Source organism: Lynx rufus, unplaced genomic scaffold, assembly GCF_022079265.1.
Source record: "Lynx rufus isolate CCGP_SWC_20201006 ecotype Redwood Valley unplaced genomic scaffold, mLynRuf1.p SCAF_3, whole genome shotgun sequence".
NCBI classification, from domain to species: Eukaryota; Metazoa; Chordata; class Mammalia; order Carnivora; family Felidae; genus Lynx; species Lynx rufus.
The window spans coordinates 130,803,115-130,857,342 of NW_025814845.1; the positions used below are offsets into that span (position 1 = coordinate 130,803,115).

Genomic DNA, 54,228 nt, shown 5'->3' on the forward strand with positions numbered 1-54,228 from the left:
GCTCTCTCTCCCTCTCTCTCTCTCTCTCTCTCTCTCTCAGAAATAGATAAATAAACATTTAAAAAAAGAACTAAAACTCTTGGAATTTCCTGAGTGATGAGAGGACAAAGGTGTCTTTTTTACTTCAATGAGGTGACTTTTATTTATTTATTTTATTTATTTATTTAAAAAAATTTTTTTAACGTTTATTCATTTTTGAGAGACAGAGAGAGAAAGCATGAGTGGGGAAGGGGCAGAGGGAGGGAGACACAGAATCCGAAGCAGGCTTCAGGCTCTGAGCTGTCAGCACAGGGCTCCGACGTGGGGCTTGAACTCACGAATTGTGAGATCATGCCCTGAGCCGAAGTCAGATGCTCAACTGACTGAGACACCCAGGCGCCCCTATGAGGTGACTTTTAAATCACACCTAAGGAGGGAGGCTGGTGCCAGTGGAGCCAACCATTGATTGGAGGGTTGGAACTTTCAGTCCCACATCTGAGCTCCAAACTCCAGGGAGGGTAAAAGGACAGGAAGCTGAAAAGAATTGCCAAATGGCCAATGATTTAATCAATCATGCCTATGTAATGAAACCTCCATAAAAGCTCAAAAGGACAGGGTTGGTGAACATGAGGACATAAAGGGTGAGTGATGCCATGGGAGAGGACTTGGGGGCTCCATCCTTCACCTTCACCCACCTTGCTCTATTCCATTTGACTGTTCCTGAGTTATATCTTTTATAATAAACTGGTAATTTAGTAAGGAAAATATTTCTCTGAGTTTGCATGCTGTTCTAGGAAATCAATAAAACCCAAATAGGAGATTGTAGGAAACTTGGATCTATAGCCAGTTGGTCATAAACACAGGTGACAATCTAGACTTGCAATTATCCTCTAAAGTGGGGGACAGTCTTGTAGGACTGAGCCCTTAACCTGTGGAATTTGATGCTGTCTCCTAGTAGATAGTGGCGGAGATGAGTTGAATTTTAAGACACCCAGCTGGTTTCATGAGAACTGCTTGGCGGTGTGCAAAAAAAAAAAAAAAAAAAAAAAATACAAACAAAAACCCACATTGTAAATGGGCGCAGAATTCTTAAAGGGGAAAAGTCACTTACCTGCTTACCCCTAAGTAAGTTTCTCTTTTTGCTGTCCTCACTAATGACTCTTAAAAGCTCTAGAGGGCAGCAGAGAATGCTATTTAGAATCTAAGTCTGATAAAGAATTGGGAGGGACACTGTACGGTACCTCTTGGAAGTACAGTTCACCACCTTGGCTCCCGACTGTCACTTCTTATGTGCAACCTTGAATGCCTCCCTTCCACTCATCCATCCTCCCCTAGGTTCAAAGGAATGTCATCAAAATAACTATTTCTATCTCATTATAACCGTTTGTGTAGCATGAAACGTATTCACACACATCTTGTTTCAAAATTTCACCCATGTATTTCCTACCAATTCTGTAGGAAGCTGTTTAAATTTATTAAAACAGGCAATTGTGACAGAAGCTATAATTTTGTACAGAAGAATTATAGACAAACTAAGCTGTATTTGTCTCATGTTAAAACCTATTAAATACAAATAAGCAAGTACTATTTATTTACCAGGAGAAAATTAGAAAACCTCTTCTATTGTATTAAAAGTGTATTTAAATGATACCTCCTTGCTACTTCTACTATATTGGAGAGAGGAAATAGTGTAGGGTAGATTTTAAAAACCAAACGAAAGCAAAAAACACTGGACAGAAAGTGAAGAATCTGAATCCAGTTCTCATGAGTTTAGCCCTGTGGTTTTAACACATCATTTAACTTCTTAGGATTTAGTTTCCTAATCTTTAAAAAAGGAGTTGAAAAAGATACCTAAAGTTAATGCTTACTCTAAAATTCCATCATTTCTTCAGTAAAAATTCCAGTGGAGTGATGCTATGACTTTGGTGTGGCCCTTTTGGAAATACTTAGATAATCTGTACTAAATGTACTCTCTTAACAGTTAATGAACATTGAGTAGATCAACTGAGCCATTTTAAAGTAACTTCTAAGAAATGAACAAATCCAAGGCAAAGAGTTGATGAGGACTTTTGGCTGCAAGCTAAAATCAGAATGCCTAGATCCTGATTAGTGTATGAAAGTATTAATGTATGTGTTTCTATTAAAAATTGACCTTATATTATTTACCTAATTATGATACCTAAGTTTAAATTCTTTAATAAAGTTTTTTTTTAATTTTGATTCTCTAAAATAAGGGGAGAAAATGTACCTCTATTTTAAGCAGTAATCATTTTGAATAGAAAATTGCATCTTAAAATTAAAGACAGCAAGTGTCAATATTACCTGTAAGGTTTTTAAAATTAGTACTAGGGGCACCTGGGTGGCTCAATTTGTTAAGCGTTTGGCTCTTGATTTCAGCTCATGTCATGATCCCAGGGTCGTGGGGTCGAGCCCCACATAAGTCTCTGCACTGAGCATGGAGCCTGCTTGGGATTCTCTGTCTCCCTCTGTCCCTCTCCCCTGCTTACACTCTCTCTCTATATATAAAATAAGATAAGATAAGGTAAGATAAGATAAAATAAAATAAAAATGTTTAAAATTGTTACTAGTTAAATTTATTGCCCATTTTGTATTAACTTATGAAACATTTCCCTTAAAAAAAAAAGAACTTCATTACTGAAACTTGGAAACAATCTGTGTCCATCAATGGATGAATGGATAAAGAAAATTGATACATACATACAAATGGAATGTTATTCAGCCCTCAAAGAAGAGTAATCCTGGGGCACCTGGGTGGCTCAGTCCTTAAAACGTCCAACTTTGAATCAGGTCATGATCTCACAGTTCATGAGTTCACGCCCTGCCTTGGGCCCTGAGCTAACAGCGCAGAGCATGCTTGGGATTCTCTCTTTCTCTGCCTCTTCCCCACTTGTGCTCTCTCTTTCAGAATAAATAAATAAACTTAAAAAGACAGAGAGACAGAGAGAAATCTATTTGTGACAACGTGGGTAGATTTTGAGGACATTAAGGGCATTATGATAAGTGAAATAAGCCAGACACAGAAAGACAAATAATGCATGATCCAACTTATGTATAGAATCTACTAAAGTTGAAGTCATAGAAACAGGGAGTAAAATGGTGATTACAAGAGATAGGGTTTGGAGGAAATGGAGGGATGTTGGTCAAAGGTACAAACTTAAGAGGAATGAGTTCTGGAGACCTAATATACAGCATGACTACTGTTAAGAATAATAATGTGTTGTATACTTAAAATTTGCCAAGATCTTAAGGGCTGTCACACACATATGCACACACATACACACAAAAGGTAAATATTAGAAGTGATAGATATGTTAATTAGCTTGTGGCAATCTTTTCATAATGTATACATATATACATACATCAAAACATCATCCTGTACGCCTCAAATACATGCAATTTTAATTTAACATTTGTACCTCAGTAAAGCTAGAGAAAATGGTTTTGTCAACTTAAAAAAATAAATTTAAAAAGTTTATAAATACTTTCCCTTTTGTGGTTTTGTGCACCATATGAATAAGTTTCAACATAATTTATATATATTCACGAATATAAAACAATCATAAAGTTCTAGGCAACCACAACACGAAAATCTGGCAGTTTAGTTTAAATGTATTAGGACAAATAACAGAATCAAAGGGATTTGGCTCATCTCTGTGTAAAAATCATTACAGTGTAAGGCACAGGCTGAGCCAGCTTCTGGGCACTTGGCACTCAGTGGGAAGGGTCACAGTGTTTCCCAGGGAGTAAGGAGTTTGCATCCTGGAATCTGGGACAAGGTGATGTCAGGGCTGAAGAAAATATCAGTCTCAGGAAGTAGGTAGAAACCAAATTTAGATTCTGTCAGGAAAGCCTCGTATCTTAGAGATAGGGGCCGGGAACCTAGAGATTGCGAGGCAGGAAAGATCTGGGAGTTAAACGTGTCTCGGGGTCCAAAGCATTTTAAAAGCAGGGTGCCAATGTGTATGTGCAATGATGGTTTTGAAACATGTGTGTTTAATGATTTTACATTCTCAATTTTAAATATAGAGCAGGATATAAAATAATAAGGTGGTTATAATTCCTTGATGCATTAGTAGAACTATTTCTGCATCCAAAGCACCATATCTTTTAAGCTTGTTTAGAAAATTGCAAGGGTGGTCTTTGTCCACATGGCCAAAAAGAAATATAACATCAGATGTAAATTTGAGTCACATTAAAATAGGGAAATTTTAAATGAAAAAATGTCTGGTAGCCACACTTCAAAAAGAAGAAAGAAACAGGGTGCAACAATTTTAATAATATGTTTTATGTAACCAAATATATACAAAATATTATCATCTCAATATGTAATCCATATACAATATTATTAATGAAGCATTTTATATTCTTTATATCTTCCTGAGATTTTGAAATCCAGTGTGTATTTTATACTCGCAGTACATCTCAATTCAGACTAGTGTTAAAATTTTATATGTTAAATATCTTAAGAGTCTATTTGAGCAGCACCTGGGTGGCTCAGGCTGTTGGGCATCTGACTCTTGATTTCAGTTCAGGTCATGATCTCACAGTTTGTGAGTTCAAGATGGTGCAGAGCCTGCTTGGGATTCTCTCCCTCTCCTCTCTCTACTCCTCCCTGTCTCTCAAAATAAATAAACTTAAAAAAAATTTTTTTAAAGAGTTTATTTGAACAAAAATCCATTCCAAGTGGGCAGTACTATACTGGGAGTGGTTAGGAGCACTCCACTGACTGGGATATCAGGGAGAGACTTTTCTAGAAAAAAAGGTGGAAACAAAGTAAGGAAAATTTTGAATGGCTAATAGTTTAAAGTATAGATGGCTGTTTGTGATTGGTTGTCCTTGGGTTTCAATTTCATAACCCTGAGGCATTTTCAGGCTTAGATTTTAGGTTGCTTATGTAGACTTACATGGCCTTAGAGCCACATCAGTCTAATGACCTCCTCATTTGGTTAATTTAACACCAGCCCTGCGTGCCTTGGTGGCTCAGTCGGTTGAGCATCTGACTTTGGTCAGGTCATGATCTTACAGTTTGTGAGTTTGAGTCCCACTTCGGGCTCTGTGCTGACCGCTCAGAGCCTGGACCCTGCTCCCGATGTTTGTCTCCTTCTCTTTCTGCTACCCCCTCCCCCCCACCAAATAAACATTAAAAAAAATTTTAAAACAAACAAATAAAAAACACCAGCCACTTTTCAAATGCTCGATGGTCACTCAAAGCTGATGGCAATTATCAGACAGTTCAGGTCTAGCTACACAGGATACTGACTGCATCTTCTATAAAAAGTGAATAGTCATATGAAATATTTGATTGTTTTGTTTCTTCCTTGCCAGCACGTTGAATCGTACCTTGTTATTTATAAAAACAAAACAGGGGGCTCCTGGATGGCTCAGTCATTTAAGCATCTGACTCTTGATTTTGGCTAAGAATACGATTTCATGGTTGGTGAGTCTGAGCCCCACGTAGGGGGGAAACTAAAAGTGGGGAACCTACTTGGGATTCTCTCTCTCCTTCTCTCTCTGCCCTGTCCCTGATCTCCCTCTCTCAAACTAAATAAATAATATAAAAAATGTAAAAATATAAGAACAAAACAAGAAAAGTAGCCGAGTAGTTGAAAGTGAAAGTAGTCATGTGATAAAGAAAAAAGTATATGTATGCTTATACTTCCTATTTTAATTTATAATATGCAGTTTTGAATAGAGCCTTTTCTTTTAAACTTAAACACTCTGTGTACTACAACATAATAGAAATGGTGATAAGAAGAGTAATGAAGCAAAATGAGTTCTATCTGAGAGATTCTTAGAAAAATATTTAAGGAAAGAGAAATTGGACCTTTTCATAAGTTGCTAACATTAGCAACTTAATGTTAAAATATTATAAAGATTATAAGGAACCTTGCATTTCCACTTGACAATTCTTTTGCAAGTTTTGCGAAAGAAGCAATTATAAAGTACTAAGCAGCACCTATTATCTTTTGACAAAGACTATAAAAATCTAGTTTATCATTCAGTTACCACCCACATTCCATTTCTCCTCTTCATTTGTATTCTTGTTAAATGCTGCTCTTTCCCTGTCAACGGAGCCTATTTTTAACACCTGACAGGAGTATTATTAAAGTACTAACTGAAAATGAATAATGCAAAAGATAACTACTAGCAGTTTTGCACACCTGTGGACACATGAGCAATTTTTACTTCACTTGTGCTCAATAAAATCCCCTGAAAGGTAGGAGTTCTTCAGATTTCAGTGGGAGAAAAATGTGCCTATCATACGGAGCTCATGCTCTCCTCTTTCGTGCTAAAAAGGTGTTCCTGATTTATAAACTTTTGAGGATTTAAAACTGTTTATATATAGCTCATTGCATTTGTTAACATGTAAATCCCTTTTAAAAGTTCTTTTAAAAATAGCGTTAAAACTGTAATAAAAGTTACAAAATTCTTTCAGCATACGTTTCTTTAAATGTTATACTGCACTGTAACAGTTATTTGAACTTGGCATGAAAAAGTTGAACAAAGAGGTGATCAGAATCCCTGCAAGCCCCTCAAACTCACAAAAAAATCTACACTACCAATGGCATTTGGGGAGCAATACTACAGTCACTGGGTACCTCATGTGCCCAACACCGTTTTGAACATTTTCATGTGTTTAATCCTTAGAGCAACCCATTGGTAAATACTCTTATTATTATTTTATTTTATTTTATTTTATTTTATTTTATTTTTATTTTAACTTTAATTTAATTTAATTTAATTTTATTTTATTTTATTTTATTTTATACGTTCAAACTGTATCCAGCTTTATTAAAGATACTTTTCATAAACAATCATGGTATTTCAGGCAGGACATAGGGAGACAACCGCTAACAGTATACAACAACTTTTGGGTTGTCTATGTGGCTGAGTCGGTTAAGCATCTGATTCTTGATTTCGGCTCAGGTTATGATCTCACAGTTTCTTGAGTTCGAGCCCCACATGGGCTCTATGCTGACAGCATGGAGCCTGCTTGAGATTCTTTCTCTGCAACTCTCTCACTTACATTCTCTCTGTCTGTCTCAAAATAAATAAGCTTACACACACACACACACACACACACACACACACAACAGTACACAACAACTTTCAAATTCCCTTCTTCAATGGACTACCAAAATCAGAAAGCCTCTATGAAACCCACTGAAGTCTTCATTTGATGTTCTGAACATCAAAGTGAAGGTTGACATTTCACATGTAACATGTTGTTTACATGGGTAGAACCCATGTTCACAAGTGGGTCCTGACTTTCAGGAAGTGAAATGAAAATGGCAGAATTACCAAGATCCACAAGCTAAAAAAGAAATGGTTTTAAGAGATGCCATCTCCGTGGTGACACTGAAAAGTCCAGATTGCCTGGTGTGCTGGGGACCACTTCCTGGGCTCAGGTCCCAACAGGTCTTTGGGTTTAAGGGAGTCAAGTCTATGGTGAAGGCAGAAAGGGAAAAGAAGTCATAAAAAATTGAGGAGGAAAGCTGGTAAATGCAAGTAAAAAGGACCAGCCAGATGTCTGAGGCTGGACACTCCCCTTGCATGCTTTTGGCTTCTGCCATCTTGCTTGCCTCTTACATCAGCCAGCAGCCAGGAACCGGAAGCTTGACTATACTAGTCCTGCCCAACCCGGAAGCAAATATAATAACAGATCAGTAAAACCCGAGCCAGAGGCTAGGCCTTTGAAGGTAACTCTGCCGGCCAGCAGCGGTACGAAATAAACAGTCTTTTCTGATTTCCTGAGTGAGTGCTTCTTGTCCCTTCCTGGGCACCAAGTATTTGCTGTAACAAAATGAATTTCAGTTTTTCCACACCACAAGTGTTTGTGCCAAGGTGGCTAATGTGTGTCAACATCAAGGAATCCCCCACTCCTGGGAACCAAGAGGAAGTTTCTCAAAACTATAAGGCAAAGGCGTTTCACCCCTGTATCAATCCAGCTTCGGAAATATTCTATTAGTGACATGGGCCCTTTCCCCCAACAAAATGAAGCTTTCTGTAGACTACCAATATAGTTCAAAAAAAAAAAAAAAAAGAGAGAGAGAGAAAGAAAGGAAGGAAGGAAGGAAGGAAGGAAGGAAGGAAGGAAGGAAGAAGGAAAAAGAAAATCCTGCATTTTTATAAAACTTGGTGAAAAATAGTATTTCACCAGGAGTAAACAGTTGTCAAAAATGCACACACGTCACTTGGCGTCTCCAGGACCCTCACCTCCCTGTGCCTGGTCTGTTTGGGCATCTCTGTTTTCCGCAGGGTTGTTCCTATCCTCACCAGTATTTGCTTTTCCCTTTTCCTCTTTGGGTACCTTCTCTCCTTTCTTCACAGGGGTCTTTTGAGGGTTGGGCTCTGGCTTTGGAGGCACAGAGAGCCTGCAGACCTTTTCTGTGGCTCATCCTTCACCTTGGCTTTCCTTCTGCTAGCATCCCCTTCAACGACTCTCTTAGGTATGGTGGTCGCGACAGGGGGATGTAGGTGCTGGTTGCGGGGACGCAGTGGCCCTCGGTTTTACCGATCCGGGGTCGTTCTTGCCTCTTCTTCACACAGCTCCACCTCCATTTTACTTAAAAGGAAATGGAGCACATAAAGTTTGGGTAATCTGCCAAAAGTCAAACAGAGAGTGAGTGGGAGAGCTAATAATTATACATGGCAACTAGGTGCCAGAATCTTCGCTTCTAAGCAGAATGTTCTGATGCCTAACATATTATAGGCAAGCAAAGCAGTTGGCAAGGGGTGAGCTTCTGATGAGAGTTTTAACATTAGATTATTATCTGTCAGGTGATAAAGTTCTAGTTGGACAAGTGTGCAAGGAGTGTGGGGGAGATATGACAGGTGGTTTTAGCCCTATACCTTATGACTAATACTGAAAGGCAGGATTTGGAGGGCTGGGGCACAGGCAGGTGACAAAAGCAGGTCCAGAGAAAGAACATGTGATAAAACTCAGTGTAGGTCACAAAGCAACAATCATAAGGATAGAACAAGAGGATCATATGTGTAGTAGGAGAGATGTCGTGATAGCAATCAGGCCTTCTAAGTATGAAAGGCTTATGCTCTGCCTGAAAACCAGATTTGCCTCAAGTTTTCAGGTTGTGGGACTGTTTAATTCCAATAGTATGCTTTGATGGGCCATAAGAGTAAGGATAGAAAGTCATTTACTGTACCTTTCCATTAAGGCATTTTCTAAGAGTGCGGACTCCTTGGATGTGGAGGGAATCCTCCGAACATGGCCAACCTCACTCTCATGCTCCTCACCTTTATCGACTAGCAACTTCATTTTATTTGTAGCAGTTGTTGACTAAAAGAACTTTTACTGACTTTCTTTCTCAAGTCTTCTAACAAGGTCTGCCAGAAATACAGGAGACCCTGGTTTCCCATCCTAGTTTAGGTCTGTGCTTCCATTGTACCTGGGCATAATCCACTGCCATTCTTCTGTCTGATAAAATTTTGATGGCTTGTTCTCTTATCAAATAGACTATGAAACAATGCATGTCCAAGACTGCATCTCCATCCACTCAAATCCCCGGCAGCCAGGCTAGAGCTTTGCCAGACGGCAAGAGTTCAGGATTGTCGATGTCCTTCTTCCAGGGGCGCCTGGGTGGCTCAGTCGGTTAAACATCTGACTCTTGGTTTGGGTTCAGGTCATGATCTCTCATTCATGGGATCGAGCCCCACGTTGGACTCTGCTTGGGATTCTCTCTCTCCCCTCTCTCTCTGCCCCTCCTCCCACCTCCCTCTCTCAAAATGAATAAATAAACTTTAAAAATAAATGACGTCCTTCCAAATACTAGAGAATCTACTGGGGAGGAAGAATGATATTTGCGCAGTTTCTAAAGCATCTGTGTTTTCCACTTAGCAGTTTGTTCTTTGTGCTGACTGTGGAGTTATTTATTGAAACAGCCTTCTCTTCACATACACATGCACATGGATGGTTAGTACCAAGCTGCAGTTTGAACAAAGCTTCACTGAAGATATGAGGGAAGAGATCAGATGGGAATAGCTGCAAAAAAAAAAAAAAACAAACAAACAAAAAAAAAACAGAAAAAAATGTAACATTAAAGTTTATTATTCTCAGGTGTCTGAATTTCACTGATTATACTCAATCACAGCAATCCAGCATTAGTCAAAAGACCACTCAGAATCTCTGCCATCTTGTCTCTTTGCCAACTTCTGGTGTCACCAATTCTCTGTTGACCACCTGGAGGAATTGTCTATTTCCTTTTAATCTCAGCGGAGGGCAGGGGGAGGGGCTGGGGGAGTAGGGAGGATGACAATTTATTATTATTTTAAGGGAAAAATTTTAAATTGTTAGCAATTATCCTTGCTATCAGATAAAATATTGTTGATATATATGAACAGATCTCATCATTCATTCAAGGGTATATGCATATTTTCTTCTAAATGGTGCCATCAAAAGAAGACTTGATTAGCAAAAGATTTATATGATGGATTTATTTTCATATAGCTCCAATATATATACTCAATTTGACTACTGCAGTAAAATGCTATTATTAGAGCATAAGTATTTTATAATCCATTTTATTCATTTAAATTAACCTAGATTTCCCCATATATACCTTCCACTCTCCCCACTGGCACAAGTGTGTGTGACTGTGTGTATATTTGAGTACATGTATCTTAGAGAATTTAGAAGATGATATTAGCCAGATTTAAAACAGTAATTATATGTACCTAAAGAAAACTGACTCACACTTAGATATAAAAATTTGGTTTTTAAAATCTTGAAACTTTAACTGGATATTCCTTGACTTTTTATTTTTCCTTAAACAGAACCAAAACTAGTAACAGCCTTATTTGTTTACTTGTTTCTGTAACTCCCTAATAATATACACATTTTGCTTTTTCATACGGTTGTAAGAGAAAAAAGTGGAAAAAGATGCCAACATGTCTCGATCTGTGGGCTTGAAATAAGAGAAATGCCAAGCAGGTCCTGTGCTCACTGCTGTCAAGGTGCTGGCTTTCAGTGTTAAAATTCATCCTTGAAGCTCAATGAAGATCTCACAACGCTCACTGCTTAGCTCTTGCAATGGTGCTGATTCAAAGGTTTACTCAACTTTTGTTGCTATATTTTCCCTGTCGTTTTAAAGGAATTTTAAATTAGATAAAATTTGTATTGCATCGTAAATCTATATTTAACAAAAAGGCAAAGTCTTAACAAGTTTCTAAAACTTTCAAAAATATGAGATCCCAACAATTTTGCTAAATAATTAGCACTTCAATCAGTATTTTGTATATATAAAATATTTTGTTGTCTTCAACCTTTTCTTTGTGTCAAAAGAAGAAAAATTATTCTGACCTTCATTCTAGAACTAAAGCATCTATTAAGTTATTTCGGAAATTTAATCACCCAATATTTTTCTCAAAATTTTTAAATGTCATGACCTGGGTTTGCCCATTTACTTTTCTTTTTTCCCCTGGTAATTTTTTTTAGATGTTTGCCATAAGCAGCAACTACTTTAAGTGAAAAGAAAACAAATCTTTCTCCTGGTTCTCACTCAGTAATTTGGGAATTACACATTATTTATATGGGATTGTATATCTTTGTCTACATTTTAATGACTGAATTCAAATAGATTTTTCAATTACTATCTACTGTATTATTTTAATCACTCAAAAATCATCAAATTGTTAAAAATCATTTCTAAAATGTTGCTCTTTATTAAAGCACAAGTTAAGCTAAATAACAACAAAAGTATCAACACTTTAACATCACTAACATCAAATAATATTTCCATAATGGAAAAGTACCATTCTCCAGGCATAAATTATTTATGTGGCCAAACTTGACTGAAAACAAATATCGTCATGACACTGAAATATGAAATCTTTATTTGTTCTTCCACTGTGAGGCATGATCTATTGGGGGTCACCAACATAAGTGTCCACAAAATAACATTTCTTTACTAATAGACTACCAAAATATCCCCAACTCCCAACGTTGTAATGTATGTATATTTCTCTTCATGTTTTTATGTGTGAATTCTTCCCTTGGGAGATTATACACATGAACAGACACACACTTGTATGTATGTATGTATATATATATAGAGAGAGAGATAGATATACACACACACTTTTGGAAGAAATACTTATATATTTACTTTTTGAGATTTTTATATATGATATATGTGATACGATATGTACATAATATGAATACATAACATACTGCATAATATTAAATATTATATGTAATATGTATTTATGTTTTCAATAGTAAAATTTCTGGGTCCTAATTAATGTGTAAATTTAATCTGCCTACTACTTGCATAGAATCTGTCAACATTACTATTGGCATTGCATGGACATTCCCATATTCTGTTGGTATCATACAGCCTATTTTTCCTTTTGATCTGCAACCACAATCTAACCACTCCGTTCAAGAAACGATAGTATCTCTTCCTCAATTTGCTGCAGGGCAAAGATCAATTACCTTAGAGAAGAATTTAAGGATTCCTATAATCTAATCACTTCTTTTATTCAAAAGGATTTCTAGTTCAACCTGATGTCCTTTCCACTCTCTCTAAACTAATCTCCTTGATATTTTGCAAACACACTGTACAAATCTGCAGCTGTAAGGTTTTGTTTCAAGCTTCTATGCTGAAGACCTTGCCTTCTCTCTGTTTATCCAAGTTCTACCAATCTGATCTGCAGGATTCAACTCTGTTTAGATATCTCCAAAACTGTGAATAGTTATTTCTCTTCACCTTTTCTGAACTTTTTTTTTCAATAAGCTTTCTGAAACTTAACCGTGTATTAGTATAGATGTATATATACCATATTATTTATATATATGTACATATAATCATGTATTAGTTTTCTTTTCTCTCTGTCTCTTAAAACAAGAATGATTTAGTGGATTTTGTTGTAGGAAAGCTCCTTTTAGGCTCAGGAAGTTAAAGGGGCTAGCTTGAGGGAGATTTTAATTTACTTTTAACAGAGACAGAAATTTTGCCAGTGCCTTAGAGAAATGTGCTAATTTATTGAGGACCTCCAAATGGTCACTGACAGAGTTCATATTTAATTGAGTGGTACACTGTGTTTTGGTAACATGAAAATTTTAAATTCATTTAATACTCAATCTCCATGAGTATGACATCAGGGGGGAATTTTGGCTTAACTTCTGAAAATACAGCCTCATCCTGGGATCATTGTCTACTCAAGTTTCATTTACCTTTCAATCCATAATTAAAACTCTAAATCTTTTATTGTAACATACAACTGCAGTGGAGAGATGAAAAATCATCTTTCCGTACCATATCTCAGTTAATATTATGTTATTTATCGAACCGTCCCCAAAAGATTTCTTTCTATATAAAAATGCATCCCCTGCTACAAAAACAGTTACCAGAGGCCACTGCTCACTAAACTTCAGGTTCCATCTGGGATAAGAGGAGCAAAATTCTAGAAGCAAATTTCCAACAACATAGGTTTTCAGGTATCACTTTGAAGCTCTGACCATTTTCCTCTCCAACAATCTGACATCTACCTCCTGAGCAATTGGATGTACCATGGGGAAGGTTCTTTGTTGATTCATGGCATTTTGGAGAGGAAATAGCACTGATATATATATGTGCTCTTACCAGAAACATGTCATATTTTAAACTGTACAGGGTTTCCACAAATGTATTCCTCTAGCCTGAGTCTTCTCTGTATGAATATGATAAACATGGCTTGAAAAGCAAAACCCAAAAGATGATTCCTACTGGCTCATTTTGCAGGCAGTTTACCAAGGGCTGCCAATTAATATCTTTTCTTCAAATACCTCAAATAGCTTTATTGGGTCAACTTTATAGTTTGGCTTCAGGTCATTTTTCTGTCTCAGAGGAAAAGCACATCAGCATGAATCATGACCCATGACCATACCTGAAAGAATTAAGAGTACTAGGTCTCTTGTTCTGAGCCCCTCTCTATGGAACAGAATGACAGTATTCTTTCCCAAGGTTATTTGTCATTTATGTGCTCCTTTTCCATATTCCACAGCTTCTGCCTATCTGTTTTTCACCTGGAGACTTGACCTCTCTAGGCTATAGTTTCATATGCAGCCATGCCATCAACCCCTCACAGGCAAGTAGCAGAAATCTTAGTGTTCCTTTTGTCCATTCCCAATAAAGTGTGCTGTTAGAAAGGGAAAGATTAGAGGACTATCACTACACAGGCAGTGGGCCAGGACTTCCAATTACTCCCAGGTGAGCCACATAGTGTGGAATCTTCATTCAGTCTATTTTTCCCCTTAGAAATATTTATACTTTCAGAGAAATTGATATTATGGCATTGATTGTTTGCATGGTGGCTCTTCCCTCTTCCAGAACATACAAGTGCAGTCCTCGACCTGGTACAGCTAGACACAGTAGAATAAGAAAGATATTTTTGAGGTGAGAAAGTCAGATAGTATGTGCTTGCATCATCCTCCAACATTCATTCTCATCCCCATATTGTTTACAAAGAATGCTTTGCAAAGGTGCTCCTCCGCTATCCCTTATATTCAGATAAAATCTGAATTTACCCATGAGTCGGATCAGCCTTTCATACCTCTATCACACTCTTTCCATGTTTAATAAAGGTTTTTGATTCCAGTTTGAGGATGGTAGGAGATATATTAAGTCCATATGATGTTAAGCTTCTTAGCTCATTTTGCTACATTAGCAGCAATGACATGTCTCCTTGATCTGTGAAATGCAGTTGGTAGAATCAAATAGAAACACAATCTGTTGTTCCAAATCTTTGAGGGGATTGACTTCAGTCAAAGGGTAATAAAGCCCAAAGTAGTAATCATGCCTATTCCAGTCAGAACCTATTTGAAGTCACATGGGGTCACTGGTAAGAGTTCCCCTAACCTATCTGCTAGCTATTGTCCTTGAGAATCTTACCCAAAGCCTTGTAATCTTTTCCTCTTGGCATTCTGGGAAGTGTTTTATACAGGAGAAAAGAATGTCACTTTTATACCCATCATTGAATAGTTTAAACATCTCTGCATTCTTATATTTCATATACCAAGTAGCCAGCTTCAGGGGCCAGAACAAGCCTCAGACTTTGCATTCCAAATTCCTTTTGAATCAGCCACTAGGCTTTTCCCAGATGGACATCTACATGACCCATTTAGATTTTTCTTCAGAATTCTTACAGAGATTTGTAAAATTTCATTCTCCATAGAGAGATACTCCTAATTGTCCTAACTGAAGGCTCATTTGATTGGACACACAGCAAGGCTATTGACAAATTCCAATTGTCTATGAACATCCAAATGTTATTCTGGTGGTGGGAGTCCCATGCTTCAGTATCCCCAAGTATAATGTCTTCTACTATGTCCATTGTGTGGACTTACCGTGCCTTCTTCAACCAAAGATTTATCATTCACAGGGTGAATGAGGGCTCATTTATAAACTGACTTACATCTTTCAGTGAAGAATTTTCCATCAGTACACCAAGAAGCTTGTTTTGTTTAAACAGAGAGGAAATGATGATGTTTGGGCCATTCAGTAATAGGAGCTCCCCATTTTGGGGATTTTGTCATGGCCCTAAATGCACAACTACAACCTGTTCTTGGATGCAATATATTCCCACCCTTCCCTTCCTTCAGAGCTGCCATTGAACATGCTTCTGTAAAGACCATTTCCATTTTATCATACAGTCCTTCTGAATTGTTCTGTCTTTACTGGATGGCGTCTCTGACGTTGCAGCTAAATTGGGGCTTAGAATTATTTGATGTGGTTCTATCTCCACTAAAGCCTGGTAACAGATCAATGATTGACTCCTATGAGGATCATCTGTAGTTGCTGCATTCAGTGACTTGCAACCCTAAACTTCCACTATTTTATGCTGAGATGCAATATTAGGCTTCTGTCAGGGAGACGATAATCTTCACACATCTATTTGACAATATTTTCAAAATTATCTGTGCTTTTTTTAAAGTTAAAATATTGACTGTGGATGAAAATCGGGTAATTCTAAAGGTTCTCACTTATGACAAAATGGAGCAAAAGGTTAAATTGACTTACTTAAGCTACAAGCCATTAATGGCAAAGCCCTCTATTTTATGGTAAGTGCATTCCATTCCTATCAGGTATAGGCAATGCCACAACAAAATGTTTTTGTTTTTCTTTTTTGCTCTCCAATGTGCAATTTCTTATTAATGCTTATGTCATCCACTGCAGCACCAATGCAACCTCCAAGTTGTTCTTTCAACTTCTGGATATTGCCTTACATAGCTTCAAGTTCCTATGTGACCTTGTCCCCTTTCAATAGGAGGGCTATGTAAAGGGCCCAAACATTTATTGATATCCACTATTATTGGCCTCAGGGTTGTATCACTGGAGGGTTTGCTGGTTATCATGTCACAAGCCTAGAGTTCTTTGCACCCACAATATTTCAAATGCTTCAGAACTATTCCATTTTTCTGTAGGTGCACAGACTCTGTATTTCCATCTTCATCAATTCCCAAAGAGGTAACATTTAAAATTCTGCAATTGTATGTTTAATTATATTTACATTTAAAACATTTGGGATTGTGTATTTAAAATTCTCTGATTTTTGTTTGGATGCTGAACATGGCAACCAACCAAAATTAATATTCATCCTGAATAGTCTCCTCCATTCCACGATGTTTACCATTCCATTATTTGTCTCTTGATCATTTAAGCAAAGAAATGAAGAAAGCAAGGATTCATTTGCAATTGATGGTACTTTTCAGCCAAGTGGTCCAACTGTCCTCTGGCCTGTTACTGTATAATACTGAGATGGTACATTTGTAATAAAGTCCTAAATAAGTAGCCTCATGGGGCACCTGGGTGGCTCAGTCACTTAAGCGTCCCACTTTGGCTCAGGTCACGGTCTCACGTTTTGGGATTTCAAGTCCCACATTGACTCTGCTGTCAGTGCGGAGTCCGTCAGATCCTCTGTCCCCCTCTGTCTGCCCCTCCCTTCACTTGCTCTCTCTTTCTCTCTCAAAACTAAATGAACATTAAAACAAAATAGCCTCCATAGTACACTATGTTTCCAAGTTCCCAAAAGAACTTTGAGCAGAAATGAGGCCCATTTTGTTTGCATGTTTGTTTCATATATCAGTCTCGATTTTACCTTGTTTGTGTTTCATTTTCCTTTCTCTTTCCTCATCAGTAATTTAACTTTTACAAAAGTGATTAACAGACACAGCAGCCTCCTCTTTTCTATCATTTCCCCTTTCATTCATCTTCTTTATTTCAATCAATTTTGCCATTTTTCCAGAGGTCAAAGCTATATCAGGCAAAGTCTATGGATGAGATTGGTCTCTGCTTAATCTGTTTTAGAGCTTTTGCTACTTTTAACCAAGGGTAAGATGACAACCCTTAGGCATCAAAATCTCATGAAATCCATAATACCTATTGTTTTCCCAAAGTAATTCTGACCTATTGATTTAGGGGTCCAAAAGCTACCCCTTATACTGCTTGTGTTGCTCAATTCTCTTTACTGACTCTATGGTCTAGGGTCTCGGAGCTTAAGTCTCAATTACAGGAAGTGAGGCTTACATTCTGAGAAGTTCTGTTCTTAATCAGTTGCTTCTTTTATTACAACAATCCTTATGTAATTTCTTTTAAACAGTATATATTTGTAATGTTTAAAGCATAGGAATATCGGAAGATAAGTTAGTGAAGGTCATGTGAAATACTTAAAATTTGTTGTAATTCAGGATTCCTCAAGTCCAAAACATAGGAGTTATCTCAATTATATTTTGTGACTTTCTCATTTTATGTTAGGCAGAGGATAATGTTTGTGGAGTTTTTCCTGATGGATTCAAATCAGTTAAATATTTTTTCAATGTGTTGAAAAAAGAGTAAGAATAGTATCTCCTTGGTTTCACTTAACAAATTTGAATAAGTAGAGGAGAAAAGAATTGCAATACAAGAAGTAAGAAGCTGTCCTGCAGTAAGCCTGAGATTCAGCCACACTAATATTAGCACAACAAATGATTTTTCACAACGGTCACAAAACAAAACCAAACCAAAAATAAACAAAAAAAACTCATGGCTTTGCAGCCAAATATTTTATGCTAGATTTTGGTCCACAGGGCAGAGAAATGAGTTACTTTTCACTCTGCAGTATCATCAGTCCTATATTTTCTGTTTATTGGTTTATTTACCTTATTTATTTCTTATTTCTTATTTTATTTCTTGTTTCTTTATTACCTTATATATTTCTCCACTTCTCATTCCCCTTTCCACTACAGGCAATCTTTCTGATGTGTTTTTATGTAAATATTTAATGTGATATTTTTGTTTACTTTTTAAATATGTGTTCTCTTAAAGACATAACATACTTGCTCTGTGTGCATGCATATTCAATTTACATAAACTATTGCATTATAGAATTTTGGAGTCTTATATATATATGTTATATATATGTTATATAAATTATAATATATATGTTATATGTATATATATATATATATATATATGTTAAGTTTATTTATTTTGAGAGAAAGAGAGAGACACTGGGGGAAGGCAGAGAGGGAGGGAGAGAGAGAATCCCAGAATCGCCATGCTGTCAGTGTGCAGCCCGACGTAGGGTTGGATCTCACAAACCTTGAGATCACAACCAGAGCCAAAATCAAGTCAGATGTATAACCAACTGAGCCACCCAGGTACCCCAGGAGTGTCTTATATTTTAAACTTTTCTTTACTTAACACTTTATTTTTTAAGATTTATCAATATATCAGCATTTGGGGGGAATCACATTTAATCCATAGGGTCCCTCTGCTGCTTAGTCTTGCATGGCATGTACCCACACCATTGCCGTAGGTCTCCCCAATGATAGCTATAAGGATGAAGCAGCTTCTAGCCTGTCACATCTCTGGGAGAGAATTTCTCTGAAGTATTTGTCATGATAGGGATGGCCAGGTCATGAGATAAACATATTCCTCATTCGACTGAGTCCTAATTGCACTGGCCTTATCTCCACAACACTAAGCACTTGCTTATAAATAAACTTGAAAACAACACCTTAAAACTTTTCAGATGTTATTCTCATGTGGCTGGAAAGGAAATGAGACCTGGCAACACTAGAATGAGTTTGGCGTTAGAATTCTATGACTTGTTGATTATTTCTTAAATGTTTTTGGCAAGACTTCTGAATAATTCACCATTGATTGAATATTCTGAGAGGCTGAAAGCAGGTTGATTGATTAAATAAGCACATGGAGATATGTGGAGAAACTGACAAAACACTATGTACTCCCAATATACCAATATACCAATAAAGTTAAATAAATTTAACTTTATTTTTAAATAGATTTAAATATCCACCTGTATAGGAAATACATAGAGATTCCTGCTCCTACAAAAGTTATACAGTTATACAGTATAACTTTCCAGACAAAGTAAAATAAAATTACGTTGAATTTCAGTGAAAATAAATATTTTCAGAAATTTTGTAAAGCACAGATTGCACATATTATTTCCAGAATAAAAAAGTATCTTTTCTCCTCACATACAGTTTATTTACCAGGTCCAGTTTGCATTTTTAGATAGGACATAAGAACATAAAGGACATAGAATGTCCTTTTACATTATACATTCATTCATTAAAAAAAAATTATGAAATGCCTACTACACCATCTCTACTGTTGTAGGTGCTGGGAATTCAATGTTGAAAAAAAAATAGTACCTGCCTGCTCTCTCTCTCTTTTTTCTCTCTCTCTCTCCCTGTATGTGTATGCATGTGTGTGTATGTGTATGTGTGTGTGTGTGTGTGTGTGTATGTATATATATATATATATATATACATACACACACATAAGTATAGACAAAGATAAAGATGTATAAAGAGATAGATACCTATAGTGGCTTTTATTGAATTCCCAAAATATAAGATAAAATTACATAACAGTGAATTAGTCATGAAGAAATTTGAAGGTATTATGAAGAGAAAAGCAAAAGCTTTTGTCCTATGTGAACATTAGCGTTCTTCTATGTGATTTCTCTTCTTCAGATGATGCTGAGGTGGAGGAGACCCCTGGGTCATTTGAGGTATCTTCAGCAAGAACAAAATGCACATCCAGTAGAAATTGGTGAATATATATTCAATAATTTCTATAATTGTAATCATGCTGGCCCCACAAAATAGGTCCAGTTGGCCACCAACATCTGATGTAATAAAGCCAATAATGAAATCAAATAAATAATGTGTCTTTTATAAAAGGCACATCAAACATTACTAGAATTTAAATTATTTGAAGCTAATAGATTAACCATAGTTGATACTATATGAAAATGAATTAGTTGTATTATGTTAAGATTGGTATAAATAAAGTAATAGAAATTAATGACATCTTAAAATAATATTTATGTAAATCATCTCAAAAAGGTGAGAGTTACAGAGAAAGAATTAACCAACTGATGACTTGAGAGAGAGAGAGAGAGAGAGAGAGAGAGAGAAAGCAATTATAAAATCTGTTTCCAAAAATATAACTCAAAGATTTTGGAAGATAATAAATTGAGGCAAATCAATAAAACATCCTAGACAATTACAAATTCATTTCCATGTGCTAAATGAACAGAAATGTAACATTCAGGTGACTAATTGAATGATGATGTTTTCCAGAAACAATTTGTGAAGCAATTTGTGAATTCTAGCGTCCAAACTATTTCTTTTTAAGCACTTGTAATATTTCATCTAACTAAAATATGTTAACACAGTATTGCCTTCTCTTTAAGAAATTTTTAAAATCTATATTTGTCTTTATTGATTGTGCTTAGTTGTAGTAAAATGTGACACAAAATTTGCCATATTAATAGATTTTAAGCATGTAGTTCTGTGGCACTACATACATTCCCACTGTAGTGCAGCCATCACCAACGTCCGTCTCCAGAACTTTTTTATCCCCCCAACTGAAACCCTTTACCCATTTAAAAATCTCTCCAGTCTCCCATTCCCCCCAGCCCCTGGCAACCACCATCCAACTTTTTGTCTCTGAATTTGACTACTGTAGCATTGACTTCTTTTTTTTTAATTATTTTTTAAAATGTTTATTAAAATTGTTTATGTTTATGTTTATTATTTTAATAATAATAATGAGTGAGGGAGGAGTAGAGGGAGAAGAAGACACAGAATCTGAAGCAGGTTCCAGGCTCTGAGCTGTCAGCACAGAGTCTTATGCGGGGCTCATAACCATGAACTGCGAGATCATGACCTGAGCTGAAGTCAGTCTCTTAACTGACTGAGCCACTCAGGTGCCCCTGTAGCACTGACTTCTTAAATAGATTACATTATTAATCTTTTTCTCATTGCCTTGGACCATTCTTAGAATCATGCTATTTTTTGTACAGTTTGGTAGTGAAATATAAGTTGCCTCTAGACCTTTGAGAAATTTGTATATTTCCTCCCCATTTAGGGTCTTAGCTGCCCATGTGTGATTGCCGTTATTTTGCCTGATTGATACTCTCTACTGTCTCCTACATCACTTCCTGTAAATATGCAATAAGATCTACAAAATCAGCAATTAAATTTGTTAAGGACATGAACAGACAATGCTTGTAACTTAAAGATTGAATTTTACTTGAGTGCTGATTCATGGCGGCACATGTACCCCAATGTTTATAGCAGCACTATCAACAATAGCCAAATTATGGAAGGAGCTCAAATGTCCATCACCTCATGAATGGATAAAGAAGAAGTGGTACATATATACAATGGAATACTACTTGGCAATGAAAAAGAATGAAATCTTGCTATTTGCAACAAGGTGGACGGAACTGGAGGGTATTACACTAAGTGAAATAAGTCAGTCAGCAAAAGACAGATATACGTTTTCACTCATAGGTGAAAGTTGAGAAATGTCACAGAAGATCATGGGGGAAGGGAAAGAAAAAAATATACACTTACAAACAGGGAAGCCAGCCATAAGAGACTTTAAATACAGAGAACAAACTAAGGATGGAAGAGAGTGGCGTGGCAGGGGGATGGGCAGGACAATCGGTGGTGGGCACTGAGGAAGGCACTTGTTGGGATGAGCACTGGTGTTTTGAGTGAGTGGTGAATCACAGGAATCTACTTCCGAAGCCAAGAGTGCACCATGTACACTGTATGTTAGCTAACTTGACAATAAATTATATAATAGATAAATAAATAAATAATAAATTGGAAGTACAAAAAGATTAAATTCTACTCACTCAGTCTCTTCTTTTTGCTCCAGTCTGAGTGGAGTTCTGTGTGGATGTCTGAGATGCTTATCTACTCAGAAGCAGGATTGCTGAAACACTCTATAATAGTCAGTTGCTTGGCAGGGAGGAGTGCCCGGTGTCTGAAATTAAAGCAAGATGCTGAGTTAGAATATGAATGTCAGCCTTTTTTGGTGAAACCCGGTGTGAGGTTTACTGGATGTGTGTCTAGGGAGAGAGAAAGTGTCAGATTTAAATGACAGACAAAGACTAGCACTATCACTTCTCTGCTGAGAAGCTAAAACCTTAAGTACAAAAGGAAAAAAAAAAAGCAACCTGAGAGAAAATGTCTTAAAAATTGAAGAACAAGTAAATTAACACTTACCAAGTAACTCAGACACACTCACTGCCTTTTGCTGCTGAGTTATCTTATAGTATAAGTCACTGTAGTTTATTTCAATGTTCACAAGATTCTCCCTGGGGATAAAAACAGAGTTAATCTGGCTCAAGATTGTCAGCATTACTTTTAATGCTTATTTGATGAAATTAATATTCATTTTTAATTCAGTTGTCACTTAATGTTGAATTAAACACAGCACTGTAATCACAATAGCTTGTTACATTTGGAGGGTACTCTTGCCATGTTGGTATTTAAGGAGAAGAATTTTTCCCCAGATCCAATAATTTTTCTATGGCTTATTCCTGAGAAAATTGGAAAAAGACATTAAATGTCAACATCTATTGAGTAGATTGGAATATTTACAAACAGTTAAGTATGTGTCTGATCTGAATTCAAATCTTGTCTTTTGTTACTTGTGTGATCCTGGAGAAACCATGTGGGTTTCTGGAACCTTGGTTTCCTCATCTGTAGTGGGGATTTTAGAGTCAGGATTGGATTGGATTGGATTGGATTGGATTGGATTTAATTTTTTTAATGTTTATTTTTATTTTTTAGAGAGAGAGAGAGAGAGAGAGAGAGTGAGTGAGTGGGGGAGGAGCAGAAGAAAGGGAGACACAGAATCCAAAGCAAGCTGCAGGCTCTGAGCCGTCAGCACAGAGCCTGACATGGGGCTTGAACTCACGGATTGCGAGATCATGACCTCAGCCAAAGTCAGACACTGAATTGACTGAGCCACCAGGCACCCCTAGAGTTGGGATTTTAAAGCTATGTGAGGAGAAATTAAATAATATATGTAAAGAATTGGCATAGAATCTGGTATATACTGGGTGTTCAATAAATGGCAGTCATTTATATCATTAATATATTAGGGCAGACTGTTTTCCTAGTGTCTTCTAGAAATCTTTACTTGAGACCAAAGTGAATAAAAATTATTTTAAAATATCTCTTCAGATAGCCTTGGATGCCCTCACACTCTGTCCCCACCCCAGCTCAGACCTTACTTTGAACTTGAATAACATATCCAGTTGTCTCATGGTATTTTTCTTTGAATGTTCAATAGGTATTTCAAATTGAACATATTCCAAGTCAAACTCTTCACATTTCCTCCATTTATAAGGTATTAACAATACACAGTCAAATCCATCGGTAAATATTTGCTTTACCTTCAAAATATGTACAGAATCCATCTCACCTGGATTTTTCCAATAGCTTTCTGACTGGTCTTTCCACTTCCAACTTTAATGTATTTCACTGCAATATCTACATATCCTATTTTCTTCACACAATGATCAAAATAATACTTCTGCAACTAACAAATCATATCACTCTTTTGCTCAAAACTCCCTAGGTACTCCCCAGTATACTCTAAGTAAAACTCCATGGCCCTACCTCTGTCACCCACCCACTTTGAACTTTCTCAACTCATGCCCTACCATCCTTGGTCATTGCTTATACTGCTTCCTGCCACACCAACCTCCATTGTGCTCTATCCGTACATGAGGCATGCTGTTGGCTTAGAATCTTCCTCTGCATTTGATTTTCCCTCCTGCTGGAATGTTCTTCCACCATTTATCACTGAGGCTAATTCTTATATCTCCTTTAGATCAGTAGTTTTCAGAGTGTGGTCACAGACACTTAGGGGTCCCTGATATCTTTTTGGGGGGTTCATGAAGTCAAAATTATTTTCATAATAAACGAACATATCATATCATGTGATATTTTCACTGTGATTGTTATTTCAAGAAAGCTAGCAAACTGGCAAACTATGGTTATTCAGACTATGATATTTGATGGACATTGTCACAGAAATGAACACAATGACTTGTTGCTTCAATAGCTGATAAGATTTGTAGTTAATGATAAATTTCAAGGGGCACCTGGGTGGCTCAGTTAAGCATCCAACTTTGGCTCAGGTCATGTTTCACAGCTTGTGGGTTTGAGCCCCATGTCAGGCCCTGCGCTGACAGCTTGGAGCTTGCTTCAGATTCTGTGACTCCCTCTCTCTTGGCCCCTCCCCCATGCACCTTCTGTCTCTCTCAAAGATAAATAAACATTAAAAAAAATTAATAGAAAATAATAATATAAATTTTGAGCCTAAAATAATAATATAAATTTTAATGTGACAGTTAGAATTTTGGAGAATTTGTGTCTGCTATGATGAGCTTGACAACTCCCCAATTTTTAAAGACTTTTCTGATAAATAATGATATTAAAATGAAATATTATTATATAATAAAATGGATCAATATTTGGAAGATCTGCACAACTCAGAGAATTTTTTCTTTTTTTTATGCTTATTTATTTTGAGAGAGAGAGAAAGAGATAGAGCATGAGCGGGAAAGGGACAGAGAAAGAGGAAGAGACAGCATCCCAAGTAGGCCCTGTGCTGTCAGCATGGTGCCCAATGAGGGGCTCGATCCCACGAACTGTGAGATCATGACCTGAGCTGAAATCAAGACTCTGATGCTTCACTAACTGAGCCACCCAGGCGCCCCTAGAATTTTTCTAATGACCAAGAAATAACGTTCAAAATCATTCATGGATGAAAGATCCATTGAAAGTACAAGACCAAGAGATATTAATATATTTAAGTACAAAAACTTCATTGAGATGTTTTGATATATCACTGCTTTCAAATGTCAGCTTTCCAGTGCCATCCTTGCCTCTTCCTATCCCATAAGAGATAAACTGATAGGAAAGCCCACGCACTTTCTCCTTTGGTACCTGGGAAAGTTCAAACCCTTGGGATTTCTAAGCCAAGTCTTAATTCATAACCACATTGCAAGGCAAAGGTGGCTGCCTCCCCTTGTTCTCTCAAGCCAACAGAAGATCTTCTTGGGAGACCCCAGGGACTTCCCAGAAAGTCTCATTATATGACTATGAATTTTTTCATACTCCCTTGATGCGAGTGTGGCATCATGGGTCCCAACATCCAAATCAGATTTTGAGTAGAGAGTTAATTCCACTCCCCATGGGGCAACCACAAGATGCGTATTATAATGAACATGTAAGAAACTTCACTTGTTGAGCTCTGATGTGTTATCAAAGAAAAGTGTCACATATCCACAAAAGCTATTAAAATATGCCTGTCTTTCCCAACTACATATCTGTTTGACCTAAGGTTTTCTTCACAGTCTTCAACCAAAGCAACATGAACCAACAGATTAAATGAAAAAATGAGAATCTAGCTGGCTTCTATTAAGCCAGACACTGAAGAAATTTACAATATTCTAAAACAATACTACTCTTCTTCCTAAATTTTATGTTTCTGAAAATAGTTATTGTTTATAAAAATCTTTTATCTAATGTTGCCATAGAGTAATTTATTATTACTGTTTCAAATGAATTAATAAATAACATTTTTCTAGTTTAAATTTTCAATATGACAAATATTGATACAACTCACACAAATTGGACTCTTCAGTAACTTCTAAGAATGCAAAGGGACCTTGAGATCAAAAAGTTCGAGAACCACTGCTTTAGATCTTTGCTCAACTGCCACCTTCTCAGGAAGATCTTACTTTATTGCAATCCTCAACCCTAAGAACAACTCTTCCTGACTCTGGCTTCCTCGAGCCCTTTTTCTGCTTCCTTTCTCTCCACAGCACTTAGCACCATCTGATATGACTATATATATTTATTGTTCATCTTCACCCCAGTGGGAATAAGTGCAACAAGTCAGGGTTTTTGTCTTTTGTTCAGTGAGGTAAACTTAATGCCTAGAACACCTCAAATCCTGACACAGAGTAGGTGCTCAGTACATATTTGTAAAATGAAGAAATAAGGGAACAAATTGAAGATGAAGCCAATAAGCTGAGGAGGAAACCAACCACCTGACGATTTTTCAGATGGCAACAATAAGAATGAATCCTATTAGCAATGTTTCTTGGAATTATGTGGTGTTTTCTCATATATCTAAGGAACATGGCTGTAAATCACTCTCCTAATTGTTCACAGAAATCAATATTCCTAAGTACACTTACTTCAAAATATATCATTAATATGTTTACTTAATTTCCACTGGTTTAACCCAGGGTGACAGGAGAATGTATTTTATTTAAATTGATAATCAGGAGGTACTGCCATATTTACAAATAATAAAACAGCTGCCAAAGTGAAGGAAATAATAAAGTCTTGGAAGTCCAATAATTTTAGCAATACTGCAATATTCTTGCTCTCCATTGTGCTCCTAATTTGCATGTACACTGATAATATTGTTTAATTTCCTAAGCACAAGCCTCATAACTGTTTCCAGTCATTATCCATCGGTGTTTTTGAGAGAAGATAAATTCATCCCTTACAAAATAGTGTGACATTTATTCTGCTTCTCACAGGCATGTGCCTTGCCTAGTAATTTGGCTCTCATTGAATCTATGCTTTTTGAAGATAATGAAATTGTTTGGGATTTAAGTCCAAGAATATTTGTTTGTGTCAGGGGAGGCACAATTATAACATATTTGGATTTTAATAACAGTAAGGAGATCAACATAAAAATCGAGAGTATATTGCGTTTACAAAACACTAAATAAGGACTTCCAGTTGCTTGAGTACGAGTGCTGTATTAAGGGGAATGAATTAGTTTTGCATAAAACAAACAATTTCATACAGTTTTTGCTTGAAAAATTGTCAAATTAAAACAGAACAATTCACAAAGTTCATTTGTTTTGCTAATGGAACTGGCCTGGATTCAGCCAAAATTTATCTTTATATTCACTTGCAAACTGCCTACCTTAGTCAAGCTAAGCTTCCTATCATCTTTCTAATGGGGTTTGGCAGCTGCCACATGAGGCCCTGGATTGGTCATAGTCTGAGGTTGGCTTGTGTGCACGGAAGAAACACAGACAAGTCTTCATGTATGTTGGAAGTTGCTTTGTTTCAAATCTTACCGCGGCTAAGATTTCACGTCTGCTCTCCTGGCATTTGTGTTTTCTGATTTATTACTCTTTGATTTCTGGTACCTGTGCCCAAGCCAGTTTCCTAATTATATGTGTGGTTTCTAACCACCAGCTCCATCTATGATTTGGACACCCTGCATTCCGCTGCCTCAGTTCAGCGACTCGCCCTATTCCTCGCAGTAATGGCCTCAACTCTTCACAACCATGTGAGGTCCTCACATATCCATTGTGTGATAAGATTAATTGGAAAGAAATTTATAATAATCTAAGTTTTAGGGAAAAAAAAAACCTCTCAATGTTCTCTAGAATCATCTTCGTTATACATGGGTTCTTTCCTGATTCACAGATATGTCTCCAAAATCATGCCTACATTCTTTGCATATTAAATAATGATGAAACTCGGGAGATCTCTAGCAGCCAAAAGTCACACAAAGTACTCTTCTTGGTCATATTTTAGTATAACAGAAATAATACCATACATAAATCACTTTCACATATTAAAATGGAATACAAAGAGACATCTGTACTGGATACAAAACCATTAACAGAGATCATTGCAAATTTTCTAGCCTTTTCTTCTTCTTATCTGCTAAGTATTTGAAATCATACCTTATGAACCCTGTCCTGATGAAAGTACTTTCTCTTCCTGATTTAAAAATGTTTTAAATGTTTCTATTTAATTTCTGAGAGATAGAGAGAGAGAGAGAGCGTGAGCGGGGCAGGGGCAGAGAGGGAGAGAGACACAGAATCCGAAGCAGGCTCCAGGCTCTGAGCTGTCACCATAGAGCCTGATGTGGGGCTCAAGCCTACAAACTGTGAGATCATGACCTGAGCCGAAGTCAAACCCTTAATCGACCCAGCCAGCCAGTTGCCCCGCTTTCTGATTTTTAAAGATCACTTTATTGTTTGGGTATTTACGTGGGGAGGGTATTTTATTTTTTTCATTAAAATAAATACCAGGATAACACTGGATTCAAAACACGCTTTTACCGTTAGATACCCGGCTGTGCAAAAGTAAATCAGCTTTTAATTAGTTAATATATTTTAATTATATTAAATGAAATTGCAAACACCAGTGTATTATGTTGCTGTTTCAGGTGCTCAACTTAAAAATATAAACACGAAACAAAGAGAAATGTTAAGGCTGCTCCTTGATTTTAAAAGAGTTCTCCATGAAGTTTGACTTGCAATTTCTAATGGTGTAGCAGAAAGAGACCTAATTTAATCCTCAGTTAATGAAACTTGGAAGTATATATCTTTATGGAAAAATACAAGGAATCTGTGGTCATAAGTCTTGGGCATAAGTTCTTTCTGTGCCACTGACTACCTTTATAGGACATTTACATGAGATACAGTGTGCTTCAGTTTCCTTACCTGTAAAATGAGAAAAATAATTTGTGTTCCATCAACCTTACAGTTATTAAAACAAACTATGTGATATGCAGGTAAGGAGTTTTCACACTTTAATTTTTTTAATGTTTATTTATTTTTGAGACAGAGTGAGCAGGGAAGGGGCAGAAAGAGCAGGAGACACAGAATCTAAAGCAGGCTCCAGGCTCTGAGCTGTCAGCACGGAGGCTGATGCAGGGCTTGAACTCACAAATCGTGAGATCATGACCTGAGTTGAAGTCAGACACCCAGCTGACCGAGCCACCCAGGTGTCCTGGAGGTTTTCATACTTTAAAGCATCAACTAATATTAGTCAGTACTATTATTTTCTCCAGTTGGGTCAACAAGGGTGAGATCATGAGCAAATTACTCAAGCAGGCCTCATTTTAGTTTTCACACAATTAAAGGATTCAAGGGCATGACCTTATGTACTTTTAAAATTCTAGGTTTTCTTTGTTAATTGAGTGACATAAGTCTTTGCCTCCTTTGATTGATCAGAATTTTGTTTTCTCGGCCTTTAAGAGTTTTGAGTAAACAAAATATTCGTGCTGATTTCAAGGAATTTACAAGACTAAAAAAGATTACCTGATATATTCCTGACTTTGATTTAACTTCTTGGAAAGATATTTCAAAGCTTTTTGACTTGGAAAAATAGAATAAGAAATAGTAGCAGGGTATTCTGTTTCTTCACAAGGAACAGGGCAGCTAGAATTATGTTTTCCCATTGTACATGATTCCTTAACTTTAATGTAGTCTGAAATGAAAATCAGGACAGGATATTGAGAAAAGGGGATAATTTCACAGTTGGGAGGAAAGAGCTTTTTAAAATTTTATCATTTGATTTTCAATGCTAAAAACGTGGTTAACAATTTCTATCATCACTGTCTTAACAAATGGTGTTTATATTTTATATTTTAACATAAATACAGCGAAGGAGACAGAATATGAAACATAGGAATTATTATCTTTTAAATTCATTGAGTCACTGGCTTCTGACCTTTGTGAGAAATGAGAAGTTTTTTCTAGAAATTCTTTGGGTTTATCTCCATAAAATAGTACGCATTTGGACAGGAGAAAGATGGAAAGTTGTTTGTGTGACCTTATATCACTTTGAGAGGAACTTTGAAATATAATCCTGAAAGCCAATGACTCAGGTTTAAAGCAAACTTATCCTGCGGTTTATCTCAAGTTCTAACAGCGTAAAATACACGGCTGGGTGTTCAGATTATCTTGTAGCTGTGGACCTAGTGACTTCTGACTCAACCACCGAGGTTCTCTGTCCTCTGTCTTGTCTTGACTTCTGTAGAGCAATCAGGCTATCGATGCAAATGTATCCTTGAAAAATCCCCTGCAGGAGGTGGTATTTGTCTCCAGCTTTCCTTTGGACCACATCCTGGTACCCAATCTCTCTGCTCCTCACTCTGGGTAAATATTCCTTTCTTGTTCTTCCCTATAGTTTTGCTACTGAAACTCTTTGTTCTTGTGAATGCTTTGTTTACCAAGACTCCCTGATTAATGGCAAACTTTGGGTTTCTTCTCCGGAATCTAAGTATGATACTTCTTCAGGGCATGACTTTTGCTTGCTTTCTCTAGTTCTTGATTCTGGTAATAAACACCATCCTTTCCTTCAACTCACACAAACACATCCACTCACACACACATGCTGTCATAAGCACACATTTTTCTGTGTAACCCATTATCACTCCACACTCCCTGAAGGACTGCATGCATGATTTATTTCCCCAAACTTTCTCTCCAGCCTCCATCAGGGATAGGAAATCATAAGAAATTTGACAACGTAACTCCTAACTCCACTGGTCAATAATCTGACTTCTGCATATTCAGCTTGAAAGATATTAAAAAAATACATCAGGTTCCTTCTACCCGTATCCATTCCATGAAATATTTTACAACAATGGAAAAGAAACTTCTCATTCTATTCCTGGTGTCCTGGAGATATTTCCACAATGGGACAATGGGATAGAACAGCAAGTTTTATAGACTATTATTCTATTTTAATTTTAAAAAGCAATGATTTACCATCACAAATACAAACCTCTTTATGTGGAAAAAATAAAAGTAGAATATACTAGAGTATTAACATTGGTTCAGAGTTAAGATAAATAATATGAAAGTAAAAAAAAAATATTGCTTAAAAAGAAGTTGTACCCAGTAAAGGTGGCGTGTATGGTATTGGTCTCATTTGCATAAAAATTTATATAAGCATTTACGTATAATGCGGTGTATAACAAAATGAATAAATGAGAGGATGGTCACCTAAATAATGATAATAATTCTCAGAGTGATGCAACTTGTACTGATCTCCGCAAGACGTTTCTCTGTTCTGTAATGTTGGAACTAGTCACAACAAGCATGCTTTATTTATTTAATAAGAAAAAAAAAAGCAAGGCTATTTTGATTATACAAAACTATAAAATTTAAAAAACACAAAATTTGGAAATAAAAATCACGCAGTGCCTGGGTGGCTTCCTCAGTCAAGCATCTGTCTCTTGATCTCAATTCAGGTCAGGATCTCACAATTCATGAGATAGAGCCCCACGTTGGGCTCTGCACTGACAGCACAGAGCCTGCTTGGGATTCTCTGTCTCTCTCCTTACCTCTCCCCTGCTCATACTCCCTCTGTCTCTCAAAATAAATACACTTTTTTTTAAAAGAAAACAAATAAGAATCAAAGCTTTCTGCTGTGACTTTGTCACTGAATATCTGTTTTTCATAAGAATTTTTTAATGTCTATTTATTCTTGAGAAAGAGAGAGCGAGAGAGCATGCAAGTGGAGGGAGGGCAGAGAGAGGGAGACAGAGAATCTGAAGCAGGCTCCAGGCCCTGAGCTGTCAGCACAGAGCCTGACATGGGGATTGAACCCACACACCGTGAGATCATGACCTGAGCTTAAGTCTGACACTTAACCCACTGAGCCACCCAGGTGCCCAGGTCAATGAATATCTTTAATTCAGGTGCATCTTGAATTCAGAGGGTTTTCTTTTGTTTTACTGTCTATGTCTATATAAGCTACTGTTCCTAATTTTAAAAACATTGAAAAAGTTCCTCTTTACAGTCTCTATTCTGTTTCATCTCAGGACTAGCCATACTATGGTTTAATGTCTTGTATCACTCTGAGCAATTGTCATATAAATCGTGAGAATAAAGAAATAAATTAAACCACTTACCATGTGTAGGTGAAACACAGTTGTAAAACTTTTGTAGGTAACACTCTATCCCATTTCCTTAAAAATAATAAATCTAAACATAAAGACTTTACATTTCATGAAATAAGTGACCTAATGACAAAAATATATTTTATCCATCCATCTTGTTGTTTGCAAAACAGCGAGAACAACAACAAACTATGAAACCATGCTAATACTTAAGGTACATATACACTGGAAGGAAAAATAGAAATGTTTTTGTTAATTTCCATGTTTCTTTTCCTCCATCTATATCAGGCAAAATCATTTAAGTGGAGATAATGTCTTAAAACATAGCTTTGAAATTTAAAATTATTCTCACACTTATCATCTCATTTGTCCCTACACTAATCCTGTGATGTGGGAATCATCATTATTATAAATAAGAAACTAAGGTTCAGAAAGTGGTTTGTCCAAGCAGTCGCAGGGGAGCTGGGCTTGGCTCATTTTGCTCACCTTCTGTCCTGTTCCTTCTATCCATTGATTGATTGCTTGATTTTTTTTTATGGTATTGGAAGATGCATAGCATACAGTATACTTTCTTTAAAAAAAAAAAAGTTTTTATCTAAGTTCCAGTTAGTTAACCTGCAATGTAATATTAGTTTCCGGTGTACAATTTAATGACTGACCACTTCCATATTTACATATGATTTAAACTTACCTATGATTACAATACTTACATGTGATTTAAACATACATATACACACTGGCACACCTGGCATGTTGCCTTTCCAGCGGTAGTATGGGGCGGGTAAGGACCAATATTGTTAATCATTGGCTGTGGACCTTGCGAGAAATTGTAAAATCAATATGTAGCAGAGCTGGGATTAATTCCAGGCTGATTCTAAATCTTTAGTCATTGCACCTTAACATAGCTAATTGTCTACTGCCGTAACCCCATGCGGTCTCTGGGGTTAGCCTCAATGTTTAGTCAAGGATCTTGAAAATGACCAAAAGGGATTGTCCACTTATAATTTGCAGATACATTTGGCTAACTATGAGGAAGTGCTCTTGGTAAAGGAAATGAAAGGAATACAAAAATATAATCTACTTTCAGCATTAAATTGATAAAGAAGCCTGTCTTTCCCAAAGTATGCTGGGCTTCTTCAAATGCTGTTTTTCTCATTGCAAAGAGCAATGACGTTTTGGAAACAATCCATATCTGAAAAACTGATTTTGGGGATTGGCTCTGCAAGTTGTTAGTAGAGGTACTTTCGCTGCTTCATTTAATGTCTCTATGTTTTTAACGTCCTCATCTATGTTCTCACATAGATGGATATGTGAGGATCAAACCAAATCAGATACCATTTTGGAAGCACGTGGGATATGCAAAAGTTTGCACAAATGCCATGCTTTGTATTTTATATTTCACTTTGTCTAGCTCCTAGTTACATATTTGTAATTAAATTACAAAATTACATATTTGTAATCCAGTTTCTGACTTGTAAGAAGTAACACATTTTTAAATTATAAACATTATGGTTCATCCATCAGTTCAGATATTTTTTTTTTCCAGAAACTTTGGAAAGATAATTAGGAATGATGGATCAGATCCAGCATTAGCAGTTTTACAGAATGGCAGTTTTTGAGGGGCCAGAGGCCAATGATCAGAATGCTTGAAAGAAGGAAGTGATGATTCTCAAAATTCCTAAGAAGTTTGCCAAGTGGAAACCATTGTTAATAAGAGCAGAGTTAGCATTAGTATGTCCAGTGTGTGTGTGTGCGTGTGTGTATGTGTGCTCACGCGCGCTTGAAATGGGCCATAGCAGCAAATTTAAAGGGCCAAACTGGTATTGCCTTTAATGCACTCTACACTTCTTTATAAATTTGCCGGAGAAGGGGGATGAGGCAAATCTGAATAAAAATAACCAGTGTTTATATAGAGTGTATTCTGTGCCAGGTGGGTTTCAAGCTACTTACATGCTCCTTTCATCCTTATGACAATCCCATGAGCTAGGATACTATTATTATTCTTCCCAGCTTATAGGAGGTACAGAGAGGTTTAGTTGAAGGTCACATAGAGGAGAAATTGTGTAGCTGAAATGAACAGCCTGGGTCAGAGTCTAGCTCTTATCCACCCTGCCCTACTGCATCCTTCGGGGCTTGCTTCCAATATCCATGACTTTGGAAATGTTCCAAATTCTATGCAAAGGGAGCCTCGGTTGTTTTTCTAACCACAAAGAAAAGAATTCCCCAATGATGAAATATTTGGGGTTGATTAAGATTTATATAGATGATCTAATTTTGCTTTCAAACTGAGAAAACTGTGATGATTGGTTTTAGATATTTAAGAGCACCAGACTTACATGCTCAAAAGAAGAATTGGGGCCTCGTTCAATTTTCTTTTCTTTTCCAGAAATCTCCACTATGACTCCGGGATTTAAAATCTGTCAGTGGAGGTTGTATTTCTTAAATGGATGACTTTCTGGCATAGAATTTCATAAGAATGGAAAACAATTTTCTGATACGTTCATTTCCTGTGACTCAAATTAAGTAGGAAAAATTAAATAAGGGAAATTTGTCATTCTTTATTTACCAGGAAGCAGAAAAGGTAAACATCCACATTGCTCTTGTATGTGCTGAGCCATGCATTCCTTCAAGCAACCAGAAGTGCTGTAGGCACTAAAATTCTGCAGCTTGACGTTAGGGTTGCATTCTCCCCAGGGGTATTCTTGATGGACTGTCTTGAGATAAAATAAATACCTGGCTCAGGAAGTTTATCTGAGTCAATCCATACATCTCCATTCCAAGAAGAGAAGCTAATATACATTTTTACTTTTTTTCTCAGATCTCTTTGATTCTTTTTTTTTTTAAATTGACTACATTTGCCTATTTTGCCTGCTCTATTAACATGAAAATCCCTGAAGGTAGATATAACAGGGGTCCTTTCACACATATCCCAAATGCTCTGTACCTGTAGTGAATTAATAAAATCAGACAGACTGCTCTAAAAATTAACTCATATAAGAAAAATAGTATCATTTATGGAAATAATGTTAGCATATTAATCAGTCCACCCACAAAATAGGAACCAAAATCATACACACTCAAAAAAAATCCTTTATTGAGTACTTATTTTATGCCAGGCAGTGGGTAAGTGCTTTCTTTATGTCATTTCACGTAAACCTCATAATAACCATGAAAACACAATATTATCTTTATCAGAGAAAGGAGATGGAATTTCAGGAAGTTAATTAAGGAAATTGCAGAGCAAGAGGCTGGCCAATGGAAATCAGCCTGACATGTCTGACTGCAAAATTTCTCCTCTTCCCACTTATTTTTCTTCTTTCCAGAACATCTCATTGAGAAAACGCACAGTTCAGCAACTTAGGAGTCTCTTCATATTTACTGATCCTTTCCATCTCTAATGGAATTTAAAATTACGTTGATTTTACCAGGTTTCCCAGCTTTCACTTATGTTGTACATGTGAATTCATTGTTTTTGCTAAATAGTTACCTCCTAGTAATGGGAAAGAATCCGAAATGAAACTATGGAATTTCCAGAGGTCTTCTGAGAGCATGGCAGAAAAAGGTTTCTAGTGGAAGTATTATTTATATGTATATACATTTATTACCTTACCTGATTCCCTCAGACTCTACACCTTGTGAATATTATTTACCTTGACTTGGCGGATTGTTACCTGTGCATGCATTCCCACAGGTGACGACAAGCCTAAACCATCAATCTGGGGCACCTTCTGTGGTGAATGGGTAACAAAGATGATTCCAGCATAAACAAAACCAAGGGTTTGTTCATAAGTGAATTCCTCCTGAAACAAACAACAATTTCCCCAAGTTACAAATTGATATCAATTCTACTAAAGTTTAAGAATTAGTTATACTATCTCATGATAGCATTTGACTTACTTAAAATCAAACATTTCATATCACTGTTCAATTTTTATATAAAAACTGAAAATTAAACACCTCTAAGACATACTTTTCATGGTTGAATCACATGTCAAGGTGTCAAGAGTTTCCATAGATTACTTTTCACCTTAGATGAATGCCACAGTACGTATCGTGACTGTTAATCATCTGATTTCCTGGAGGCCCTCTCTTCACCTTGTTGCCTTTTAGTTGCTTCTTCCTTGGCTGTTCTCTTCGCTTCATTGGTTTTAGAAAATCATTTGGCTCCTTTCGTCTCTTTGCAATTAAAATCTCTGGCCTTCTTTAAAATTAAAATTCATTTCCTCCTAAAAGTGAAGACTTACACTATTTCTTTAACATCATGCTCTTCTATAAATCCTATGCCAGATGAAAAAAACGAAGAAACTTCTGGTGATTTTGTTATTAAAGATCTTCCTTGACGTACAATGAGATTACATCCTGATAAAGCCATTGTAAGGTGAAAATACCATAAATCAAAAATGTGTTTAATACTCCTAACTTACTGAGCATCATAGTTTAGCCTCGCCTACCTTAAACATGCTTAGAGCACTCACTTTAGTCCACAGCTGGGCAAAATAATCTAACTCAAAGCTCTTTTTAATAATAAAATGTTGAGTATCTCATGTAGTTGACAGAATATGGAACTGAACATGAGAAACAGAATGGTTGTGTGGGTGCAGAATGGTTGTAAGCATATCAGTTATTTATGCTGGTGATTGCGTAGCTGTCTGGGAGCTACTGCCACCCAGCATCACGAGACACTGTCACACCACATATCATTCGCCCAAGAACAGGTCCAAATTCAAACTTCAAAGTGTGACTTTGACTGAATGTGTATCACTTTGCACCATTGTAAAGCTGAAAAATTACAAGTGGAGACATTGTGAAGTCAGAGACTGTAGTTGTAATTTCAGGTTATAAGGCAGACCTTATTTCCTGTGAATAGGTCGATTGTATATGTAATTACATTTAATGAACGTGCTTAATATTCCATTTGTAACTCAGGACCCTATTTCTCCTGGGTCTGTTAGGACTCTAAGAAATACTCGGTTGGCTAGTCTGGATAAGTATTTAAGAGCCATTCATTTATGGAATATTGCATTGCATCTGCAGGCTTCAATTGCATCCTAAAAATATTTGGGAAATTCTAGCTTGTATAATCCACAATGTAATATTGGAACTGACCATATGGCCAGTATTGAAATCACCTAGAAATATTTTTTTTAATTTTTTTATTGTTTATTATTTTTGAAAGAGAGAGACAGAGAGCAAGCAGGGAAGGGGCAGAGAGAGAGGGAGACACAAAATCAGAAGCAGGCTCCAGGCTCTGAGCTGTCAGCACAGAGCCCAACATGGGGCTCAAACTCACAGACCGCGAGATCATGACCTGAGCGGTAGTCAGCCGCCCAACAGACTAAACCACCCACGCTCCCCTGAAATCACCTGGAAATATTAATCAAATATATGTACAAGCAAATACAGTATATGATCAAATATATATACATGCATTATACTGTGCAGTACTGTGTTGAGCAAAAAGTATCTTGAATGAGATACAAGAGGAAGTTATGAAATATACCTTAAGAAAAATTCTTTGAAAGTAGCCAATGGCCCCATTCACTTGGATTGGAAGATAGGATAATTCAATGGGATTTGGGGAAACTAGATGTATTTCTCAACTTTGCCATTAATTGTGTGATTTCGGATACTTATCAGCATTTCAGAATCCTCATTTATAAAACCACTATAATGAAGTAGATTATCTCTAAATGTGTAATACTAGAAACAGCTGTGTAAGATAAAACTTAAGAATTAACCTTGGGTGGGAGCTACACCAGGTACGCTTGAAGCTGACGTCTGTTGAATTTCTTAGGTGTCTGGACATCTGCCTCTCAAGCTTAAACACTTAGACTTCTTGGATCAATTACCAATTTACAGAAGCTAGGCTTAGGCAAAATCAATTTATACAAAATTCTTTCCATAGCAAGTATTTTTAAAATAATCCTTCAGACTATAGGTTCCATGGTTTGTTAAATACGTGGGCATGGCTTCTTTCCAAAACATATTGCCTTCTTTACATAAAAATCTTTCTAAAAATATTCTTAAAATACATAAAGTCATCTTAAATTAACTACACACATTGTGATTTAGAAACCTCTGGTTTCCTTATTTTGTGGCATAAACGTTTCTGGAGTCACAAAACTGACAGTCAGTAGTATAGCTAAAAATGTCCAGGTTAGCCTCTAAATTATGAATTTATAATATTAGAGGTCAATATTTGCACACATGGGACTCCAGTCTACATAATCAAAAATGGAAATAATATACAATTCATGGGCACAATATGACGGGGCAAAATGTTTTGATCAAGTCTTTTGATCATTCTTTTTTGTCTTGAGCCCTGGCTAGGTTTAGGAAAATTCAGTACCTGATTCAAATTGAAGAGCAAGCTTAATCCTCTTCCAGAGACACTCACTTTGTTCCTTGCTCGGATATTTTCGCCATAATTAAAAGTAAAACAATTTCCATATTCAGTGAAGACATGTGCAAAGTCCTCCAATATGAAAATGAACCAAATAGGGGCGCCTGGGTGGCTCAGTCGGTTAAGTGTCCGACTGCGGCTCAGGTCATGATATCACGATCCGTGAGTTCGAAAGTCATGATATCACGATCCGTGAGTTCGAGCCCCGCGTCAGGCTCTGTGCTGACAGCTCAGAGCTTGGGGCCCGTTTCAAATTCTGTGTCTCCCTCTCTTTCTGCCCCTCCCCTGTTCATGCTCTGTCTCTCTGTCTCAAAAATAAATAAACGTTAAAAAAAAAAAAAAAAAAAAAGAAAATGAACCAAAGAAAATACAATCAGCTGGGTAGTTTGGTCACTTTTGAAGTTTAAATTGCTCAAACTTTTTTTTTTTTTTTTAAATCAGATGTCTAAATGAGAATGCATAAAGATCAGAAAGAATAGATAATGTGGTGGCTCTGGTTTGTGCTCAATAATAGTTTTTATTTTTTTGTATGTGATTATCTAGGTGGGACATTTTAATATGTAAATAAGCAAGAAGAACTAATCAGTCTTCCATGGAATTATTAAGAGGATACTGGAGTATTAATCTATGATAATGAGAGGCTAGAGTTGCCAGGAGTCATCATGGCTCTGGGAGGGAGAACTCACACGGGATAAAGCCAACGTGAGTCATGAGACAGAAAGAGAGGACCTAACACATGTTTACTATAAAATTTCTTGGTGACAAGTTTAAATATGTTGGTTAGTAAATAACAAGCAACAGAGAAGAACTTCTTCTCTAAATTAAGAGTACAGCAGGGCATTATCTCTGTCAGATGTCTGTCAGGCATTTTTTTTTTTTTTCCTGTTTTCTGTGTGCTAAAGAAGGCTACCAAAAGGATACAGAATTGTGTCCCCAAATCATGAATTTGTGAAATTAACTTGGAATCACCTGACAACACATGCTACAGAATTGCTGATACAAGAAACAGGATGTCAAATTGCCTTTGCTAGTAGTTTTCAGGTATATCTGAAACTTTATCTTAAGTGTAGATTAATCCTATAAAGGATAAAAACAGGATGTTATGAGTGATCAGAGAAATATACATAATTTTCACAGTCAAATGCTGGTGCCTACTCATTTTCTATAGCCCCCAAGCCAAAAAAACTAAATGTTGGCTCCTTAATGATAATAAAAATGCTACCTTGGAATAAGTTACTGAAGAATGGGAAAAATTAAAATATCCCCTGGGGTGACAATTGTTTTTGTTTTGGAAAGATTATCCTTCAATAAAGGTAATCGAAGATTTCTGTTTTCTACCTTTTCTTATCTAAACTACTTAAGAAAAGAAATACGTCTCGTGTGTATTCCACACCCCTGATGTCGTAATGCTCAACTAACTAAGCAATCTTTGAGCAAGTTTCAATTGATTCCCCACGAAAGTAAACTTTATCTCAGTGTGAAGCAGTACTGTGCTATAGTTTTATTATATTGATAATAAATTGATATTGGAAGAAATATCAAACCATTACCTGTGGGCCACATGGCTTTCCAAAAAAGTCACATTCCAACAAAGTGCTATTGTTGAGATAAAGACCATTTTTTTTTTACAAACTCTGTAATGCTGAAGTTTTGATAACTTGCAAAAAAATCAATAGCATCTTTAAAGCCAGTATAATTGGACCTGATTTCCTGAAGATAGAGGACGTTGGATACAATATTCCATAAGAGAAAAAATAATACTAAATTTGGCTGCAGCATCTGTTTGGAACCTATTAGTAGAAATAAAGGCAATATTTAGAAGAGCAAAAACTTTCTATTATCTAGAAGACACATTATCTAGGGGCCAAACATCTGGCCCCTATCAACTTCTCAGGCATATCTGCTACGCTCTCCTTCATTCATAACACATTCAAGAAAAATTGAATCCCTAAGAAGTCTTTGTCACATCCTGCAATTTACCTTGTACTTGTACATACAGTTTCATTTACCTAGAATACTTCCCAGACATTGATCTGGATACGTCCTAACGGATCTTCGAGACGCAACATGAAGAGAATAGGAACGCGAGGTCACTAGAATATAGACTTAGGGGCCAGATTTCCTGAGTTCAAATCCCAGCTTTGTCATTGTTGTGGCTTTGTACCATGCCCATGTGGTTATGTTGGAACTATTTTCCAACATCTTCTTCCTTGGATTTATCTGGTTACAATCTGAGGTCATCGTAGGGTCGGAGCTTTGGTCTGGTGCACACATTGTTGTAGATCTCCTGACTCAACTTGTTGGTGTGGGACAGCAGCCAGGAGCTCCCTGGCCTCCTTAAGCTTCTTCAGATCTTGGGTCAAGAAAGAGTACAACCTGGAGAAGGTGCCAGCTTATCCCGTAGGTCTCCTACACTACCAAGATCAGGGCTTGTGAAAAAGAAAGACACGCATTTCTAGTCTGTGTTTCCTTCACTTCAGATCTATTTTCCTTTCTGACTGCTGATGTTGCTGACTTCAAGCCCAGCACCAGAAACAGAGGCAAGAGACTTACAAAGACTGCTTAACCAGCCCCTACGTGTAGTGGACTTAATCCCCAGAATAAATCCCTTATTCTGTGTCACTCACAGGGCTTCTTTTTCTCTGATTGAGCCCTGATTGTTACAGCCACTTAATGGGATGACTTAGCCAATTTCTTCCTCTCACTGTGACTCAGTTTCTTCACTTGTAAAATTGGTGTATGTTAAAAAAAAAACAAAAAACAAACCTGTCTCAAAACGCCATTTTGATGATTAAGTTATTTTTCCTAAAAAATTTAGAAGAGTGCCTAGAATACAGTGAGAGGTAGGTAAATATGCATTAAATAAATGAATGCCTCATTTATGGTCAAAGTGCTTTCCTGGCAACTAAAGCAGAAGTTAGCTATTCGCCCTAACTACAATAAGGATTTTGTAACTCCCTTATTCTGCTGAGCAACTTCGACCCTGCCTTATGTATGGTTGTTTAAATTCTCTATATTCTTTTCAAAATGTGATCGGTATTTCATACTTTGGATATTATAAATCTTGAAACTGAACAAACATGCTCCATTCAAAGTTACTGCGAGAAAGCATAGAATAAAATGTGTATCCACCCTTGGTAAGTAAGTACACAGAGCTATGTGGTGCATGGTTTGTGTGTATGTAACCACACTCTTGGACTTCCTTTATGTCCCAGATTTTATATTATATTTTATCTTCACTTTCAATTATATTTTATATCCTTTTGCTTTCTCATATAAGCCACGTGAAACCCTTTCTCGGTCAGGGTAGAACACACACAAAACCAAACACAGAAAATAGAAAACAAACCCAAGCCAATATACATCCTTTCAGAGATGAGAAACTGCTTTAATGGCCAGGTCCTAAGATAGTGTCTTACTTACCCAGCTTTGACCCTTGCAGGGCCTGTCTTAAATCCACCAGCCCAGGTTCTAGAATCCTATACATAACCTCCTATGACTTCCTCTTCTCTTAAAAACACAGCTAACTCATGGTGGTATTCTACTAAGTGTATTAGAGCCAACAACCTTGCTTTTCTTGGTCAAAAGTGTTTGTAGTGATCTTTGAGGAGTTAGCCATCTACATTTGCAGAGGATTTGGGGGAGAGTCATGGTGTTAGCCCTAACTGAGGGATGGGCCTTCCACTTCCTTCAGCCTTCTGTCTCTCTGAATGATGACAGCATACCAGGGATCAGCTCCAAAGCCCTGCGATTTTGGGTCAAGAATCATTACTACTTCATATAATGTTCACCGGATTCTTTTCAAAAGGATTGTGCAGAGAAATGAAGGAATTACCACACGTGTAGGAGGTATGAATACAATAGATAAAATGAGCACAAGGGAAGGCGTTTTAAAATAATCTTTTAAAATGTTTTGTATTACATAATAATAGTTGAGACCATGAGGGTGATTTAAGCAGATGAACTAAACTTAGTGAATAAAGTCTAACAATATTTGGAACAAAGGAAGTAAAAAAAACCTGTGAGACATATTGTTCAGCATAAAACCGAAGGGCCTTGCTGAGTTTATTTTCAACTTTAATTCAAATTTTAAAACCTTCCTGTGTCTAATCTTTCAGAAACCTTGCTTAGTTTGAGTGTGCTTACTCTTTTATTTAACATACACTGGTAAGAGGCTAGCAAAAGAAAACATAATAAAAATACACTGATTTGTTTAAACAAGTTAATAAGTGATAGCCAGTCAACGAATCTGTCCTTCTTGTGTGGATTAATGCCCTCTCACTACACATCCCCAGGTTATGTAACCCAAATGTATATGCTTCATCTGATGTCCAAGTTGATGCCTGACTCAGCCCTTCACTGAATCCCACCAAAACGGATTTAAGTCCACCATGCATTAACAAGAAATGAGTCTTTTCCAGATCGTTTTATGGAGAGGAAAAAGGGGGAAGAATGTCTGCTGGTTGGATCTCCTAGGAGCCAATTTTAATATCTTATCAGATCTCTCACTAAAATAAAATCTTTGACACGTGTTCATTTTATATTTGTATAAGAGTCATGCTTTCATCTTTTATTTAAAATCCCTTAACATGTCTTTGTTTTTTAAGCATTTATTTATTTTTGAGAGGCAGAGAGAAAGCATGAGTGAGGGAGGGGCAGAAAGAGAGGGAGGCACAGAATCCGAAGCAGGCTCCAGGCTCCGAGCTGTCAACACAGAGCCCGACGCGGGGCTCAAACTCACAAACCGCAAGATCATGACCTGAGCCAAAGTCGGTCACTTAACCAACTGAGCCACCCAGGCACTCCATATTATATTCTAATTATTGTAATAGATACAATGATTTTCTCTTTTTTGCTACTAATTTTTAAAAAATTTTATGTGGTAGGAACCCTTAATATGAGATCTATTCTCTTAACAAATTCGAGTATACAATATTGTGTTGTTGATTATAGGTACAATGTGGCACAGCAGATCTCTAAAATTTATTTATCTTGTATAACTGAAACTTTATGCATATATTTTTTAATGTTTTTATTTATATTTGAGACAGAGAGAGACAGAGCATGAGCATGGGAGGGGCAGAGAGAGAGGGAGACACAGAATCTGAAGCAGGGTCCAGGCTCCGAGCTGTCAGCACAGAGCCCAATGCAGGACTCCAACTCACGGACTGTGAGATCATGGCCTGAGCTGAAGTCGGACGCTTAACCTACTGAGCCACCCAGGGGCCCCTGAAGCTTTGTGCATATTGATTGCTAACTCCCCAATTCCACTTCCTGTCCCCTCAGTCCTTAGCAGCCACCATTCCACTCTTTGATTCAATGAATTGGACTATTTGAGAGACATCGTATAAGTGGATTCATGTAGTACTTGCCTTTCTGCGACCGGCTTATTTCGTTTAGTATAGTGTCCTCAAGGTTTATATTATAAGGTTTCATATTGCAGAATCTCCTTCTTTTTTAAGGCTGGATAATATTTCAGTGTATGCACATATCACATTTTCTTTATCCATTTTTCTATCAATGGGCATGTAGATTGTTTCAGATCTTAGGTATTATGAATACTGTTGCAATCAGTATGGGAGTGTCAGTATCTCTTTGAGATCTGTTTTAAATTCTTTTGGATACATACTTAGAAGAGAAACTGCCAGGTCATATGGTAAATCTATTTTTAATTTTTTGAGAAGCCTCTACACTGTTTTCCTAGCCAATGTTCCCTTATGCATTCCCACCAACAGTGTACAAAGATTCCAATCTATTCAGATCCTCACCAACACTAGCTGTCTTTGTTTTTTTGTTTGTTTTCATTTTTTGATAATAGACATCCTGACAGGTGTGAGGTGTATCTAATTGTGTTTATTTGCATTTCTCTGATGGTTAATGATGTTGACCATTTTTTTTCCATATAACTATTCTCCATTCGTATGTCTTCCTTGAAGAAATGTCTACTCAAATCCTTAGTACATTTTTTAACTGGGTTATTAAGTTTTGTGGGGTTTTTTTTGGGGGGGGAGTTGTTTATATTTTGGAGATTTACCTCTCAATGGTTACTTTTTTAAAAAAAATAATTTTTTACCAGTTATGGTTATTTCTCTGAAGAGAGGATCTGTGAAATTCCTCACACTGCCATTGTCAAAATAGTATATACATTTTATTTTAAGAACAGATATCTTCAATCAGCCTTTGCTTATGTTAGAACACAGACCATTTAACATAGTACGAGGCCATAGTATTAAAAATCTCTGGGGGTTGGGGTTGATTTGCTTTTACTCTTTGGGACCTTGATGCACACCTTGACACATATCTAACAGTCACACAAGTGTGCTATAATATCTAATATATATTGAACACCTGTCCAAGGAAAACCCCAGGAATGAGACAAAATGGTGTATGTGTCACCTCATCTGATGCAACAGGAAATGGGTAGACAACGCCATATCATTTTACACATACAGAAGTTGAAGCTAAGATTAAGTGACTTGTCCATGATCAAGTAGTGGATCAGTGGGGGGTCTTAAGGAAATCGCCCTCCCCATCTCTAGGGTAAATCCAGCATGTGCTCTTCCAGGCCATCCATTGGCAATTACAGGGCTTTTCTGGAAGGCGTCATGGGGCACAGCCACCCTCCTACAGGAGACCTGATACAGTCATTGAATTGCAGTTTTCTGGAGGGAGTTGTAGCTAAGGACTCAAGAACAGCAGAGTATTAAGCCAAGTGTAAAGCTCTTCTGAGCTTCGGGCCCCGTGTGATGGCACAGGTCACACATCCATGATGCTGGCCCTGCCTTGGTTACCTTAAAGGTCTCGTTATGTATACATCAGAACATTTCCTGTCTCCATACTACTTTCGCACAGTGGCTCCCTCTTCAGGTTCTTCTTCACCTCCATCTAGGAACTGCCTGGGCATCCTTGATACTCAGACTTCCATGACACTCCAGACCGAGACTGTCCCCTGTCCCCCGTGCTTTCAGAGCCCCTGCACATACCTTTATGGTACTGCACAATTATCATACACACTGCATGGTGACTGTTTATGTTTCTCTTTTTCTTCCTAATCAACAAACTTTTTAAGTGCAAGGATCCAGCCTTTTATCTAACCACAGGATTTGGTGTGATGCCTAGTAAATAATTGTGGAAAGAAAGAAGAAAGGAAAGAAAGAAAAATTAAAGAAGAAATCAAATAAGCTCCTTTGCCTTCCTAAATTTGGGTTTTTAGGTATAATTTAAGAACTTCAAAGGTTTTATATACATTAAATATCACATAGTAAAACCCAACTTACGTTATACAAGCAAGGTTACCCTAGCAAAGTGATAGAGACCTATCACTACTAAAAGAGTAATTGTTACCTGTTTAAATGACAAAACGTCACAGCCGGGAACTCTATCTTTTTCCACATACTGAACCTCGATGGACATCGTGGTGGACCATGTGAAGTAGCTGACCAAGCAACTGTAGACCTGCCACACCACGAGTGACACTGAGCCCGGGACCACCACCAACCAGATGAGCTTGCGAATTTTGCTCTGGCTGCGAACAAGGTTGTGTACTCCGTGGAAAGAAGTGGACATGGCAAAGTCATGGTCGACTTCTTCCGGTCATTGGCAGATGGCAGCGGTTTCTTTGAGAGGCATAGCTTTATCTTTTCCAAGAGTCCTTAAGTTGAGCAAAATAATGAAACAAACACAAGTAATGAGTTAGAAAACCTTAATGCAATCTGTGAGAAACACAACCCAAAGAAAAGTTGGAACAGGTTACCCTTTTCACCTTTTTCAAAATCCATCTTGAGTTACATGGTTTCTTTAGAAACTAAGTAGACATGTTGATTCCATGGGTCGAATTGAACGGGATGCTTACAACTCATAATCTTTAAAAGAATTAGCTCTCAGTTTTGTTTTTTTTCTAATTTTTTTTTTCAACGTTTATTTATTTTTGGGATAGAGAGAGACAGAGCATGAATGGGGGAGGGGCAGAGAGAGAGGGAGACACAGAATCGGAAACAGGCTCCAGGCTCTGAGCCATCAGCCCAGAGCCTGACGCGGGGCTCGAACTCACGGACCGCGAGATCGTGACCTGGCTGAAGTCGGACGCTTAACCGACTGCGCCACCCAGGCGCCCCAACTCTCAGTTTTGAAATACAATTCCCCCCTCCCCCCCCCCCCCATGAAACACAAAGTCTCTTAGATGTCTTGAGCAAAATCAGGCTGATTCTTCTGAGAGTTATAAGTGGGGTTAAAAAGCAATCTTTAATCTTTGACTTTTAATTGATCTTCAATTAATCATAGTCCTACAGTAACGCGTGTGTGGCTGAATGTAACCTCTGCAGCATCACAGGCGTCGAAACACAACTATTTTACTTTAGTTGGTTAATCTAATCAGAATGTTTAAAATCGTGTTATCAGTTAAGCAATCTATTTTCAACCTCTTCAGAAAGTGAGTTTTTTCAATACTGTCAGTAATAAATCAACTCATGTTTATTTATATTGATTGATAAGGGCTGGTGAATGTGGCCCTAAATTTTTCCTGGCAATACATAACATATTCTGAATCTTATGTTGGAAACAAAAAAAATTTGTTTTTATTTTTCTGTAGAAGACATTCAGAATTTCTTCGCTGAAGGAAGTCTGAAATACAGCTCAGAGGATGAGATGGCCTTTGACATGGAAATAGCATTCGCCTGGTCAGGCCTGGCCTCTTATAACCTGTGCTACTGTTCAGAAACTGTGCCAAGTTTCTTAATCTTTCTAGTAAGCGGTTCCTCTTCCATCAGATGGGAGAATAGTATTTGCCTCATGAGTTTGTTGTATTAAATAAGACAATACCTGGGGATAAATTGGCACATCACCTGAACCATGCATGAAAAGTACTCAATTAGTATTACCTATTTTTATTATTCTGCTAATTTAGTAGTGATGTGGCAAATAGCGAAATATTCGGGGATTTTTAAACATTGTCTAAAATTCTCATTTAAGAAATGAGTTCTTAATGGCCTCACAAATGCTTATAATTAAGTGAATTGACTTATATTTTTTGCTTCAATTCAAGAAGTATCGTTTGTTTCAACTGGTCAGCATTTGTTTCTAAAAGGTTTCAAGTGTGGCTTACCATTAAATCATTACTTAATACATCATAGGTCCCAATCAATTAGCTGAGCTTACATCATGATATATAAAAGGCACTTATAAACATTTTCTAAGGGACTCCATTTCATTTGTAAAGTCTTAGGACACAATTACAAATTATATTATGATTATTTTACAGACTAGACACTAAGCAGGAAATTATGTATTAATCTGAGTAGCCTAACTTTAGACAAAAATTTTACAATTGTCCCACGTATCATTGCTTTTAATATTGAGTTAGGCAATGTATATATAAAGTAACTGGCCCAGTCCCAGGGCAAAATTAGAAATACAAGAAAAACTATTGTGGGGCACCTGGGTGGCTCAGTTGGTTCAGCGTCCAACGTCAGCTCAGGTCATGATCTCACAGTTCGTGGGTTCAAGCCCCACCTCGGGCTGTGTGCTGACAGCTCAGAGCCTGGAGCCTGCTTCGGATTCTGTGTTTCCCTCTCTCTCTGCTCCTCCCCCACTCGTTTTCTCTGTCTCTGTCTCTCTCACAAAAATAAACATGAAACAAAAAAATTCTTTCTCTTTCTCCATCTGCACACCTCTCCCCACTTGTGATCTCTCTCTCTGCATCTGTCTCTAAAAAAAAAAAAAAAAAAAAAAAAGCTATTGTTATTTTTATTTCCTAGCAAAATAAATTAACAATGCTCTTTTGTGTGTATTACTTAGCCATCAGTTTACAAACACAAAGAATGAACTCTTACTGAACGACAACTCAGTCTCTGGGCATCTGGCACCCTTCCTACTCCAGGGCCCAAAGCTGTTAGAAGGGGAAGAGTGATCTAGTAATTAGTAACTGGCCAACCAAAGTATTGCCAGTTGCAAGCATACCCTGAAAAATCAAAGTTTTCAGGTGTATCTGTCAACTTGTTTAATATAGACCCATTCCTTGACAATTACTGCGGTTTTACTGGAATATTCTTAGTCATTTGCGAAGACTTTAAAAGAGTTTTGGAAATAATTATTATTGCTCATGAATAGTGAAGAAACAAGGTGAGATATTCCTATGAGGAAGGTTAAAATTGGTTTAATAAATGACACACCAGCCTGAAAGACAAAGCAAACGTCTTACTTTCCTGACTGAAGTAAACCCTACAGAACTACGGCAAGTGGCCCTTGCATTGAATACTGATCTTTAGAGAAGCATTTTAAGGAACATCAAACAAGTTTTACTGTATTTAAAAACAAAACAAAACAAAACAAAACAAAACAAAACAAAACACTTAGAGGCGCATGATACATGGAAACAACAACAAAAACCCAAACAAGATAAAACCAAAAAATAGATCCTAGCATACAGTGATATTTCACAACTATTTTTGTTTGACTCCTTCATAGAAATTACTTCATTCCTACATAACAGAAACTCCATTACTTATATCCAAGTCATATCGGAAATCAAATTTCCCAAATGAAAAACATAATCTCCCTTTCCCTTGGCTAATTTCTAGCCTGTGGGAATGAAAATGGTAACTGGAGGAGTTCACTCCTTACCTTTCTCAGCATAGGCTTTTGGTTTCTCAATCTGCCTCATTCTCAATTTCAGCCTGTGGCGTCCTTGAGGTATATCCAATTTTCATTCATAACCGTGTTCATTTTGTGGCCTTTATATAAAATGCACCAATTGAGGTTGTAAAACGTGGGGGGCAGTATAAATGTTTGTGTTGCTATGTTTTGCCTCATAAAACACATAATCTGCAAACCCAAAATGCTGGCAGAACCAGCTATGAGTATTTATGGACTGACGAGAGGCCATCAGAGAGGGAAACAAAATACATAATTGGGAAATCTTTTTCTCTGAATGAAAGAGACAATCCCTACAGATATCTTTGGGTTTAGAATCACCCCTGACCCGCCTCGTTGACACTTGGGCGGTGTACCTGGAAGAGAATCTCTTTAGCTTTCGTTTCTACCTCTCTCTTTCTACCACTTTGAATCAAAACGTGGTTGAAATGAAATTTGGGGGGTAGAGAGGCCTTTTCCTGGCTGAAGTGACTTTCTTAGTAAGAGATGTAAACTGTTTTAAACAGAAATAGTAATCAATGAAAGTAACAAAATAAAACATTAGAAAATTTCTCCTCAAGAAGTAATGATTGCTGGAAGCATACAAATTCAATAGAGCACACAGGCCAGTTATTTGTCCATATTAACATTTTTGAGAAATTATTATATTAAATAAGAAGTGAGAAAATACATTGTTGTGTATAAATGGCACCACCTATTGACACAACTGAGGAACTGCATGTATCACTACTCCGAGCCTTTTAGAATTTTTTAACACTGACCATTAACATGGTTAGATATATTTTACATACAGTTTCTTGGAAACTCAGTACTGTAAGCTGAAACTAGTGTTATATGGAGGCCAAGTAAGAAGTTTTAAGGGATGTAAATGAAAATCCTGGATACTTCCCCAACAATCAAAGATTTCAGGAAGAGGGTCAGTCTCATGGTGGATAAACTTCTCCATGAAAGATCTCTTCTTTGGGGTTAAATGACAACTTCAGTTTTTAAAATTTAGGTATTCCTGAGAGGAATAACAGCTACTTACCTATTCACCTTGCCTTCCTGACCTTCCTCCCTTTCTTCTCACCATCTCTACAGCAGCTGTTGGAGCCCTTTGGTTAGCAAGGTCATAGATTACAGTGTTAAAATAGGCCTAATTATTTATATCCTATATTTCCTATCCTATATAATCCTATTATTTATATTCTATAAATAAAGTAATTATTAGTTATCCAATGTTTGAACTTCTTTTTTTTTAAATGTTTATTTACTTTTGAGAGAGAGAGAGAGAGAGAGAGAGAAGGGGAGGGGCAGAGAGAGAGGGAAACAGAGAATCCGAAGCAGGTCCAGGCTCTGAGCTGTCAGCACAGAGCCCCTCAGGGCTCCAGCTCACAAACTGTGAGATCATGACCTGAGCTATAGTCCGATGCTTAACAAGCCACTGAGGCGCCCCACTGTTTGAACTTCTAAAGGCAGAGTCATTACTTGGTTCAAGTTGAGAACAGACTGGTAAGAAGTAGGGCTAATCCAGAAAGAACAGGTCAGGCAGGCAACAATAATAAAGAAGGTGGGTGGGGAGAGGGGTTCCTATGAGTGTGTGTGGTGAGAGGAGGGGAACAGGTGGTGAGGGAAGCAAAATCAAGAGGAAGACAGTCTTCCAAAGCTATATTTTATCTGCCTTATAATTTAACCAAGGCTCAAAAATAACTAGCAATTTTCCTAACGTTTCTTAATATCTTCACTTCCATGTCACTTCCTCTTTCTTGGAGCCCACACTTTAAATAATTGTTTTTAATGTTTATTTTATTTTTTTTTTATTTTTTTTTCAACGTTTATTTATTTTTGGGACAGAGAGAGACAGAGCATGAACGGGGGAGGGGCAGAGAGAGAGGGAGACACAGAATCGGAAACAGGCTCCAGGCTCTGAGCCATCAGCCCAGAGCCTGACGCGGGGCTCGAACTCACGGACCGCGAGATTGTGACCTGGCTGAAGTCGGACGCTTAACCGAGTGCGCCACCCAGGCGCCCCTAATGTTTATTTTTGAGAGAGTGAGAGAGAGAGAGAGAGAGGGAGCGAGTGGAGGAGGGACAGAGAAAGAGGAAGTCACAGGCTCAAACCCATGTGAGATCATGACCTGAGCCAAAGTTGGACGCTTAACTGACTGAGCCACTCAGGTGCTCTGAGCCCACAGTTTTAGTTATTTCCCCACATTGCCTTCGGGTGTTAGAGAGGGAGAGAGACAGGGAGAAAGAATGAAACAGAAAGGAAGGAGAGCAGGCAAGATCTCTCCATTTCTTGCCTGTCTTATACTTAATAAACAAGAAAAGAAAGAAAATCATCTTCTTATTTTTATTTGCTCAAACTTGTCCCTCTCTTCTGGGACATTTAAATATGATGAAAGTATCTGTTCCTGCTTGCACTGATGTAATACCTCCTCATCTCTCTCCCTCTTGTTTTAAATTTTGTTCAACGTTTATTTATTTTTTGAGAGACAGAGAGAGACAGAGCATGAGCAGGAGAGGGACAGAGAGAGAGAGGGAGTCACAGAATCCGAAGCAGGCTCCAAGCTCTGAGCTGTCAGCACAGAGCCCGACGCGGGGCTCGAACTCACTAGCAGTGAGATCATGACCTAAGCAGAAGTCAGATGCTTAACCAACGTAGCCACCCAGGTGCCCCTCTCCCTCTTGAAGATAAACTTCTCAATGCTGATTTCTTCTCTCCTTCTCTCTTCAGGTGAAAAATACTTAACCATCTCCCCCACTCGATTAGCAACTTTTAGTAAACTTAAATTCCATCCTTTCTGTCTGGCGAGAAAATCTCCCTTTCATTTGCCTTGTTCTTCCCTGTTTGATTGAAATCAAAGCCCAGTGTCTTTTCCACAGTTATCCCTTATATCTTCTTCCTGATCTGAATTTCCTTAACTCTTTGAGGGATCTCCTTAAACATCAGTACAGAAATTTCCACTTTCCTTTCTCCTACTTTCCAGGCTTCTTGTACTTGTTATACATAGCAAGTGCATTTGCTAAAAGATAAGATTTTTCAGACCCTGTCCAACACCACCCCACAACATGCACACACACAAAACTGGGTAATTACATGGCAAAACAAATGCAGTGAGGATCTAGAGAGTTCTGAACTGTCATTGTACAAGTAGCACCAACAGCAGAAAGCTACTCATTATTATTGATAAACTCAAAAGATAAAATAAAAGAGAATGAATAGGAAAGAAACAAAACCTTTCATCTGACCTCAAATTTGAATTCAGAACATAAACAACATTAAGAATTGTATGCAGTGTCCAGAGAAGTATATTCTGGCCCGGTCAATTAAATAGACAAGTATTTCCTATTTATTCTATTTTTCAGAAAATCTTATGTGTTTTTCATAAAAATGTCGATCCTATTGAATTGGCAGATATCTAAAGTTATTTTAACAAGTCATCTTTGGCTACTTCTTTTAAATTTAGCTTCCAATTAACACTCCGTGTTTTATATTTTGTTTAGGACAACGCATAACCATTAATGGTGATGCATTTTTTTTTTTTTAATTTAGACAGATTTGGAAATGTAAAGGAAGACAAGGTAAAGAATAGGTTTTCTTTTACTGGAAATAGATTTTTTCCTTAATAATTTTGGAAAGAAAAACCAAAGAGAATTTAACAACTTAGGATGTTTTCAATAAATACTTTGATAGGGGCGCCTGGGTGGCGCAGTCGGTTAAGCGTCCGACTTCAGCCGGGTCACGATCTCGCGGTCTGTGAGTTCGAGCCCCGCGTCGGGCTCTGGGCTGATGGCTCAGAGCCTGGAGCCTGTTTCCGGTTCTGTGTCTCCCTCTCTCTCTGCCCCTCCCCCGTTCATGCTCTGTCTCTCTCTGTCCCAAAAATAAATAAACGTTGAAAAAAAAAAAATACTTTGATAGTGTCTTGCTTTGGTTTGTAATAATACAAAAAGCAGGACTGAAACTGGTATTTTCTGTTATATCCTGTACGTAAGCATTGTTGGTTAGTGGTTTTGCATTCATTGCAATATAATCTTTTTTTAAAACACTAAGTGGGAGGCTGGGTGGCTCAGTTGGTTAAGCATCTGACTCTTGATCTCAGCTCAGGTCACGATCTCACACTTTGTGAGTTCAAAGCCAGCGTCACACTTTGCACTGACAGCATAGAGTCTGCTTGGGATTCTGTCTGTCTCTCTTGCTTTCAAAATAAATAAAGAAGCTTAAAAAAAACACTAAGTGGAAGAAATTAGCCATTGTTATCATATCTATTCAACACAAATTCGTTCATCTAAATGATAGCATTTAGTGTAGAACGGGACCTTATGATAGACCTCACTGAGTCCAGCCCAATTGTCATCCTCCATCTATGGAAAAAAGGAGGAAGCTCAGACATGAGGTAAAAGCTCAGATGTTCCACGAAATCAGGGCTCTTTGCCTGTTTTGTTTGCTGATCCATCCAACTCTAGAAAAATGTCTGGCAGGTGGGAGCAGGTAGTAAATATTTGTGAATGAATAAAAAGTTTGTCCTAGCCTTGTACTTTCCTCATGACACACACTAATATAAGAAAATTATTGTAATTTTTCCAACCTCTTATTATTATTTTTTAATGTTTATTTTATTTTTGAGAGAGAGAGAGAGAGAGAGAGAGACAGAACATGAGTGGAGGAGGGGCAGAGAGAGAGGGAGACACAGGATCTGAAGCAGACTCCAGGCTCTGAACTGTCAGCACAGAGCCCGAGGTGGAGCTTGAACTCAAGAACTGTGAGATCATGACTTGAGCTAAAGTCAAACGCTTAATCAACTGAGCCATCCGGGTTCCCCTCTAACCTCTTATTTTTAAAAGTACAAACTTAACAGTGATGCCTGGGTGGCTCAGTCAGTTAAGCATCTGACTCTTGGTTTCAGGTCATGATCTCACAATTCTGAGTTCAAGTCCTGCATCAGTCTCTGTGCTGACAGTGTGGAGCCTGATTGGGATTCTCTCTCTTCTTCTCTCTCTGCTCCTCACCCACTCACACTGTCTTTGTGTCTCTCAAAATAAATAAATAAACTTAAAAAAATAAAAAAAATTAAAAGTACAAACTTATAGTAAAGTGGAAAAAATTGTGCAATGAATACCTAACTATGCTTTACTATAATTCACTATTAACTTTTTCCCACATTTGTTTCATCTTTTTTTTTTTTTAAT

General features: G+C 37.2%; 1 protein-coding gene and 1 pseudogene across 1 annotated transcript; both read right to left on the reverse strand.

Annotated features, from left to right (window-relative positions):
- Window positions 1–8,191: 8,191 nt before the first annotated feature.
- LOC124521160 (non-histone chromosomal protein HMG-17-like) lies at window positions 8,192–9,277 on the reverse strand (annotated as a pseudogene).
- Window positions 9,278–19,948: 10,671 nt separating this feature from the next.
- On the reverse strand, window positions 19,949–49,069 carry ASIC5 (acid sensing ion channel subunit family member 5). The gene is given in 14 exon segments (XM_047092291.1): window positions 19,949–20,136; window positions 22,535–22,626; window positions 29,419–29,587; window positions 32,022–32,078; window positions 34,576–34,723; window positions 35,660–35,809; window positions 38,359–38,484; window positions 39,963–40,028; window positions 40,030–40,164; window positions 40,166–40,202; window positions 45,757–45,797; window positions 45,799–45,995; window positions 45,998–46,063; window positions 49,030–49,069. Coding segments are annotated over 14 exon segments (1,512 nt in total).
- Window positions 49,070–54,228: the final 5,159 nt, after the last annotated feature.